General features: G+C 37.1%; 3 protein-coding genes across 3 annotated transcripts; 1 reads left to right on the top strand and 2 right to left on the bottom strand.

The window, feature by feature from the left end:
* Positions 1-19,541: 19,541 nt before the first annotated feature.
* Positions 19,542-22,611, bottom strand: LOC110901329 (protein FAR1-RELATED SEQUENCE 5-like). The gene is made up of 7 exons (XM_022148161.2): positions 22,545-22,611; positions 22,376-22,441; positions 22,249-22,274; positions 21,467-22,137; positions 21,114-21,372; positions 20,335-20,898; positions 19,542-20,165 (listed from the first exon to the last, which is right to left on the bottom strand). Exons 1-7 carry the CDS (start codon positions 22,609-22,611, stop codon positions 19,542-19,544), a joined length of 2,277 nt encoding a protein of 758 aa, XP_022003853.2.
* Positions 22,612-23,973: 1,362 nt separating this feature from the next.
* LOC110901327 (G-type lectin S-receptor-like serine/threonine-protein kinase At1g67520) lies at positions 23,974-26,689 on the top strand. The gene is made up of 4 exons (XM_035982362.1): positions 23,974-23,996; positions 24,991-26,052; positions 26,387-26,585; positions 26,681-26,689. Exons 1-4 carry the CDS (start codon positions 23,974-23,976, stop codon positions 26,687-26,689), a joined length of 1,293 nt encoding a protein of 430 aa, XP_035838255.1.
* Positions 26,690-30,996: 4,307 nt separating this feature from the next.
* LOC110901326 lies at positions 30,997-56,061 on the bottom strand. The gene is made up of 2 exons (XM_035982361.1): positions 55,721-56,061; positions 30,997-32,083 (listed from the first exon to the last, which is right to left on the bottom strand). Exons 1-2 carry the CDS (start codon positions 56,059-56,061, stop codon positions 31,006-31,008), a joined length of 1,419 nt encoding a protein of 472 aa, XP_035838254.1. The 3' UTR covers positions 30,997-31,005.
* Between the last annotated feature and the right edge of the window lie 16,028 nt (positions 56,062-72,089).

Genomic DNA, 72,089 nt, shown 5'->3' with positions numbered 1-72,089 from the left:
TAAAATTTTGGAAAAGTCAAAAAGATTTTCGACAACTGATGTTGGAAAGCTGATTTTCAAAATTCCACATGCTAAACATGATGAGCATTTGAGGGGAAGTGTTTGTATGAAATTAAATGTTTTCATAATATAACCTTTCATGTGGTTTATCAGAATTTGGGTTTGGTTTGAGAGGGAGTCTGTGTTGGTGTGCAGGTAAATGTTAATGTTGGTGCACATAAAATTGATAAAATTAGAGAATTTATTTCTGGGTTAAGAATGTGCAGGAAAGCCAGGTTTCGATTTTGGATCTGAAGATAGAGTGTCAGGTTTCAATTCCTGAAGACCTCTGTTGGAGCCAGGTTGATCGATCCTGAAAGCCTGTGTAGAGTCAGACAAAGATCCTGAAGATGTTACTGAAGAACAAAAGAATGCCAGTAAATCGAGAGGGGGAGTCTGAAGATAGAGAAATACAGAAGCCCAGAGACTGATCTAGACTGAAGATGTGAAGACACAGGATTTTGTAGTCGACTCCATCAACATCTGAGGGGGAGTCTGTTAGTGCACTACATCTGTTGATTTCGTCTAGGTTGTCTAGGATCAGGTCTTATATTGTATTGTATAACTTAGGGCACGAAATACGAGAAAATGCGAGTGTGAATGATGTTTGTGGCTTAGGTTCGCTTTTAGGGACAATTCATAGTGGTTCGCTTATGTGGACTTGTGAGGTCCGCTTTTATGAACATATGTCACATAAGCGGACCAGAAACCCTATAAATAGGTCACATTAGCGAGTCATTGGAGAGAGTTGATGATTTCCGCACCGAAGCTCTGCCGGTGTGACGTTTGAGCTGTAATTTGTGTCAAATCAATAAAACAAGCAGTTAGGAAGAAGAACAAGCTATTTCTACTTGTGTTTCTTATTATTCCGCATCTGAAACGCAAGAAATTACCTCTGAACGACTCGTATAGGTCAGCACGCGATCCTACAAAAAGATCAACCAGGGTCATTAAATTGAACTTGGTAGATTAATCAAGTGATCAGGGTCATTTACTTGAACTTGAAGACTTGAGTGGATTTCTAAAACTGATTGAATTTGTGTTTGTTGTTAGAAAAGATAGATCGTAATGTTATTGGTTGAGTAACAGGTTTGGAGACTTCATTATTCCCAACGGAGGCAAACTGTCAAAGCTTGAACCAGATATCTCAAGATCCCAGCATACTGAGAGGGGGAGTCTGTGAAAAGGGGAGTCTGGATCAACTGCTAAAGGGAAGATGGAAGTTAGAGCCAGGTGTTAATACTGGAACCTGTGAAGAATGCTTATGAGGAGAGGACAGAGTCAGAGAAAAGATCAAGACCAAAGACTCAGGATCTGAAGACTGATAAAGACTACGTCAACATCCAAGGGGGAGTCTGTTGATGCATAGGATGTCTGTTGACTACGTCTGCATGAAGTCTTAGGTCAAGTTAGGTCAACAGAGGGGCTAAAATGTCAAAACATGTATTATATGTATTAGGTTCGCTTTTATGTACTTAATAGAAGTAGGTCCGCTCATAGGATGTGATAGGTTCGCTCATAGGGATCTTAAAGTGGTTCGCTTATGTGTCAATGATACAGGTCCACTCATATGAACTGTCATATGAGCGAACCACCATAGGCTATATATAGGGTATCAGTTTGAGCGGATCTAGTAGTGATGTGTGTGCTCTGGAGCGAAACTCTGTCAAAATTTACTTAGAAAGCAATAAAAGCAGTGGAATTGAAAGGACAAGCTGTTGTAACGTCATATATACTGATTCCGCCTTTATATGTGATGATGAACTGTCTCGGCTGACTTTTCGGGTCAAAACAACGGTCCAACAGTTTCCACATAAACAAACTAAGATTTGTAAGAATCTTAACATTTTTATGAATAATTTCCAACTTTCTTCAACCTTTTACACTCAAAACCTTAAAACCGGTAGAAACGGAGCTTGAACCGGCTAACTAATCATTCTAACAGTTAAGAGGTTCAAGATTCGGATTCTATATACAAGGTTCACCGACGATGGGTTAAACTCTAAACCGACGTTCCGAACCGTTCACCGGCCGGACTTGGGTGATTCCTGTCCGAGCCGAAGAAACGAGTAGGAACGGAGGATATCAAATTTCAACTCGTTATCAAACTACCTCGATATGACAACAAGTAATTAAACAGCCAAGAGTTAGACGAAAGGCCGACCAGGTCAGACTTGCTGGCCGAACGGCTAGGCTGTTCGAACAGCCCAGCCAATCGGACATGCCAGCCGATCGACCGGGCCAGCCGATCGGCTAACACATGGCGTCTCACTTTTCAAACTTCCTGGGGTATGGTATTGACGAAGTGATGTTCGATCGAGTATGCTACTCGATTGGTAAACATTACTCTTCGGATCATGAGATACTATGCTTCAACACTTGATTGATTTTACAACTCGTTCGTAGTAAAGAATGCCAGCCGATCGAATAGTCTGTTCGATCGAGCGACATCCTGTTGAGAACCACTTCAAAAGTTCCCAGCCGATCGGTTAATCCGGCCGATCGAACGGACTATTTGATCGATCGACCTGAAAGGTAAGAACACCTTAGTGTTCTCATATACTACAACGAAAACTTCAAAAGTTCAAATCCTCAAACACAAACACACCAGGGGAAGAAACAATCCACTCGAATGGCCTAGCCGATCGAGCCTACCGGCCGATCGAACAGGACTGTCCAAACGGACCTACCAGCCGATCGAACAGCCCGTTCGATCGAACCAGGCGTTCGATCGACCAGCCTATTCGATCCATTCACACTTGTATGTTTTTCCACGTTACTCATTGTTGTGCTATCGAACTATTCAGGCTAACCCTAATCTCAGCGCTCCCTTCAATCCATAATCAATCACTGTGAGTATACTCGATCCCTTTTTGCTTTTAGCACTTTTGGGTGATACATACGTTGTTTATATCAAAACACAAACGATCACACTACTCAAACTATTTGAACGCTAACCAATATGCATGTATTACGTGACTTAATGAATGCTTGTTGATTGTGTTTACACGTGGAATGTTGTCTACCTGCCTTAACGACATAGTACTATAGTTTGGACTCAGCACCCGTTCACACGGGGGTTGTTAAGGACAATTACTTGCATGGATTACGGTGGTAATCGTGTATTGCGAACCGTCTCGGACGGTCAACCCGCAGTCATTGGTATCGATAGGTCCATGTCGATAATTAACATGCTTCGTTTTCCTCTGTGTACATGCTGGTTATGCGTAAACTATTCAAACTCTATATGCTATTATCAAACTTGTATGCTCACCTTTACATTATATGTATTGACTTTATTTTAACGTATGTGACAGGTATTTAGGATGCTTATTTGCTAGGAAAGCGAGGCTAGAATAAGTTTCTAGAAGCCCCCAACAAATGGTTGTCTGCCAAGAACAAGTGTCTGGGGCATAGTTGTCTGTAGATCTTGTCCTCTGGCATTACAGCCAGAAAGTCAACAGAATAGGGGTCTAGAAGCAGATAAACAATTGCTGTAATAATATTTGAATCTGAGTTGTCGGAACGGAATTTCTTGTTTGGATGATTATCTGTAATGACATGTTTGTTTATTCGGGATATGGTATGGGACGTATCTTTAACTGGATTATATAAATAGTTGTTATGGAAACTTCTGAACAATCTGTTTCGCTCAGTGCCGCGCCCCGATGATTCCGCCATCGATTGGTGTGTGACACTTAGTGACATTTTGTTTACTGATGTGGCCTCTTTGGTTCTAAGGGCATACTTATGTAACACTCAACTTATATAGATATAAATATAGTACCGTATTTATAATTGTTTCCGGAAGGATAAAAGTTCAGTTACTTTTTCCTACCACACCCTACCTGACACCTTATAATAGATGGTAGGATTATTATACCTTATGGATAAATAGCAATTTCATATAATAATCAACCAAAGCGTCAAAGTTCTTTGAAACCGGCTATTATTAAAAGACATAGATTAATCACAAAAGCTATTAGTATTCTTAGGATTTTAACAGCTAAATAAAAGATGTTTAATTTTGCCTATTTTATTTACATAAATCACAAGTGTAGAAATAGAAAGATATGACGTACATACCTTGTTTTATTTTCATCACTCTTTAAGGTGGCTATTTTGACCCATTTAGTTTGAACAAATCAATTTGTATGGTGTTTTTATCTCTAATTGGCGAAATAAGTTGAACATGTTAAGATTCGCCCAAAGTGTATCTATAATGCATGAAACCTTTTAGTCGTTTAATTATCAGTTAAGTTATTATTGAAACACAAAGGGAATTTAAACTAACTGCACCAATATAATATTGGAAACCTAACTTGATATTCATAACCATTGTACGTTCTAATTGTTCATCACAAGATAATAAATTAAACTCAACCAGAAAAAATAATACATTGACAATAGCTCAATGATTAGCCTTAGTAACTCTCTCAATCTCATCCTTTTTCTTAACTACATGGCCAGATTAGCTGCATCGAAAAACAGAAACAACCATTAAATAAAATCAAAAATCTATACAAATGACTAAATAAAATAGTTAAAAAATGAATCAATTAGGTCAACAATCAAAAAATATATTCTAAAGCAAAAAACATTTAAAATTAAGAAGTATGAAGGGTTAATGTAAGTAATATCAAAGCTCCCCAACTTTGCACGGATGGATAGAGAAATCTCTATATAGTTAATTTTTAACCTTTCTCTTTTCTAGTAATACATCAATATTACTCTATGTTTAAAAAACTTTTTATATGTTGAAAAAAGTTACCCATATTTAAAACAAAGATATGGTCTTTGTGAGAAAACCATTTAAGGCAGTTTTTTTCCCAGTTTTTTTACCAATATTGTTGTGTGTGTGTGTATATATATATATATTGTTTGAAATATTTATAAGATAATTACATGACAAAATTAGCATATCTTATTTGAATACAACACCTATAATTAGCATATATAAGAATAAGACCACAAACATGCATCATAAATGACATTTTCAATTAATAAAGATATCAAATTAGCATGCTCAATATAGTGACGTGGGTGGTGCTGTCAGTAGAGATGGGCAGTTTATTAGTGGGTTGGCCCTCAAAAGAGCCAAATGTGCGGTTGAGCTGATGGGATGCCTCAAACGCCTTAAGGACCCTCAGAGCGAACTCCTCTTGCTTCGTTCGTGTATGGGGGTTGCTAAACTGCTGTTTGGGCTTAGAACGTGTCAGCCTTCTTATGTCGGGGAAGCCGTCTCTGTTTTTGACAAGGGGCTTCGGAATGCGATCGAGGACATTGTTGTTTGTGGGGGTGCCTTTTTCGGGGACCTACAATGGAGGTTAGCTTCCCTCCCGACGCGTTTTGGGGGGCTTGGGATTTGCTCAGCTAAGGATGCCTCTTACTATGCTTTTGTGGCTTCAAGGGCCCAATCTTGGGTTCTTCAAGACCACATCCTTCGCGAATGTGGGGGAGAGCTGTTGGATTCTGATTACAAAGGTGCGTTGGAGAATCTACATAGTTCTCTTCCTGATCTTGATCTTGGCGGTTTCTACATTAAAGACACCGCCCCCATTAAAGCCCAGAAAATTCTGGCGAATGCCTTATATGGCGAAATCGTCAAGACAGTTGAAGAGAAGTTTGCCTTTTCCCCTCGTCAGCGAGCCGTGTTTGAGTGTTTGCGAGCCCCCCATGCTCAGGATTTCCTGTCTGTTGTTCCTATCGAAGGTTTAGGGCAATGTATGTCGGCTGTGGAATACCGGGCTATCCTCAAGTACCGTTTAATGATACCCCTTTTCCCGGCTGATGACCCGTGTCCTGTATGTCGGAAGTGTTGCTTGGATTCTTTTGGGGAGCATGCAGTACATTGCAAAGAATTACCGGGCTTTAAGTATCGACATGATTTAGTTCGAGATGTGCTGTATGATGTCCTTAAGCGAGCAGGGATCTCGGCAAAAAAGGAAGCTCCGGTGAACTTCTTGACTGATCCATTAGAAGGGAGATCTACGCTACGGCCCGCTGACATTCTTGTTTTTGGATGGGAAGGAGGGAAACACGCGTGTGTCGATTTGACAGGTGTGTCCCCCCTCGTTGGGTTAAGGGACCACGGGTTTGTGGCGGGACATGCGATTACCAAGGCAGAGGCGGGCAAAGTAGCTAAACACGAAAAAGCTTGCATCGAGAATCAGCACGTGTTCGTCCCGTTCGCTTTTGATACATTTGGCGCTCTCGCCCCTGACGCGGTGCGGTTCCTTAAGCGGGTTCAACAGGTGTTAAGCAGTAACACCGCACATGTTAAGGGGCAGAATTTTGTGTTTAGCAGGGTAGGGTTTGCTATTCAGAAAGGGGTAGCGGCGCAGCTTGTTGCTCGTCTACCTGCCATTAGTTTGTAATCGTATTGAGTTTATTATTATTATATTCTATTTCAATAAAAAAAAGTAATTAAAAAAAATCAGTGTTGAGAATATAACACTACAAATTATAGTATTAAATGTTTTCTAATAATAAAATAAAGCTAAGAATATAGCACTACAAACGGGTCAAACATAAATCAAGGTTGAAAGGGTCATTTTTAGTAACGTTACCTTCTCTATATAATATGTGTAATTGTACTTGAATCAAAGTTTCACACATGCATTTCATCGAGCACTTGGTGTGCATATATCAATAACATTGTACATGTGTCAATTTTGATTAAGTTACACCCCATAATCAAAAGTTTAAAGAAGAATAATCATGAAATTAAAGAATCCATTGATTCAATATAAATATCTGCAATGAAAAATCAAACATAATTTTATTACCGGCAACTTGAAAATCAAATTTTGTTTCTCCGCAAGATGGCAATGGAGAAGCTAGTTTTCAATATATTATCGGACTTGATGGCTTGGGACTGAGGCAGCAAAAGGGTAAGAAAAATAGTGGGTACCCGAACACCGTGACTTGGCTTGCGTTTCTCTGAAGAACGTGATCTGGACAGTAAGGGCCAACTGAAGAACCATAATATAAAGTTCTAAAATCCATGATTAAAATCATTCAATGAACCCGGACTAAAATCCAAAAGCTATAATTCCAAAACTTTTAGATTTTAACAATATCATCATTATTTTTTCTATGCCTTTGAAATTAATAACATACCTTCTTTCGTGAAATATTTGTGAAATAATAATAGTTTAAACCCGAGGGACTTAATATTAATTAGATTATTATTAAGAGGATTATAATTGTATAATCTTAAAGGGCCTTAATGTAAGATTGGGTTTTATAAAAGGATGTTTAAGGTGGAAACCCTAGACACACTTTTATAAAAACACAAAACCCTAGCCACCCTCCTAAGCTTGGCCACCATCCTCTTGCCGTCGACCAAGCATCGCCACCGCCTCCTTCTTGGCCGGTTCTACACTCAGGTATCTTGTGCTCGGTTGTGAACTTCCTACTAGCGAGGATTCGTTGTAACCCACGTGTTACAATTCCGGTGTAGTCGTCAAATGTTGATTACTAAAACCCTCTATGGTTGTTTATTCTTTTTATTTGTTTATACGTGTATATCCTTGATCCTGATTGGGAATATTTATTAATTGGATTAATAAATCAAATTTATATAATCGGCTTTTGGTAAATTATATAAACCGCTTACGCTATTATTTTGATACCATGATTCCCATCAACGGGTGGTCTTATTTCAAAGCAGATGAGGGCTTTTAGTGAGTATTTTAGTCATTATGTCCTAAATTAACAGAATTTAGTGTTAAACCCAAACTTGTTAAGAAATTCAAATTATAAACCCAAACATACAACCTAACATAAAAACTATTTTCCATCACTGAGGAGTGGTTAACCCCATGACTTTTTAAATTGGAGGTTATGGATTGAAATCTTATATGGGACAAATTTTGTTCTAGTTAAGGCGGATGGAAGGGTGTCCAATTGTCCACAAAAAACACTATTGTTCATTGCCATATTACACACTGCCCTCTGGTAGAAAATAATTTATATGTGATTAAATCTTCGATTTACAATTGCATTTTTATTTATTATTTTACATGTTTTATTTATTAAAACTGATTGTCACAGTGATTCACATATATAGCTTGGATAAAAATGTGATTTACCAGGAAGGCACGTCTATGACTATTTGAGAAATAAATTTTGCCGCGTAAAGAGAAATAGTACATTTTGAGGAAACATGTCGATTTCTAGTGTCGTTCTCCTCACATATATTTTTCCATATCTCTCTCATATTTAATATTTAATAATAATATTAAATCATAACCTGTTTTTTTCTCCTATTAAACTACGAAAAAAGCCCGTGCGATGCACGACATGCATAATAGGTATTGTTTGTTCGTGGTAAGACGTCTGACACGGTCGGTGCATAACATGTAAGACAATACACCTACAAAGGGGCGTGCTTAAACTTTATTAAACCATGGACCATAAGTTGTTTCCTTGGCAAAACTTGCCGGCCAAAAAAGAAGTGAAAAAAGATGTCATCCAAGGAAAAAAAACATGAAACAGACAAAGGAAAAACGCATAAACTCTCGCACGCCTTCCTATCTTATTGGATAAAACATAGACCAAACTTTAGCTAATGCATGCCACCATCATCCCCAATCCCATCACCAGCCAGCTGACTGCAGTGAAATAACGAAAAGAAAACTATTAAAAATGGTATACTATGTTTACGTATATATGCATCGAAAAGTAGTACGGGAAAATGACCAACGTTTACATATGCTTGGTTCGCCACGAACTACGTACACTCTTTATCTACCCAATATTTAAATTACATTTTATGTTTTCAATAAATATTTATAAACGTGAATTCGATATTAAAAAAAACATTACTTTTTTTCGGTATTAAAAATGTGAATTCGGTATTAAAAAATATTTATAAATATTTATAACTGTTAAAAAATATTTATAAATATCTATAAATGTGAATTCCGTATTAAAAAATAGATTTCGGTATTAAAAAAACATTAATTTTTTTTTCAACCGCAATATAGTCCTCCTATGTGATGTGGATACAACCAACAATCGTGTGGGGTCAGCTTGGTCGTCACAAACTATACGAATTTGGATTTGGTTATTGCCTGTCAAACTCGTAAACTGACTGTTAGGTTTTAACATACGTATGTAAGTCCAAATAGATGTCTGATTTAATGTATTAAAAAATAAGCTTGTGCCTTCATATAATATCAACTCATAGATGCATATGAAAATTGTATGATCATATGTAATAACAGGAATGGACAAAATTAATTAACACAAAATTAAATGATGATTGTTATGGGAAAATGATAAGTCACTTACTTTTATTAGAGTGAAACCGAGAAGTTAGGGGTTTGGATACAAAAGGACATAACAATTATAGCCACATTAATATAATAAAGTAGAATTAAAAACATCATTAAAGCTGTATTTATGAAGGTAAATATGTAGTTAGGGTCTGGAATCAATGTCCTTTAATTGATGTATGGTTAGAATATAATTTAATGTCATGTTAAATTAGAAACCATACATACTGTAAGGAACATATATAACAATATATCACTAAGTAATATTAACTATTGAGTATTTTTAAAATATGGTTAAGAACACATAGTAAATTAGGTGACATATACAATTATTATGATTGTCTCTTATGTTATAATTATTAACAGTATTATTATTGTTATTAGATGACACATCAAAGTAACTTAATTTATGGTTCAGACTCTATTCATTGTTTGGTTTTCATGCAAAATACCGTTACGATTGTTTATGACTTGTATTCGCATATAACAAAAGATAAATAAATAAAAACTCTTAAGTTAGATAAGTTAGATACCTTAACAGCCAAACGTGACGGTTCAGAATCAACAATGAATAATAGAACTGGTGGCACACCGATGCGTACGAGCTGGGTCGTGAATCAGACCGGATCGTACTGAATGCGTGTTGTCAGAGGGTGGTCTTCGCGGAAAAGTGACGGTGCAGCGATAATACGGGCTGGGTCGTGAATCAGACCGGATCGTACCGAATGCGTGTTGTCAGAGGGTGGTCTCCGCGGAAAAGTGACGGTGCGGCGATAATACTTCTGGTTCGTGGTGGTAGACGTGACAATGCAGCGGTGTCCGATGGCGAGATTCCGGCGACGGTCTGCGAGAAGAGAGATTGCGAGAGTTAGAGATGCGCGATAACTAATGTAATTTAAAATCATTGCATATAGTGTAAAAGACGCATAAATTTGATAAATAAACTGGAAATTAAAGAATTGATTAATCGACATCACATAACATTCATATTCATTGATGTATTTGAAAATTAACCATTGTAGCTTTAGAAGTATGTAAATCAGGTAGCAGTAAGTACAATTAGAAGAAACAAAATAGTGGATTCTTATCAGTGGCGGACCCAGAATTTTTTTCCTGTGGGTGCGGAAATTTTTAAAGATTTTAGACCCCTAGCTATATAAAAAATCGGTTCATAGTGGGTCGGATCGGGTCGGGTCATGTAAAACAAGTAAACACAAACAAACAAAGTTTCATAGCGGGTCGAATCAGATCGGGTCGGGTCCATTTCAATTTTCAAACAATCAAACCCTAGTTCCTAACTTCCTATCACATTAACAAACAAAAAAGCATCAACATTCAAATCATCCCTACTTCTATTTCTCTTAATAAAAGAACAAAAAAAACTTATCTAAAACATACATTGGTCTTTAATTAGAAGAAACCGATGAAAAAAAGTGGCTCAATCCCTTTCCTCTTGAGAAATCGCGACATAACTTCCCTACTCATTGAGCTTTCCTAATCCTATCACATACAAAATAAACAAGGATCTTCAAGTGTTCAACCATAGCACATTTTCCTTAATTTTCAATTTAAAATTTTGAATTTCAAGCCCTAGTATCGTTATTTACCAACCAACAATCATATAATCAACAAAACCACCAACGATTTGGGTTTTTTTTTTTTTTTTTTTATTACGTGGACTGATTTTGTTTAACAAAACTAGTAGTTGGAATGGGGCTTGAATGGGTATTAAGTTATTGGGCTTGATGGATTGAATTTAAGTTTTATTAAAGGGGTTAGTAGGCTAACTTGTTTACATAATTTGATCGGGTTTCAATCTGTGTTCACAATTTTTTTATACAAATTCCTAACATTTTTTCCTAAGGGGTGCGGACGAAAATTTCCAAGGGGTGCGGTCGGGATTTTTCACGAAAAATACCACTGATTTTTTTTTTCAAGGGGTGCGGCCGCCCACCCACCCCATAAAGTAGGTCCGCCCATGATCCTTATTCCTTATGTCTACTAAATACTGGATATATGTGTGTGTGTGTGTGTTAAATGATGAATCACCACACCTAGCTTGAATTTCCAATGTAATAATTTAACAAATTGACCATCTAAAGAAAACTTCAAAATTATAAACACGTTTTATGATCTGAGTAATAGGATTATTGTGTATAACGTACCGAACGCGTGCTGTCAGAGGGTGGTCTCCGCGGAAAAGTGATGGTTCGGCGATAATACTTCTGGTTCGTGGTGGTAGACGTGACAATGCAGCGGTGTCCGATGGCGAGATTCCGGCGACGGTCTGCGAGAATAGAGATGCGCGATAACTAATGTAATTTAAAATCATAGTCTTTAAACTAAACACGTTTTATGATCTGAGTAATATGATTATTGTGTATAATAGTGATTCCTTACCAGTCTTGATGATATGTGAATGCTGAGATTTATTAGGGAAAGCTTGTACTCCAAAGAAGGTGCATGATAAAGATGACTTGTAAATTCTCTGTTGTCGACGGAACAAATGATTAGTTATGGAAGATGATGAAAGATAAACTAAATATGATTAGGGGGATATTAAGGGTTGAATAAATGCATGGCATTGAAGTTTCCAGTAAGAATCCATATAGACGGACAATTATTCGTGTTTATGGCCATTAAAGATGATTAATGAAGTACAGTATTATAAATCATTTATAATTTATTAATTCCGTATAGATTAATGAGAAGGACAATTATGCCCCCTAACGAAGGTAATTAAGGGAAATGTATTTAAGAGGCTCATAATGAAGGTTGTAAAAAAGTTGATATAACTAAATTTTTAAGTATATATAGATAGATATTAATATTAAATGATAATTTTCCGGCTTTTCTCTTTTTTATTTAATATTTCTTTTCTTAACTATTTCCTTTATTTTTTCCTTTATTAATAAGGGTGGAGATAAAATAGGAAGTATATTTCGCTAGGAAGGATAGGAAGCAATCATAACTGTCCAATTGCACAATCTACGGTCTAGATCAAAATCAAATTAAAAACTGTCATTTAAACACGCTCTCCGGGGTTTCAGGGGTATTATCGTCAAATTCCAAAATAACCGCCGTTGAATATACACAGAAACGCTTCGAAAAAAAGTGCATTATGTTTTACACTTCCATTGAACGATCAAACACATACAGAAATTTGAGAAAATCATACTCCATTGAAGTTCATGGCGTCGTCGAGAGGTAATTTGAAGGTTTACATTCGAGTTACTCAAAAGAAATCCGTCTCTGAAAACCCTAAATCATCAAAGAAGCCAAAAACATCATCAGCTGAAGAGAACATAGATGAACAAGAAAATATTAGCCGAAAATCAACAATGAAACAACAAAGAACTAGAAAACGCAAAGATATTTCAGACAATGGTAATTTTATCTATTTTTGTTCTTTAACTGAATTCAAGTTACGTTTTATGAAGTACAGTAGACCTAATATATCATATCCGTTCCGAGAAATAGTTAATGAGTTATATCTTCCCCTATCTTAACATTTTTGTTAGTAGAGACTACATTGCGTTTTATGTTAAAACTATGATCTAAGATGCTAATGCTTCTTATGGGATTTATATATTGTGAATTAATGCGTTTTACCTTAATAAAGTTGCAGAAACAAAGAGATTATTATTATGATAATTGTAATCGAATTTTAGAACATTGCGTTTTATCTTTGAATTTGCTGAGATACATGTCTTGTTAGCTATTGCCCTTTATATTAATATGTGTTAAATAATATGATGTAAAGTATTGCGTTTTATCTTAAACCTGTGAATTACTACTTTTTATTTTTATAGTGTTAGCTAATTCGTTTTATCATAAATTTGGTAATTGACATTGTTCACTAATGCGTTTTATATTAATATATCATAAAAAAAACAAAATGAGATTATGTAATGTTAATTTGGTGTGTTAAATAATATGATGTAAAGTATTGCGTTTTATCTAAAACCTGTGAATCACTGCTTTTTATCTTTATAGTGTTAGCTAATGCGTTTTATCATAAATTTGTTAATTGACATTGTTTCATTATTCTGTTTAAAGTTAAAAAACAAGAGGAAAAACAAAAAAGGAGAAGAAAGAAAGTGGTGATAGAATCATCAGAAGAGACAGTTTATGATTCCAATGATAAAAAATCTAGTCGAGCTATTGTTCTGCATACTTTCGAACAACAAGTAAATTCAGGTAACATAAAACGCATTTAACAAATTTCATGAAAAAAATATATGTTTTTAACACAATTCAATGTATCAAATGATGATTTTGTTGATCCACAACCAAGAGTTAACCTGACAAAAAATCAAAAGAAGGAAAAGGCAGAATCAAAACCAAAGAGATCACTAAGAAAAGATAAAACAAAAGAACAACCAGAACAACAACCATATTATGATTACGACGGAAAAAAAATCAACATAAGATGTGCAGTCAATAATCTAAAAGATTATATTGAAGGTTTGTCAAAAGAGCAAAGGAATGTTGTTAGAGAAATAGGGTTTGAGAGCATACTAAAATTCAATCTGCATTCAGTTCCACGCAAATTCGGATATTGGCTGGTAAAAACCTTTGATGCTGAAAATGATGAGATAAATACTGGAGATGAAAATATTAAGATCACAGCTGAATTTATCCAAAAGGTATTTCAAATACCAAATGGAAAAACAGAGATTGAGGAAAATTTGAGACCAAAAGACACTGATCTTATAATTAAATTCTGGCGCGGTCAATTCAGCAAAGATATTTTGAAGAGAATGTATGCGCACAATTTGATTAGTTATTTAAAATCAAGAAATGAGCTTGGAAGATTGTTCAAACTAAATTTCTTGGTTATATTTTTTGCGATCATGGCGGAGGCAATGCAAAGTAGTAATGTTAATCAAAGATTCTTGCCATCAATGAAAAGTGACAAAAAACCCTAGGATTTTAATTGGTGTGAATATATTCTGACCGTTTTAAGGCGTACAAGAAGACAATGGCCTGGAAATGAGAAGCTCTTCAATGGACCTATTGCATTGTTAGCGGTATGAAATCTGATCTTTCACTATTGCTACATATTTGCTGAATGCTTGTTTAGGCTGCTTGTTTATATTCTTTGTTTGTTTAAAACTATACTTTATAAAACGCAATGTATATTATAAAACGCAATGATCTTTCATTTTTGTTTCTTTATATTCTTTGTTTGTTAAAACTATTCTTTGCTAGTGTAAAACGCAATGTTTTTGTAAAACGCAATATATTTAAACATTAGTTTTGTAAGTTTTTTACAATGATTTATATTTTACAATGATTATTTTTCTAAAACGCAATGATTCATACAGATACTATATGCTTACAAAATACAAGGATTTGACTATGCTGAAAACACTGAAGAGTTCTCTCTTGATAAAATTGACTCTACAACATTACAAGAATTTGAAGATGAATTGGAAATTGCTGCGCAAAATGAGGGGAGATGTCTTGTAATGGATAAAAAGAAAAAAGTCAGAAAGAATAAAGAAAAAAAAGAAAGATGAAAAGGATGAATTTTATGTTTATCCAGCTGAATCCGAGAATGAAAATGAAGAAATTTTTGAAAATGAATCTGAAGAAAATGATGAAGACGATGCTGAAGAACAACCAATCACCTTACTTAAAGCTGCAACAGACTGGATTGATCAAGAGAATCAAGAAAATGTTCAAAACAGCCCAATTAAAACCAATGAAACTGAGAAAACACAAACAGAAAGTGGAGGATCATGGGGGCAATTCTTCATTAAACCATCAATTGGAAATAAAGATAAAATGTGGGTAGACAGTCAAAGCCGACTGCGTAATTTCATGCCATCACAAAATCAAAGTGAAGGTCTTTCTGACATTCATTCAACAAAAAGTGGCGATGAAAATATGAAGAACATTGAAGATAAAAAATCACATGAAGAATATCTTGTGAATGTTTTGGATGATCATTTAAAAGGATTTGAAGAAATTTTCGAAAACATCCAATCACGCATAGATGAGGTTGTCGAAGAATATCCAAACAGTGAAGCTCTTCATAACAAAATAAACGAATGGGTGTCATTGATTGAAAAATTCAACCATCAAGCAAAAAGGCACAAGAAAGTTAATATTGATTCAACTATGATGGAAACACCATCAAGATTTCTAAAGTTGAGCCAAAATGAAGACACTGAAAATCAAATCATTTCAACTCCATTGATTATAAAACGCAATGATGATGATGCAAAACGCAATTAGGATAACACAGCTGTAGTCCAGTCCTCCATCCAGAAAAAATCAGTGACAATGACCCTGCATCTATTCTGCAAACACACATTGAAAAACCTTCAATGGAACAATCATCATTTAGAGAAGAAACTCCATCATTAATGTTGGAGATGATAAAAAAGACAGATGAAGAAGAAAAAAAAATCAAATCAAAAGAAAATTCAAGATAGTGAGGTACCATCCTTTGATTTGAAAATTTCTCAGTTGTCTTCAAATGTTGATGAAAATGAAGTTGAAGTTGATGCTACTCGCCACGCTACACAAACCGAAATTCAAGCGGAATCTGAAAATAAATCAATCGAAAAAGATGTTCAAATTACTGGAATATAAACAATGTTTGACAGAATTGAAGAACGGGATACTGAAAAGGAAATCAGTGATCTAATTCAAAACACATCATTCCTAACCCACAAGAAGATCCGTATAAAACACCTGCAAAATCAGTTCATCAAGAACAACCAACAACTGATATAAGCAACACAGAAGAAATAATTACAAGGATGGTACGACCTGATCGAGAGAAAAATGTACCAGAAGTATTTTGTTCACCGTACTATCTAAGACAAGTAGCAATGAAGGAAGCAAGAACGGCACACGAAAACAACATATCGGGATATGCTTTCCATGCAGAAGGAGAAATGATGTAAAAATTCATTTATATACACTAAAACAAAAAAACAAAAATAAAAAATATTTATAATTTAATTATTATTTTTTTTTGCAGGGATTCTCTCTTTGAAATTAAAAATCATGTATTTCTATATAGATATGCTGCTGAAACAATGAGGTCAGGATTGGAAATCACCGGAGAAGTAATCAATTGTTGGTCATATATTTTGAATGAAGAAGAAAAAAGAAGATCAAAAGACAACAAAACTCCAAGATTTTTTTGTACTTTCGAATGCTGGTATGATATATAAAACGCAATTTTTCTGTATTCGTATAATGAAGTATTTTGAAGTTTGATTGAATGAAGTTTTATAAAACGCAATTGCAGTTTTATTTCATTAATAAAACGCAATGCTTACTTTGTGTGAATGAAGTTTTATAAAACGCAGCTGTATCTTTTATTACCTTCATAAAACGCAGCTGTATGTTTTATTACCTTCATAAAACGCATTAATATGTTAATTTGTTTAATTTTATGCAGGCTTTTCCATTGAGTGATAAGGAAGAAACTGAAAATAAAGAAAAGATGATAGAAGCATTCACAATGAACATAGAAAAAATTCTTCAAGGTGCAAAGCTAAAAAGCATAAAGGATTTTAAAATTATCCTTGTCCCGATTCTCTATTCACAGCATTTCTTTGTGATCTCCTTCAATCTTGAAGAGAAACAAATATTCATCATTGACAACAGTACAAAAGAAGAAACAAATAAAGCTAAATATGGGAATGTGCCTGAAAATACAGTAAATATTCTTACATATGCTTTTAAAACACAAATGTAAACCACCTAATCTTTTTGTTTTGTTTTTTTTTTTTTTTTCTGTAGAGGAATGCTTTGGCAGCTTACCTTAAATCCGTTGGACATGAAAAAGCAGATGATATAAAGGGAATAACCCCTGTTAGAATGCAGATGAAATGGATGACACAATATAATGGCATTGACTGTGGTATATTCACTATGCGTCATATGGAATGTTATCATGGAGAACCGGTCGAAAAATGGGATTGTGGGTATAACGTGGAATATGAAGAACCTGCAATTATCAAGAAGGGTAAAAACAAAAAACCAGTCAACAAGCAGACCGCACAACTTGAAGATTTAAGAAGAAAGTTCATCGCGAAGATATTATTGCACGAAATCAACGAACAAAGAGATTATGTTACTGAGGACTCAAAGAAGTTTCAAGACCTCAGTGCGAAACTTAAAAAACAATCTTATGACACTAGTTTAGATAGAATTAAAGACAGGCTTGCTCTTGCTGGTTTACTTTGATTTTGAAATGCTACTTATTATAAAACGCAATGTTTTTTCATTTAGCATGGTTTTAAATATAACTCATTATTTTCTTGATCTTGCTAGTTACTTTGATTTAGAAATGCTACTTATTATAAAACGCAATGTTTTTTCATATAACGCAATATTTTGATGATATATTTAAAATGCACTTATTTGTTTGCTATTTTAAAACGCAATAAGTATCCTTTAAAATATATATACAATATATAAAACGCAACATTTTAATAGTATGCTATAACTCAACATTGTCTATTTAAATTATTAATTTGTTTTGAAATGCTATAACTCAACATTGTCTATAACGCAATGTTTTTTCTAATTATTCATTTCCAAACATATAACGGAATATAATTTATAACGCAATGAATTTTTTTTTACAATTTTTATAACACAAAAAACAAATTAAAAACATAATTACAATAAGGACAGTCATAAAAATGATATATTATAATATTCTAAAACGAAATGTTAAAAAAATAGTAATATACAATATATGAATACTATATGATTGAAATTGATACAGTTGATTAGACCAAAAGCCTTAAAAAGCCTTTTGGATTCCTGATATAAAATACTGTATGATTGAACAATCAATTCAAAGAAAAAAATAAAAAAATAAAAAAACAATCGTTTTTATTATTAAAACAGTTGATTCAAATTCCTCTACCAATATATAAGAACAGAAACCCTAAACTATTTTCACATTGCTCTCATCATACACCAAAAATACACCAAATACCCAACACACACAAACCCTAAAATGGCTAATCAACAACTATCAGTTTGGTGGGTTAAAAGAGGCAATTTCGTTCTTCAATTCCTTGATGGAAAAAAAATAAAATACCATTCCGTTGCTTCTGTTCTTCAAAACTGCAATGAAAATGTTTTGAAAAGAATGAACGAAATAGGTATACCACCTTCTTGTTACACAAATCAAACAGCCGCACTGTTCAGCATTCTACACAAGAGATATGGTAATCCGAATCAAACTGCAACTAAAGATACCCAGGTTACATCTTGGGAATTCATTGAGGAAACTTTCAAAGTTTCAGTGACTTGGGACGATGGTGATGTGGAGATGTATGACCCAAAGGACATATCTACCAGTGAGGATCTAAATTTTTTGAAGCAGTTATCTGAAATACCAATCATCAACAACTCTGCTAGCAAATTTGCAGAGAAGCTTCAAAACGCAGTAGTCTCACATGTTGAACTTTGGGTTGAATCTGAAAGTGATGAGGAAATCCCTGATGGAAGCTTAGGGTTCTCATCCGATGAAGAAACAAACTTTGATCCATGAAGCTGATCATGCTAGTAATTTTTCTTTAATTTTGTGGTTTGAAAACATCATGTTTGTTTAAAAAATATCATCATCTATATAACGCAATGTTTATTATATCCAATTGCATTTCTTGTTTAATTTTATGTATGATCTGTGTGATAATAAAACGCAATAATCAAAAAATACAATTTAAAGTATATTGTTCTATGTATAAAACGGAATAACAATATACTGTTATCATAAAACGCAATTAACAAAAAAAGCTGATAAGTGATTTGGAAATCCCTGATGGAAGCTTAGGGTTCTCATCATTTCTTGTTTAATTTGATCTATGATCTGTGTTACAATAAAAAGCAATAATAAAAAAAAAACAATTTAAAATATATTGTTCTATGTATAAAACGCAATGTTTATGATATCCACTTGCATTTCTTGTTCAATTTGATCTATGATCTTTGTTACAATAAAACGCAATAATCAAAAAATATCATTTAAAGTATATTGTTCTATGTATAAAACGAAATAACAATATATTGTTGTTATCATAAAACGCAATTAACCAAAACAAACTGATATTTATGAAGGATATCTCAAAACGCAGTAGCAAAAAGAGATGAAACCTATACATCATAAAATGCAATGACAATTTTTTTTTTCCTATTGATATCTGATTTTGACAGAATTTATATACATAATTACATTGCATTGCTAGAACCTATAGCATTAGAAGAAACCTTATCTTTACATGTGCGACTGTTATGTCCTTTTCCACCACATACACGACACGATTTCTGGATCTTTGATGATTTCTGAATTGCAATCTCACGATTAGACTTGATCCTTTTTTGTACACCGCATCCTTTGGTCCTTATTTTGATCGGGGCATGAATCATAGAATCTGATTTTTCTAAGTTCCCTCCAATATCAGCAAATCTTTCTTTGCGACTAGGAGGCGGCGCAGCAACCATAACCTCATCCCCTTTATCAATATAACTTTTATTATGATCCCTGTAACGACACAGTTCATCTAAATCGCCAACCAGCCTATTAGCCACATACTCATTTGCAACAACGATTTCTCTATAAACTTTATCAATTACACTATTCCTACCAATTTCATCAAACCGAATATTGGAATGATTTGATCCAACGGAAACAACATCTCTCATCCATCTTCTATGAACATATCTTCTAGGAAACTCAGTTATATCATCATATCGTAATACGTAAAATATATGGCGGCACAATATACCAAATTGTTCAAACCGTTTGCAAGAACAACTTATACTTAAAGCATCTTCTTGTTTGCTGTATTGCACCTGTAAATAAGATTAAAAAGCTATATAAAATTAGTGAAATGTAATATAAAACGCAATGAATAATAAATATAATACAGATATAACTATATGATCATATAATGATAAAATGCAAAAAAAGATGAAAAATAAAACGCAATAGATATTTAAACAATATAAATTTAAAAAATACCTTGAAAAAAGATGTGCACGGCTGTCTGAAATCCTTTATTTCAAAATATAGAACATCACCCACAGTATTAAGAGACTTTGACATACACTTTGTAATGGCAGCATCAATTTCAATCTGAATAACCTTAAAAATTGTTTTGGTATATATTTCTGATGCTTGTTTCTCCAATACAAAGTCACTCCAGGGTTTACACTCAATATACCTTGTATCATGATCATTCCTCCTATGCTCATGCCTTTGAATATCCATTGTAGTCTCAAAATGAGTGAAAAATTCAACAAGTGTACATCTTGGATTGCAAATCTGGCCAAAGAAGTAATTCTCGCTTTCACATCTTGACGTAGTACGCATAAGTCCAGCCAAATCCTCTCCATGGTAATAAGCATGAATCCAATCAAATCGAAGATCGTACATATCTTTTAACCACTCATGATTTTCCAATCCAAAAGTAGACATTATTGAATGCCACTCAGTTTCAAAATCTTCTGGAATAATAGTATCATTCCAAACAACATGAGTCATTCTTGTATTAAAATCAGTGTTTGCTGACAAAACAGGACCAACCTGAATAAAAAGTTATAAAATTATTAAACATAAAACGCAATAATTTAAAACCAAATATATTGAAAATGATAAACATAATACATTGATGGTAAAACGCAATTGTTTTGTAATTCTATTGATAAAAATGTTAGGGGATCTTATTGTATAATACATAAAACGCAATAATAAAACAATATAAAATTGCACTTTGTTATATCATAAAACGCAGTTAATACCTTTGTCTTCAATTTCTCCCATATATGCCACATACATAACCTATGCCTACTTCTTGAAAGTACATCCTTAATAGCTCTCTTCATTGCAGCATCTTGATCAGTAACAACAACTTTAGGCTCACTTCCAAAAGCATTAACAAAGCACCTTAAAAGCCATCTATAAGAATCTGCATTCTCCGAACCAAGTAATGCACCACCAAATGTGACATTCCTAAAATGATTATCAATACCAGTAAATGGTACAAAAACCAAATCATACCTGCATATAAAACAAATTAAAAAAGCTTTAGAAAAATTAGAACAGGATATATAATGCAATAGAATATATAACGCAATAAATGAAAAAAACTTACTTGTTTGATTTATAAGTAGCATCAAAACCAAATATGTCACCAAACACTGTATAATTTTTTTTTGATTGCTCATCAGCCCAGAAAAGCCCTTTCAATCTTCTATCTTCACCAATAACATAATCACATGTGAAACCAGGACAACATTCTTTCTTCCTAATAAGACGCCTAACTACCATTTCTGCATCATACTCTCCGATGTAAAGATTCAAATCCCTTCTATAATTCTTACAATCAACTTTACTAGCACCAACATCACCAAAACCACCATACATTGTTTTCATAATATTGAATGCTTTAACAGGTCCAATATTGATTGTAGACAATCCAGATATAAAACTTTCTTTCACATAATCGATACTTCTGGCAGCCGGCAAGAAATGAATATCTTCATCTTCAACAAAGATATGATTATGTTCTTCTTCAAAGTAGTAGATTTTAAACATATTATTGTCCTCTAATATTAGTTTGACATGAGCATTGCATCCAACTCTTTTTGAACCTCTATTACGTCTAACAATCTTTTTACTATTCTCAACTGAACCAGAATCTATTTCTTTGCTAACATGAAATCCTTCTTTAGAACAGACAATATATCTTATTTTCACTAAACCACCAGCATTTTTCCAAGAGGTATTTTTTCTTGCAGAAAAACCTGCAGCAAGTGCATATCTCTGATTAAAACGTAAAAGCCTCATCAAATGACTTAAAAAACATTCCAACAGCAGGTGTAATAGATCCACTGACTTTAGGTTTGAAAACTTTCTTCCACTGTTTATGCATACACGTTCCTCCCATTTCGAAATGTTATCTGAAACAATTAAAAAAACTATAAAACGCAATACCTCTTACAGAATAATGTTTTTAGTGATAAACCTAAAAATATGTTAATAAAAATTTAAAAATACAAACCTTCAAAGTTTATAAAATCATAAAAAGCATAAAAAGCAATACGTTCAGTAAAACGCATCATGTGATCTGAAACACTTAACAAAAAATCATAAAACGCAATACAACCTATATAATAATGTGTTTACTGTTAAATCTCAAAATATGTTAATAATAATTTAGAAATACTGACCTTTAAGGTTTGTATATGAACTATTATGGATAAAAGCATAAAACGCAATACATTCAGTAAAACGCATCAAATGATGAACAAACAAAAATTGTACAACAATAACAGTTATAGCTTTATATTACATAAATCTTAAACTAAAAGTTTGTATGCATAAAATTTAATTAATATCATAAAACGCAACTATTCACTAAAACGCAATAAATGATGAAGAAACAAAACAAACAAATTATGTTAAATTATACAACAATAACAATTAAACTTATGAAAAATCAAATATTAATTACAGAAACACGAATTATAAAACGTAAAACAATGAAATTTGGACAAAATAACAAAAAAATACTTAAAATTGAAGCTAAACATACCAGCAGAGTCTGACAAAGATATTGAAGTTATCGAATTGACGAACGAAAGAAGATTAATGTTTGAAAAGAGGTGAATTTGCGATCGATGGCGATTTAGGGTTATAGAATCTTCAATTCTGTTATGAGAGTGATGAACTAAGAAAACAGGTAACAGAATCTATAAATTACAACGAATATATGATAATGTAAAAAGACGAAAAAGCCCACGCGTCCAAAAATTTAAAAAAAGATGATGAACGGCTAAGATTGCTTCCTATACTTCCTAGCCAAAATAAACTTTGTATTTGATCTTTACCCTTATTAATAACTATTTAGTATTTTATTGATCCAACATCATGTAGTAAATCCACACCTCTACGAGCTAAACATAAACCTGATCGTCCCTTCCATCCCAACCCTCGATGAACATAAACCAGCAAATTGTATACCGACGATATAAGTCGGCGATTCCTATTTTTTTCTATTGTGTCTATCACCTTTGAACAATCAAAAGATCACGAAACTGAAAAGCCCACAAATTCTACTGAAATAGAGTCTTGATTGGAGATGATTCTGTCACTAGGAATAATAATGGGCTGGGTTTAGACCCATATTAGCAATCCCACATCCAGATTGTAAAACCATGCCCCATACCTAGCCTAATATCCGTCGGTATTTGTCGGCTAATTACCTGTCGAGTATCGGGCATACCCGCAGGTAATGAGCATACACATTAATTTGTTAAAGTATATTGTTTGGGATTTCCATATATATTTCTTTTTTACTATTATAATTATTGTATAGTTTTTATTTATATAACAACAATTATAAATTAAAACAGACATTACATTATAAGTTTTATCATAAAAAAAATAATATCATAATTTCTATATAGTTTTATTTATATACCTCACAACACACAAAACATAAATAATATTGTCAAATACATATTTCAAAAGAGGGTTTTTTTTTCACATAATGAACATACTAAAATAAGTCACTAATAGATAAGGGTTAAGAAAATAAAAGTAAAAATAAAAATAGTTTAGGTATATGATCAGATATATAGTTTAGGTAACGTGTATATGATCTCGGGTAGTCGGGACAGGTATCACCTAATCTCATATCTATCTCATACTAATGAAATTTTTTAAAACTAATTCCATATATACCCATCAAGCTTCAAGTATACCCGTCACACTCAGAGTTTTTTTTTTTTTTTTTTTTTTTTTTTTCATCCCTGACTGTGACCGACAAAGAAGATTTCAACGCCAATCCTGTCTTCATTTCCTTCAAAACCCAAGTGGGATTTTCTCCAAAATTTGTAATTTAAAAACCTCAATTCATAGTCAACCCCAGTCTTAAATATTCACTCTATCACACCCAATCCAATTCTTATTATTCTTGTTTCAAAGAAGATGAGGGCTTTTAGTGGGTATTTTAGTCATTATGTCCTAAATTAACAGAATTTAGTGTTAAACCCAAACTTGTTAGGAAATTCAAATTATAAACCCAAACATACAACCACCTAAAATAAAAACTATTTTCCATCACCGAGGAGTGGTAGCCCTATAACTTTTTAAATGGGAGGTTATGGGTTAGAATCTCGTATGTGACAAATTTTGTTTTAAGGCAGAGATTTCCTAATTGTGGGTTTCCTCCTAGGAGGATGACCCGGGTCATCACATTTTGTTCTTCGAATTGGAAGGCTGTCCAATTGTTCACTGCCATATTACACACTGCCCTCTGGTAGAAAATAATTTATATGTGATTAAATCTTCGATATACAATTGCATTTTTATTTATTATTTTACATGTTTTATTTGTCTATTATAAAATTTCTGATTGTCACAGTGATTCACATATATAGCTTGGATAAAAATGTGATTACCAGGAAGGCACGTCTATGACTATTTGAGAAATAGATTTTGCCGCGTAAAGAAAAATAGTCCATTTTGGCTGTTGATATCAACAGAAGTCATATGTATTATATAACTAACCATCAGAATTGGATTCAATGAAATCAACATAACAATTTGTTGCAAAACGAATATTACTGTCATTATTTTCTTCATTGTTCTATGTTCCAATTTAATCATCAGTTGTTTTCCAGCCTCTGCTGTCTCAACCATCAAAGTTGGTGACCGACTCAACTCCACTTCTCAGCTTGTTTCCCCTGGTGGAAACTTCACCTTAGGCTTCTTTACCATTCCAGAAACAAAATATACTTACTTAGGAATTTGGTACACGGTTGATGATAGTTTGTCCAGGAAAGTATGGGTAGCCAACCCATCTACTCCGATCATATCAAATTCTAGCGTTCTCATGATCAATCCCGACACTGGGAAACTGATCATTGACACTGGAGGAATAACTCTAGTAAATATCTCAGACAATCAATCCGGTCCTACCAGTAATTTGACTGCAACGCTTCAAGACATCGGTGATTTCCAGCTGAAGAATGAAGTTGACAACCAAATTCTGTGGAAGAGTTTTGATTATCCGACTAACGTACTTTTACCAGGTATGAAACTCGGGTCTGACCTTAGAACAGGCACCCGTAACTGGAAGTTAACTTCTTGGCTAAGCGATAAAGTACCTGATTATGGCGCTTTTACTATGAGTTGGGAACCCAATGGAGAAAATTCACAGAGGTTACTGATTCGACAGAGGGGGCAGCCTTACTGGACCAGTGGGGATATGAATGATCAAACATTTAAGTTTATGTTTGTGAATGCGCCATGGAGTGAATACTGGTACAATCTAAGTTATGTGTATAATAATGAGGAAAGATATTTCAGTTATCATGGCTTCAATGGTAATACACCCATGTGGATTTTGACTTCAAATGGCCAAGTTTTAGATGATGAAAGCAGTGCATTATGGAGCCCTGAGTGTGTTGCAGGTTCTAATTTGCCTCAGTGTCGGAGTGAAGATGATCAATTTTTTCAAAGGAATGGGGATTTTGCCCCTGACATGACTGAAGGTTCATCATATGATGATAATTCAAGCGTAAGCTTTAGTGACTGTATGGTGAGATGCTGGAATGATTGCAGTTGTTTGGGTTTTATCACTAACAGCAATGGAACTGGATGTTTAAGATGGACAGGAGCCAAATCAGTCAACAACTTTTTGGTTAATCCACAAGGAATTTCTGTAGCAAAGTATGTGCTTGTTTCTCCAATTCTGAGCAACCGTCAAATTAGTGGTGAGTAATTTAGTGCCTTGTTGGTTAATTGTTATCTGTTTCCATATTGTGTATGTTCTTGATTCATATGAATAACTACATTCCTAGCTAAACTATAGACGCCTCAGAATCTAACACAAGACTTTGCACACAGGAATCTTGATTTGGGCACCCATTGTTGCCAGCATCTGTCTACTTCTCTTTTGCTTCGGTCTATTGTGGTATCGTAAGAACATGAAGCTTAAACGAGAAGGTATAGCAGTTGATATTTGGTCTACCTTTTGAAGTTTATATATGTTTCATTTTCTAAGGCATGGCTTGATTGCAGAAGAGAGACAAAAGGACGATGAAAAACATTTGCTTGAACTGATGGATTCAAGTAATACTGAAAAGGGCGGTAGAAAAGGAAGTCATATGATGGTGTTCAGCTTCTCTGCTATAGTAACAGCCACAAATGATTTCTCGGATGAAAATAAACTTGGACAAGGTGGTTTTGGACCTGTTTATAAGGTATTTGTATATTTACATAAGGGTCGTATCGTTTTAGAACCGTCAGTATTTTTTATTTTTGTTAAAAAAACGCGATATAATGTGCTTATTGTTAGAAATATTAAACTAAGTTATGTTTTATGTAATTAATTCGTATTTTCAGACATATAAGTAGGTTAGCTTATTAAGTTAGTTAATGATATGTTTATCAATGACCGGAAGATAAGCGGGAATCCAGTTCAAATAACTGCAAATCGGTTACCCGCCATATCTTAACCGCCAAATGTTATGTATATATTAGAATTGCCGGGAACCATAACCGGCATCAAGACTTTCTTAAATTTCACTAAGAATTGTCCAACCCCTTTCTTTCATTCGATCATTGTTCTCAACCTGTCATGCATATCCATTTTGGTTCTCTTGCTTATGATAATATGGATTCTACTTATAATCCAAATATGTTATCAACTTCCGCTGCAAATAAGTCATCAGACTTCCAACAAAGTGGTATCAGAGCGACGAAAGGGAAGATGCCGATGACTGAACTTAAACCAACGTCCACTATGTTGCCTTGTCAACATTGCACGGATGAAATGAAGAACAAGAATAAGCGATTTCAGCGAGAAAAGACATGCTTTTACTGTCACCAACCAGGGCATCAAATCTACAAGTGTAATAAGAAAGAAACAGACGAGGCGATACAGTTAATCCGGCAAGCGGTGAATGTGGGCATACAGAATCAAAGAGAAGATTTCAGTAATCATCAAGAGATGATTGTAGTGGGTACCGAAGGTGGGCTATGGAGCGATATTTGGTACGTTAGTTCTGTATTTAAACACCATATGGCTGGAAATTTAAACGTGTTTAAACGAATTAAACACATAATCGGGGTTGATACTCAATCCGGGGAAAATAATTTCTTATTTACACGTGGGGTTGGTTCGGTTGAAATCAAAACCGGAAATGAAACTATGAGAATTCAAAGCGTTTTCTATTCTCCGGAATTAGATAGGAATGTTTTGAGTATAGATCAATTAACCATGCAAGGTTTTACCGTTAACAAGAACGGTGATACTTGTAAGATCTATCCAATGTTCTCTACTCCGGTTGATAATTCTATGAACGAAACAAGTGGGTTAACAAGAGAGGAAGAAATTGGGTTACACGAGAAACAGAACATTATCGAAGAAAATGTGCATGACAATGAATTTAAAGAAAGGTATCTGAATTCATATTTCGAAGATCTGGATCTGTCTTCACATGAACCAGATTGGAATATGATGATTGTCAAGAATATGGAATTTAATGAATTTGATGACTGCGTTGCATTCATCAATTTATTAGATGATCGTGAATTTGTGATCAAGTATAAGCATATGCTTGATTCAAAGTTTGAAGAATTAGTTAAATGGTTCTTATTTAACTATATGAACATCACGAATCGACCGATTCCACCAGTTGCATTGCATAAGAGAAAGGTTAATCTACTAAGTTTATACTTGTTGGTAGCCGCGGATGGGGGATACAAGACTGTAACAACAGAAAACATGTGGCCTGCAATAGCGAAGGATCTGGGATTTAACTACGAAGACGGAGATTACATGAGAACTGCATATGCCATGTATCTTGATATCCTGGAGTATTACTATAATTTCAATCAATTTCGAAAGAAAATGCAGGATAAAGAGGTTGTTGTTGAAGAAGGCAGGCTTGCCGAAAGTCATCAGAAAGTATCAACAAATGCAGAAGATGCTCAACAAGGGTCTGCACAAGGATCTGCAGGAATGGAACAAGCTGCGTTGTTCACTCGCATCGATGATGAAGACTGGAGCAAAGGGAAGAGGAGAAAACGCTTCAACTTTGACTATGCAAGATGGGCTGTGGAAGAAGCAAATCAGAGTGTGCTGGATCGGTCTCGCAAACATAACCTAGTTTAAGGGGGTTATGTTAGAAATATTAAACTAAGTTATGTTTTATGTAATTAATTCGTATTTTCAGACATATAAGTAGGTTAGCTTATTAAGTTAGTTAATGATATGTTTATCAATGACCGGAAGATAAGCGGGAATCCAGTTCAAATAACTGCAAATCGGTTACCCGCCATATCTTAACCGCCAAATGTTATGTATGTATTAGAATTGCCGGGAACCATAACCGGCATCAAGACTTTCTTAAATTTCACTAAGAATTGTCCAACCCCTTTCTTTCATTCGATCATTGTTCTCAACCTGTCATGCATATCCATTTTGGTTCTCTTGCTTATGATAATATGGATTCTACTTATAATCCAAATATGTTATCAACTTCCGCTGCAAATAAGTCATCAGACTTCCAACACTTATGACAAAAGGAAAACTTAGCGACGAACGAGAAGTTGCAATTAAAAGGCTTTCAAGAACATCAGGACAAGGGCTTGTGGAATTCAAGAATGAGCTCATACTTATTGCCAAACTCCAACACACAATAGAGTTCTAGGTTGTATTCATGGAGAAGAAAAGATGTTAATTTATGACTACATGCCCAACAAGAGTTTAGATTTCTTTCTTTTCGGTAAGAAATATATCGATGATGGTATTGATTTTGATACTAGTTTGCCTTATTAAAGTTGTTGAATCGATTGAATAGATGAAACCAGGAAGGCCCTACTAGACTGGCCAAAACGATGGAACATCATTGAAGGAATCGCCCAAGGATTGCTTTACCTACATAAATAGTCAAGAATGCGTGTTATCCATAGAGATTTGAAAGCTAGTAATGTTTTGCTAGATGAAAGTATGAACCCAAAGATAGCTGATTTTGGTATGGCAAGAATTTTCAAACAAGATGAGACTGAAGCAATGACCAAAAGGGTGGTTTGTACTTAGTATGAACACTCTCTCTTTCATCCGGTTACTTCTAGTTAAATATTACAACTCTAATTCAAATACATTATGTAGTGGTTACATGTCACCCAAGTATGCAATGGATGGGACTTTCTCGGTGAAGTCTGATGTCTTCAACTTTGGAGTCTTAATTCTGGAAATTGTGAGCGGAAGGAAAAATATGTGCTTCTCTCATCTTGACAAGACGGTCAATCTTATCGGATATGTAAGTCTAGATTGAAATCTAATTCTTCTAGATCCAGTGGTATTAGTGAAGTAAGTTGTTTGACCCCAAAAGTCAAAATGTTGCAAGCATATTAATGTTTGAATTATTTTAGGCATGGGAGCTGTGGCAACAAGGGGATGGATTGCAATTGCAGGATCCAACACTTGCTAATACTTGTGTTGTGCACCAATTGTTGAGGACTGTTCATACTGCACTTCTTTGCGTACAAGAAAACGCAGTTGACAGACCAGAAATGTCAGAAGTGATATCTATGCTTCTTAATGATACTATGTTGTTTCCTGTCCCAAAGCGACCAGCATTCTTTTTTGGCAGAGCTATATCTAATTCAGCTTCAGTCGAACAGAAGGCAGATGGCGCCTCTGTAAACAACATAACCATTACTCAAATGGAGGCTCGATAGTACATTATCATAGCTGATGGTCGAATGTAATATAATAATATCTTGTCCCATTTAAGAATTGATGCTATTTCTGTTGTTTGGATGCCTTAAGTTTTGGTATGGGTACGACTCGAGTAATGAAGGGCACGGGTTCATCTCAATGTTTGACAACTCGAGTAATGGGGGGTTGATTTTGGTGTGTAGCTTTTCTTTTTGTCCATTGTTTTTTATCACGAAATTTTGTGTTCACGGCTGCTGATTTTGGTGGCTTTGCAAGATCACTACAGCATATTTGAACTGTTTACTACTCTGTTCACTTCAGTTTTGATGCAAGAATCCCTATATATTTTTCATGGCTACCAATACCATTTGAGTTTTAGATAATGGTTATGATATTCTTTTTTCCAGTGCATTAAGGGTGGTAAAGTTTTGATTCCCCAACACAAATCCGAGATAAAACAAAGGATATGACATGTCACATGAAATTTTCCACAAGTTGAAATTTTTCATGCATAATATGGCCAAATGGTACTGATCAAGTCCCTACAACCTTTACGCTAAGATTTCGTTTGCCATTTAAAAATAAAATAAAAGTAATGTAAAATGTGGAAATAGTAGTAAGAAGGAACCTACATTCATCTAGGAAACTAACCTTGCTACAACAAACACACATGTGGGTTTATATACATAAGAGAAGGTACCAAATAACACTCAGATAGATAATCAAAGTAACAAGCTGCCCGATTACGTTTAAGAGCCTACCTGACTATTCCGATGATTCACAAGCTACTTGCTGGCCGGCATGAATATTATTAAGGGCATTCCGAATCTGTTAAGTTACATGTTATTTTCTCACTTAATGTAATAATCACCAGTTATAAAACTATTAACTTCACAAAACCCACCTATCAGGCTTTATGGTTCCATGATGAATCTTACAGAAAATGCTAGTAATTAGGAAGATTCAGCAGCAGCAGCAACATCTGAATCCGACTCAAGTTTCCACCAAGCACAACTTTCATCTTTTTTAACTTCATCAGAAATTAAGTTACTGGCATCAAAATCATCATTTTCATCATCATCCTCAGAACATGAACCATATAACTTCCTCTCCCGTTCATGATTATATGTCCACTCCAACCTTTTCAAAATATCTCTATCTTTCCACCGCCCCACAACAGATACTGCTTCCTTTTTAGCCTTTCCCATAATAATCTCTTCCCATGAAAAAGCCGCATCGGAAACCCTCTTCAGAGCCCCATCGTTGCTATCACCCACAACCACTGTTTTCAAACATCTCAATCTCACCTCCTTTAAAACCTTAACAAAATCAGAATCATCCGACACGAGTATCAAACACTCCATCTGCCGTCTATCCATCATATCCACCATGTGGTTTCTCAATGCAACATCTGCAGCTTGCGGTTTATTCGAAACAACACTAACACAATACCCTGCCCGTTTTAACTCATCTCCCAATCCATACCTGACTTTTGGAGTTAAAATATCTCTCGCAGCATTATTATACTTTTCCATTTTCATAGAGTATTTTCCCACTAATTTTACCCTTTGACTACCTTTAGCTGATTCAATCTGGCTCACTCGCTTCTGGTGCTCACGCTCGTGGATTTGCTTAAAATGGTTAATAAGCTTTTCATTTGTATAGAACTTCCTCCCACAAACACGACATATATAGGGTTCTACCGGTTTTACAACACCCTTATTTTCCAGCTGGTTTAATTTTCTCCTATCTCGCCTGTGTTCCTTAATCTCAGCAGGAACATAATCAAAGGAATGTTGATTAGCATAAGCTATCTTGTACCGAACAGCCCCGAACGATTCAGCAGCCTTTTTCAATCTAATAGCAGCATCAAATGGAGATACTGATCTTGGAGGTTTGTTATCCAAGTCCCAGAAATCCGCCACAACGTTTCGGCCAGTACTCTGAACCGAAGCAAATGGGTCTGGAATTTTGGGAGTTTGGCTCTTGTTGAAATGATAATGTCTAAAGATGAGTCTACCAAAGGTAAGTCTGAATCACAGGATGAAGATGAAGGTAATTTTCATGATGGTTATCTGAAAAACACAGAATCTGAGAAAGTTGTGGATGATGATTCAAAGGGATTGGTATATACCATGATTGGATCGGACAAATTATTCTTAGATGTTGTGTTCCCGATTCAGAATGTGATTTCAGAAAAGGTTGATAAAGTTTTCAAAATGGTTGAGATTGAGAAGTCTGAGATTCCAAAGTTTGCTGGTAAAGGTCATAAGTCTTTTTATAACAAACCTGGTTTTAAGAAGAAAAACATGAAGGCTGGTTTGGGTTATAAAAAGAAACAAAATTGGAAGAAACATGAAACACGAAATGTTCAGGCAAAAACAAGTTTTGTTCAAGGAAAAAGTTTAGCAGAAGAGTAAAAACTCAAAATCGGACAACAGTCTAATGAGGAGTTTGATGCTATGAAAAAGAAACAACAACAGGCCAAGGATGTTTCAAAGAAAGCGTGTTTTAAATGTGATCAAATTGGACATGTTGCACGAAAGTGTCCTAATCCAAAGCCTGTTGATGTTGAAAAACAGAAATATGAGGATGTGAAACCAAGGTCAACCAGATTTGATTCGAAACAAACTTGGAGGTATAATACAAACAAGTTTGCTTCAAATCAAACCTGGAAATCAAACTTGAACAAGTTCGATTCAAGACAGACCTGGAATTCTCACACACCCAGATTCAGAACAACACAGAGTTGGAAAACATCAGTTGATATGACAAAACCTCAACAGTTTTGGAAAGCAAATGTTGTTCAGAAATAAAGTGTTCAAAAAGAATCACATTTTTACAAACGAGGAACACCCACAGGTCAAACATGGTCTGTTAAGAAAAATGTCAATTCGGTAAAAGATGAAAAAGTTGAGATTAAGATTGATAATGTTTTTGAGAAAAATGAAAGAAACTATCCAGTTTTACTTGGAAAAATTCATGTTCAACTACCTGAGTCTAAACAGGCTTGGGTTGCATTGTTCAAATGATCAAATTGTTGCATGTGCAGGTGCTCATCGGAACCAAAGACTGTGAAAATGAAAACATGAGCAGCCTGGCACTTGGAGAGGAGGAAGAGGTTGCTGGACCCTGGTTTGGTTGAACAGGGAGTTTATTGGTTGTTCTGTACATAAATAAACAATATTTTCAAAATCCTAAAAACATGAAAAATTAAAAACCAAAAATATGCTTCTAGTTTGGTAACATTTGAAAAATCAAAAATATGTTTGTTTTTAATTTTTGTTCTGAATATATGTTGATTGAATACGCCGAAACCCTCACGGCTGAACAAACATTATTACTTTCATCAGATTGAAAAACGGTTTTCAAACTGTTAAAATCAATGTGTTGTAGATCATGGGGTTAATTACTGCTTTTAGTGTAATCCAATTCACAAGATGCAGAAAATGGATGGCGAGACAAAGCTATCAGTATCGGGTTGTCAAATTTTTAATAATTTTGCATTTTAGGGGGAGAAATATTGTCTTTTGATGTCTTTTGAAAATCCAAAAACATTAGAAAATTTGAAAAATACAAAAACATGATAAAATTTAAAAATTTGAAAATTACAAAAACATGATAAAATTTAAAAATTTGAGTTTTGCGTAAAAAGAGGAAATTATAGTACATCAGTAGACAATTACAGTATGCTAAAGAATTGTAAAGAATTAAATAGCGTTAAACAGTCTCACTGATGATATGCCGATAGGTTTTTATACACTTAGTAAACTTTTTTCGGGATATAAACCTAAATTCAAACACTTGCTTATTTCGTGGGGAACACTACTTGGATATATAGGTAACCCCTAAAATCTCGTTTGAAAGGCCCCTTATTCTAAGATACTAGGTCTTTATACTCAGTTACATCTGGGGTATTATTCCGGGACTTTTGCTGAATGGAAGTTCTGACCTAGTCCCCGAATAATACTTTCCGCATTGCTTGAAATATAGCACCACCCTCAGCATAAAAAATGATGAATCATTGTAAAATGTTAATCGTGTGTTGTTGTAACTAAAATATCCTCTAAAGGGGACACACCAAAAAGTCGAAGCCGTCATCTCTCTGCGTATACGGAAGTATCGACCTGAGCTCTCACGGCCTTCGCATTTAACCCTTTGCAGATATCATTTGTGGTATACTCACCTGTAAGACTGAATACTGGGATTCTGGATACGGGAGTATATTCAAGAGGTGGGACACATGAATGAGTTTAAGTTTTTAAAACACCTAAATCGTATCCTGAATCAGTTGAAATTTGTGTGAAAATTTAAGAGGACCAGTATATCGACAATTTAAGTGAATTGTTTAATTCTTAATGTGTAACTAAGCTCAACGGTACTTGTAAGTTGTCAAAAACTGATATGATCATCTGTCGCATACTCAAACAAAAATATTGTCTGTAAATATGTTTGTACATATTTCTTTACTGTTTTATGTTTTCAGAAAATACAAAAAGATTTTGATTTCTGCTTTATTTTCGAAAACCGATATCTGAGATGTTGAGTTTCAAAATCTTAGTAAGTTGATTGTGTTTCTGTAAATAAGACGAGTTCATTAATTTGAAACTTAAATTTCTATAAAAAAAATCAAAAACAGTTTGTGATATCTCCAAGGTCATTAATTTGGACTTGGATGATTAACTGTGGGGGATTTGGATGCTTATACTATTAAAGAGTCAGTTTATGATCCTGTTTGTTGAAATTGTAAATTATTTGTAGATTGATGATAGGGGGAGTGATTAAATGGTTTGAATTGCCAGATAGCAATTTCTGAAAAATGGATTTTTAAAATGTTATTACTTATAAATGTATGAGTGATTGCAGGTAGTCCAGACTACGATCCCGAGAGCAGAGTCTAAGGGGGAGTCTGAAGACAAGCTGGAAGTTAGGAGGAGCTTGTAGCTGGAAAGCTAGGTGTCGATCCCTAAAAGCACAAAAGCTTGTCGAAAGGGGGAGCCTGCTGATGATAAAGCTGTTGATGATAGAGCTAGTAATGAGATCCTGGTATAACATTCAAAAGTATGAAGCTGATCAAGAGAGTGATGGATGCTTACAATGTTACAATCTAAGTGAGAAGACAAAATGATCAAGACTGAAGAGGTGTCATAACAGAGACTAGACACTGAAGACTTCGTCAATATCCGAGGGGGAGTCTGTTAGTGCATCACGTCTATTGACTTCGTCTTGTATCATGTAATAGGATAGGTTAGAATAACCAGTGCACGAGGTTCGAGAAACAGAAGTTAGTGGTTAAGAGTGTGTTTCGCTCATATGGACCAAGGTCACTTGGAGCGAAATCAGAAACTTCTGATTTCGCTCATAAGGCATGGTCATAAGAGCGAAATCAGGTCTTGTATAAATAGTGCACTTGTTTGTTCATTTGGCACGGATTCAGAAATTGTAACGAAGTGCTGCCAAATTGTTCTCAGGTTGTAATCAGTGTTAAATCAATCCAAGAGACATTATAATTACTGAGCGTTCGTTTCATTGATTCCGCCTTTGAATCGAATTAACAACTCTTCTGATCGACTCATTCGGGTCCAACAACGATCCTACACTCAAAATCTTAAATAATTAAAAATTCAATAGGTATAATAATAGTTGGTAATGTGCAAATAAATTATCATTAAGATATTAGGTTAAAATTCTGTGTATTACACTTGTTTAATGTATAAAAATTAGTTTTAATTGTAACACCCCGTATTTTCCAAATGTCAAAGTCAAAGTCAAAGGTTGATTGTTATTGGAATTAAAGTTAATTTAAATTTTTATTTTTGTATTATGTGGAGTAAGTGTTGTATAACCAAATTAATCGATCGATAATCTAACCGCGAACCGACGAGCGACTTTGAATAATAGGAAGTAACAATGCGATAAAGTTAATCAATCAATAATCAAGCTAATCGAATCAATCAATCGAACATGGGAATTTTGGTACCTTTATACGTGTGTGTGTGCCTTACGTGTTACTTGTGCATGTTTATTTTACGTCGTTATGTGTGGTGAATCAATCAAATCGAATCGAAACTCGAAGGATGATCAAACTCAATCGAAATCGAACCTGAACTGTGATGTAAGGATGCTTGTATGTTAGATATAATCCCAACTACTATTAAAAGTAATTTGATTTGGAACTCTATCATACTCAAATCATCGTCCATCGGAATCGAAATACCAAAAATCGTCACGAAACACTCGAAAAGGACCTTCCTAATCGAACAGGACCACTGATCGAACAGGCTAGCCGATCGAACATGCTGTTCGATCGAGCAGCCCATTCGGCCAGGAATCATGGTCGATCGGTCGGGCCTTTCCTCTTTTGGAAGCCTATAAATAGGGTTGTCATTGTCATCTTTACCACTTTTGGAAAGCTCTGACCGACCAGCCCTTGTTCTTCACTATTTCTCAGATTTCTCTCCGATCCGGTAAGTTTTCACTCTAAATCATGTACGATCTTGTTTATTTAACGATTCTACACCTTTCTATCTTTCAAAACTTGGATTTTAACCGTGAAATCACCAAGATCTAGGTGTTCTTGAGTGATGTCATCATGGTGTTCTTCAAGAACATCAAGTTTGGCATCATTCCACCATGATTAGCTTAGATCTAGCCGATTTCCACATAAACAACCTAAAATCTATCAAAGATCTTAACATTTCACGGTGGAAAAGATTGAAAGACGGACTTTTCAACTATCTTTCAACTCTTTTACACTCAACACTCTAAAACCGGTGAAAACGGAGCTTGAACCAACTCACAAATCATTCTAAACAAACACATGGTTCAAGATTCGGGTTCTACCTAAGAGGTTAACCGATTCCGGATTAAACGTTAAACGGAAGTTCTAACCGTTCGCTGGCCGGACTTGGGTGATTCCTGCCCGACACAGTGAACCAAGTAAGAACTGATGTTCTGTGGTTCGACTCGTTATCAAACTACCTCAAATTCACGTCAAGTTAATCAAAACAGCCGAGTGTTAGAAGATAGGCTAACCAGGTCAGGAATGCTGGCTGAACGGTTAGGCTGTTCGAACGAACAGCCCAACCGAACGGACTACCCAGCCGATCGACCGGGCCAGCTGATCGGCTAACACATGGACCCACAATTTCATGGAGTGGGGTATTGACGAAGTGATGTTCGATCGACTACGCCGTTCGATTGTAACATTACTCATCGAATCATGAGATACTATACTTCAACACTTAACCATTTCCAAAGCATTGGAGTGCCACCCGATCGAGCATGTCACCCGATCGAGTGACACTTTACCAAGGGACCATCTGAGTGACTAACCGATCGGTTAGGCTAACCGATCGAACGGACTTACCGACTTGAAAGGTAAGGATATCTCAATGTGTCCTGATAATGCTGCAAAAACTTCAAAAGTTCAAACCATCATACACAAACACATCCTTTCCTAAAGGAAGAAACAATCCACTTGAAAGGACCAGCCGATCGAGCCTACCGGCCAATCGAATGGGAATGTTCAAACGGACTTTCAAACCGAACGAACAGCCCGTCCGATCGAACCAGCTGTCCGATCGACCGGCCCAATCGACCCATCTCCTTTTGTTTACATTTCCGCGTTACTCATCTTTGTACTATCGAACTATTCAGGCTAACCTACCCTCAGCGCTCCCATCAATCCATACCAAATCACTGTGAGTATACTCGATCCCTTTTTGCTTTTAGCACTTTTGGGTGTTACATGCGTTACCTATCAAATCACATTCAGACACAAACTATTTGAACGCTAACCTATTCGCATGTGCTACTTGACTAAATGATTGCTGTTTATTATGTTTACACGTGGAGTGCTATCTACCTGCTTTAGCAACATAGTACTATAGTTTGGACTCAGCACCCGTTCACACGGGGGTTGCTAAGGACATTTACTTGCATGGATTACGGTGGTAATCATGTATTGCGAACTGTCTCGGACAGTCAATCCGCAGTCGTTGGTATCGATGGTCCCATGTCGATAATTAACATGCATCGTTTTCCTCTATGTACGTGCCTGGTTATGCGTAAACTATTCGAACTTTATATGCTATATCAAACTTGTGTGCTCACCTTTACATTTTATGTATTGACTTTATTTTAACGTATGTGAGAGGTGTTTAAGGTGTTAGCTTGCTAGGAAAGCGAGGCTTAAATAAGTTTCTAGAAGCCCCCAACAAATAGTTATCGGCCCTGAACAAGCTCCTGGGTCATAATTATCTGTAGATCTTGTCCACTGGCACTATGGCCAGGGGAGTCAACAGAATAGGGGTCTAGAAGCAGATAAACAACTTTTTGTAATAATATTTGAATCTGAGTTGTCGAGACAGTGTTATTTGTTTGGATGCTTTTCTGTAATAACTTGTTATTAATTTGGGATACGGTATGGGACGTATCATTTAAACTAAATTTGTATGATAGTTGTTGTGGAAACTTCTGAACAATCTGTTTCGCTCAGTGCCGCGCCCCGATGATTCCGCCATCGGTTGGAGTGTGACAGATTGGTATCAGAGCCATAACTATAGGGAATTAGGTTAGGCACGACCTAGTCCGGGTCGCTGTCTTAGAGACCTAGACTATAGCTAAGAACCAGAAGACCAAGTTTATGTGTTTATCCGTATTATCCTTTGCTATCACTACACTCGAACTCCAAATCCAAGCTTACAATTTGGACAGGATTAGGTGTGAAAACCGTAAACTCCTGGCTAAGTTGTCTGATTTATGCCAATTATTTATATACATCTCGTTATTTTCACCAACAAACGGGGAGAATTATACCAAATCAGGGCTGAAACCCGCATTTTGATGCAAATTTTCCCCAGAATTTTCTTAAAACAAGGAAGAAATTGCTAAGCTAGGGGTGAAACCTTAACCTTGGCAATTAATTCCGAACTATATTTCGTCTCGCCAAGACATTCGACGGACTCCAACGACCTGAACCCACGAGTATGACCTAGGAAATGCGTGCGTAATGCCCGAGGACTGAGGCAGAAATACGACGCCTAGGGTCGAAAGTGACGACAAGTCCACTGTGAATAGTTGAATTGCCTTGGTTAGTCAATGTCTAGTAGCCGCAGACAATCTATCCCTTGATTTTTACCTCGTTGGTCTTATGTGTTTTACCTGTTTACGTGTTTACATTTCTGTTGGTTATTCAATTTTGTTATCAATCCGCACGACTCGTATTGCCATTTCGTTTCGAATCAGTTCTCAGCTAAAGCAATCTAGACGATATTGTCATGTTCTATTACGCTATACGACTAAGTTAGACAATACGATATAATGCTACCCGATATACTATACGAATGACACCCGACTTGGAAAGATAGGTTTCTGTTTTCTGACTACCTCTGTGCTAAATACGTATGTGTTTAGGTATGTTGTGCTCTACTTGCTTACGTGCTTCTGTGATTATGTGCATTCTGTGTTTTGTGCCTATTTGATATGTGTTATATGCTTCGGCGTGATTCTAAGCTTTAGTAATCAAGACGTGTGAGGTGAGATTCGAATTCGTTGTGTTGAGCCCTGTGGCGATGTCTATTGCAGACCATGTCGTCATCATCTATGTCTCGTCAACGTCTTACCCGTCAGGAGAAGAGAGACCGCCGTCTTGCTTCGATCATCTCCAAAACTATACCAAAGGCAGTAAGCGAGGTGTATGAGAACGCAAGCAAATCATCCGAGGAATCTCGAGCTGATGTTCCCAAAGATTCCAACAAGACTGTTTTTAGCTTTAAGCAATTCAAGGCGTGTGGACCAAAGGAGTTCACCGGTGAGGATGGCCCTACAGCCATGTTTCATTGGTTCGACTCGGTGGAAGTCACCCTCCGACAAAGCGGATGCCCCGAAAATCTCTGTACTCTCAACGCTACTGGTGTCTTTCAGTCTCGTGCTTTGGACTGGTGGACCGCAGAGCGAAACAAGCGTGGGAACGACGCAGCTTACGAGCTGATGTGGGAGGAATTAAAAGCCATCATGATCGACGAGTTCTGTCCTCCCCACGAGCGCCAAAAGCTGGAGGATGAATTTTGGGTTATCAAGCAAAAGGAAGGAGACAACGCTGGTCTCACCGCTCGCTTCAAGCAGTTGAGCATCATCTGTCCCGACCAGGTCAAGACTCCAGAAATGACCATCAAGAAATACATCCGCGCTCTTCCCGACTGTGTAGCAGATTTTGTTCACGCCTCTAAGCCAGCAACAATCGAGGAGACTTACCTTCTTGCCGCTGAGATTAACGACAAGCAGGTAAAGTCTGGGTTTTAGGATAAGCAAGCCAAGTCTCTGCATCAAGTCACAACAGCATCAACCGACAACACCACTGCTCAAACCTCCAAGTCTTCAAGAAGGAGGAAGAAGAACAAAAGTTGTGCTGCCGCAACCACTGCTGCTCCTCTCCAGTCTGTACCAGTCCAGCAGCAGCAGCCACAGCGCGCAGCTCCAGTGATCAATGCACCGCCAGCGAAGCGTGCATATACCGGCCCCCATCCACTCTGCCCAACGTGTTCTTATCACCATCTAGTGGGTGTGGCTTGCCGATTCTGCGCTCACTGCAATCTCTACGGGCATTTCACTGCGAACTGTCGCTATGGTCCCCGTCAAGCTCAAGCTCAAGCCGCTGTCAATCAGGCTCTACTCCCTGCCCCGCAATAAGAAGGCTTAGTGCAATAACAATAACAATAATAATAAAAGACTGTGTCAAGGATCCCGTATAAGAAGGCTTAGTGCACTCGGAACTCGAAAGACCTCTCTAGATTGCTTTTATCCACCACTTTTACGCCTTTGATCTTCCCTAGCCTTGTGCTAGTTGTAAGTGCTTCTAATCAACTTCTTGTTCATGTTTGATGTGGTTAATAAGAGATTAGTCGGTTAAAAATTATGAACATACAAGATCAAAATCTAAAAGTCTACTAAAATGATGAACAAGGTGGTTAATGGATGAATATTAGTGTAAAGCATGTAGATCTTGTGTGATTATGATTATTGATTGATTATCTGAAGTATTGCTGGATAATATTAAAGTTTGATGTTGTTGTGATCAGTAAACTTGTTAACGGTATCGATCGAACACGATTTAGAAGGTTAAACACTGAAAATCAGAATCTGTCCAAGTTTTACAGCCAACTTCAGTTGGCTGTAAACAGGTCATAAACTCAACGAAAAACTGATATTTTGAGTCTAAAATGTGACATTATGAAATACGGTTCTAATGGCACCGGAATCGTAATTTTTGGACTTTGTTTACTATTTTTAAAGTGTAAATTCGTAACAGCAGCTTAGGCTGAGTTTTTACAGCAATAAATGAGCGTTGTATTTTCTGTTGTAACTTGTATTCTGTGTAGAATCGGACCATGAAATTTGTACAGTAGATGACAACCGATGCATGTGTAATTACCCCACTGGAATTTCGTAAATCGGACACTCGATGAATTTTTAATAAATTGTTCCGTGGACTGTGGTCAGAAATTCATAAATCTGAGTTCAGTCCGGAATATGATTTTTTATAAAATATTGGTAGTGAACCGGACCCCGATATTTTTACAAAATAAAATATGGAACGTTTAAGACATCTTGTAAAAATTTGGGAATTTTTGGAATAATTTAACTATTTTATTAAAACGACCGAAAACTGCCGGTTTTGAATATTAATGCTGAATTGATATAAGTTGTGACTTGCGTGTCTAAATGTCGAGTATGCTATCCGTGAATGATCTAACATGGTATATATGTTATGTGCATTATCGTATGTTTGATTTTGAATGGGGAACGGATGGGAAACTTAGAGGGGCATAAACCGTTAAAACGATGCATGTTGTGTGATAAATACGTGTAGGAACTTTGTGTTCTATTTGAAAGCCACTAAATGACTAACTGGTAAATTATATTAGAACGTGATTGACCGACCTTGACTGTTAGCTATATTGAGAATCTAACCGAGCAAACCGAGGTGAGTTCACACTCTTTCTAAGGCATGGGATTCCCAGGAGTTTGGGAATGGGATTGATTAACTACTTGTACTATCATTACTATTAAACTACTTTTTACTGTCCTCGGATTGAAGGGCACGTACGTAAAACCTACGTACACTTGTGTGAGCTTGGAATGTGAAGGTTGTGTCTCATCGGAACTAAATTGTTTTATATTTTAAATATATAATATAAAACCAATAACAATAATAATAAAAGACTGTGTCTCATCGGAACTAAATTGTTTCCTAAGCACATAGATACGCAAAAAAATAGAGACGTTATGGTTTAATCACACCGTCTCAAAATGTGCCAAGTAATTGATCATGACAAACAAATCGGATTAGATTATACATTTTTACGATTTTACTACAAAATATATTAAATTAGTTCTAGTTATTTTTAAACAGTTTTTCTCGATTATGCTACATATCTTGATATATTAATATAACTAATTTTCAGATATTATATTCGTGTGTTTTCAAGATTGCTGTGGATTTTAATAGATATTTATTATATCCTTTGTTTCATTATTTAATTTATATTTTAAAGAGTTTTTATATATTCAAAATATTTGTCAGATATTTATCTAGTATTATTTAGTAATGTTATTAATAAATAAAAAAATAGAGCAGACGTTTTCTGACTTTTTTAATTTATATTTATAAATAAAAAAATGCAAAAATAAATAAATTTTATGTTAATTAAGAGATATAATAAAAATATGAAAATAAAAAAATATATTTTGTAAAATTGATTTAAACTTAAATAAAATTAGGTGTTAATACCCAAAGGTGTTACATTGATAAAACTAAAAATAATGGAAGGGTATTTTAGTCATTATATTGATAATTTTGTTGTTAGTACTCAAAGGTGTTACAAAATTGAAACCATAAAATCTAAATCTAAATCTGTTAAAAAAATTAGTATCTAAAGGTGAAATTAGGTATAAACCACAACACCCATTTGTGTAATTAACTCAAAATAGTATTAAACCTAAATAAATAAAAGTTACATGTATACTACATTATGGTACGATCTCACTTTGGTATCAATAGTGAAAGTATAGAGAAATATACCAAAAATGACTCACATCGAAACCAAAAAACATAAAAATAAAAACTGACTCATATCGAAACCAAAAAACATAAAAATAAAAACTAACTCATATTGATACCAAAAACCATAAAAGACTTCTTATGATTGATATGATAAAAATAGTATTTCTTGTACAAAGAAAGAAAAAAAAATAACAGAAAAAAGCGGGTTAGGTTACTATTATTTATTTTTTGTAAAATGTTTTAATTGGAATGCATAACTTTAAGTGAGCCAACAACAAGCCAGGGTGATAAATCATGTCAATAAAACGGGTGGTTATTTATTCCTAACTAGTGTTTTTCAATGACGCGCGTTGCGCGAAAGGCATTGGTGTTTTCGACCGACATCATCCTGCAACTCTTTTTTTAACTGTTTCACTTTTTGCAAAGACTGAACGTAGACCCTAACTCTTGTTTCACCACTTAATCACTGTAAAAATTACAGGATTCATGTTTGGGGCATGGGTTGACACGTGGACTTCGAGCCTCCCCGCTGGTGAGTGACGTGTTGGGCCGGTTAATAAAAAAAAGCCTAAAGCGTTAGGTAGATTTCGAACAGGGCGAGCTTGTCAAACGGCTTCCGCTCCTTGCCTCGGAACTCGATGTTGGCCACCGCCACCCGGTTTTCGTGACTTATATCGTAGTAGGCTTTAAAACGGTAGAGCTTCGGTCGTAGCTCGCGTCACTTGTGTTGGCACGAGTTTAAATTGTGTCGGTCGTTCCCCACGTTGTGCCGGTAGCTAGCGAAAGCTTCTGGCCAGCAACGGGTCTCACCAGGTTGGCGGCCCTTCATCGCGTTGTGCCGGTATCAAGTGTGGGTAGCGGGTTCGGGTAGGTGGAGTGAAGGGTTGGGGTAGCGATGTGGACTGGCGGTGGGATTGGGGGGTTTTATAAGGACTTGCAAAACGGTTATTTTTTAAAATTTAAACCTAGCCGCTAAGGCCTAGCCAACCCAGCCAATGAGAGTCCGCCACGGAGGACCGCTTGGCATGCCCAACGCCCGGGATGAAACTCCCGCTCAAGGGGCCACGCCGAAACCCAAACCCACCCGGAGTGGTGACTTGGGCATTTGTACCCAAACCACACCCCAACCCTCACCCCATACCTCATAGTCTAATAAATGAATATGAGGTATTGTTTAATATAAAAAAATCACATAATAAATAAAGAATTATTAATATATATATAAAATGAAAAGTGAATGATGATGTTCATTCACTTTTCATTTTATCAAAAGAATTAATATATATAAAGGTAGTAATTTCTAACGGAAATCAAAAAAATTGATCTATTTATAGTCCTCTACTAGTTGGATTAACGAATCGTCCAATTGAAAATGATTTTGTTTCTCTTCTTTTTTTATTAGGATAGGAAATGTTGTATTTTATATATCTGTATGACTGAGTCCTTGAGTTTTTGAAATAGTGTAAAAAGAAGTGATTCAAATCATTGTTATTTGAGTCAGACTTGTTATAAAAAGTAGAGGTATTTCGAATTGTTTGTTGTCATGGACAAAATCAGGGAAAACCTCTATGTCAATTGGGCAAATACGTCCATAGTGACTAGGATGAATATCTCGTATTTAAAACTAGCGGTCCGCGCAGTCCCCCCCCCCCCCCTTGGTTGAGCTCGACTCAACGTTTAAACGGGCCAACTCATCCCGGCTCTTTTGTTTACGAGCTAATGAGTGGGTTTTATCAAGCCATTTTCAAACAAAAACCAACCATAAGTTTGAAGTACCCTTTTGTTGATACACTTTGTGTGGACGCGACTCGGCTCAGTTCGATTCGGCTAGGTATGACTTGGTTTTGACACGGTTATGTCCGGCTCAAGCCCGACGTCACGACATTCCTCCGTCGTGCGCCTCAGAGTTCGACACGCGAGGCACGGAGCGCCGCAAGCCATTCCCGCAAACACATCTCATGTTCTGGGCCGTAATTCCAAATCATGTGGGGCCAAAACTTGTCTTGGGCCTTTGTCTTTCATTTGGGCTCAAATTAGAAATGACAAAACAGAACTAAATGTGAAGTGATTGTCGATGAAACACTTCTGTTTCGTCGACTTTGTGTGTTTCGCCGAGAGTTATTTGTGTTTCGTCAAGTCTGTGTCTGTGTCTAGTATAAATACCCCTCTCAGTTTCTGTGTGAAACATGATCAGAGACCTGTGAGACTTAGTGAAACTCTGTAAACATTGTTTGTATATGTTTCGGGTTGTACTCATCCCTAATCAATAGATATTGAATCTTTTGGTTACGTGTTCTTATTTTACACTTTGTTTGGTTTGCACCGTCACGGGGATTCCGCACCCGTTACCGTGTTTGTTATAAACAAGGATTAGGTAGTGAAAATCGATCCTCCGATTTAGGGACCTACAATTGGTATCAGAGCCAGGTTCTTTTTTCCTTGTTTAAAACCAAACATTGTTAGTGTTTTATCAAGTTTGTTTGTGATTTTTTTTAGATTTCGTTCTTGAAAAGTTTAAGTATTTTCTGAAAAAGTCACGAAAATCAGTTGGATCTTGTTTGTTTTGCCAAAGTTTTGCCAAAAACCTTGTTAGTGTGCATCATTACATATTAAAATCGGGGTTTTAGTGAAAGTTTTGTGCAAATTTGTTGTTCGAAAAATTTATCGGTCACCGGAATCTTCAAACCTTCATCGTGTTCTTCATAAACCTTCATAGAGTTAATATGTTTTCTTCATGATATTTACTTTTTGATCTTGTTTAGTAACTATTTGAATTGTTTGTGAATTAAAAACAAATTATATATTGTTTGAAAATTGTGTTCAAAGCATGATGGTAGTGTGGCCGAAAGTAAGGTTGAGTGTGTCAGAAGGTTTACTTTATGTCACCAACTCATCAATTCTCATCCTTATCCACATCAGTTTCGTCAAAACACATAAAATATCAAGGGTTTTCCTGTTTCGTCGGACTTAACAAAATACATATCAGTTTCGTCACTCACTCTTTCAGTTTCATCGCAACTTTAATAAATCACTGTGTTTCGTCGCTTAACACTTTGATTTCTGTTTCGTCACACACATACTTAGTCAAAACATATATTTGCATGAAAAGGCTATCTGATTGGGCAGATTATAAAAAAAAAAAAAAAAAAAATTGAAACAAACAAATTTCTTTTTCCAATCAAGTTCACATGTGACTATCGGTCCAATCAAAATTCTTACAAGTTTGTTTGTTTTTTTTTTATTCACAAAGTCAACAAATTCTTACAAGTTTGTTTGTTTTTTTTACAAAGTTCACATGTGACTATCGGTCCAATCAAAATTCTTACAAGTTCACATGTGTGGTCCAATTATATTTTAGTTTAGTGGATTAGTATTTCAAGATTGCATATGAAATTTCCTATAAGGTCCAATTATATTTGATAAAGTGACTAACTAAAACAAAAAAAAAATTTCTGTTTAATTAAAAAATAATAATAATAATAATAATAAAAAATAAAAAAAATAGTTTAAAATTCTTTCAATTAATTCAAAAAAAAACTTATAAGACCGATCAAAAAGGCCCACTAGCAGTGTTTAATTTTCTGTTTGTGTTGGTGGTTTTGGGTCGATCAAAAAGGCCAAAGTTGGATCAAGAACACATTATGGGCTCACGTGATTTTTCTAAATTTTGAAGCTACAACTTTATTTTGGGCCCACATGATTGAAGCTAGAAGTGAAGGTTTTTTTTTTGTATTGGATTTCTAATGGAACTTCGGATATTTTCATTAGTTTATTTGTTTAAGTAAACAAATTACTAGTGGGAGTGGGGTCGGGTGTTCGCGAAGTTTAGTTGAATCGCGCTTCTAAATATCACGGTTTCATCAAAAAAAATATTCACCTCTATACACCAATCATGAGTTGCACAAGTCTGTGGGATTGGAGTATGGACCCACAACCAGATCAAGATCAAACTTCCGCAGCCGCGTGGGCAAGAAATATGATTCCTCAACCATCCATAAGTGCAAGTCAATGGGCTTTGGTGTCGAATCAAAATCAAAACACACAGAATCTTGTGGTAGCGAGAGGAGAAGGATATGCAGCTACTAGAAAGACACGCCATGATCTGTTGAAGAAGAAATTCGAATCATTTCATTTCTTAGAGAATGAAACCCTAAATGATATAACTACTCGTTATAATCATTTGATGTGTGAAATGTATTATTTTGGTGTTCTTGCATCTCAACAGGAAATGGTAGCACGGTTTGCTGATGCTCTACCTCCAAAGTGGAGCTCATTCATTGAGCTTTTAAAGCATACGGGCGTTCTAGATGCTGTCAATGTTAATATCTATGAATTCATTCAGAAGTTGGAGCACAAGAACGAAGAGGAAATTCGGAAAGCTAAAAGGATTACATCTACTCAAAACACAGAAATGTATTTGCCGGGTTTTGGTCCTTCAGCTAGTTTTAGTTCCATTCAGCAACCGAAGCTTCAAACGGCGTTTGTATCAAATACAAGCTCATCTCCGTTTCCACAGTTCAATCAAAGTGCTTATCTTTCGCGATCTCAACCCCAACCTCAAGCACAACCTCAACCTCAAGTTTCCACAACACAACCTCAATTCGATCCAAGTGTCAATTGTGGTCCGGCCATACAGTTGGGAAACGGTGATCAAACAGGAACTGCGTTTCTTGCTGAAATTGTCAAGAATGTCAATGATGGTGAATCTTCGGGAAATGATGATAGTTCGGTGTCACACCCCTAATTTCCACGTGTCACCGGTGGGCCCGGTGGGGGAGTACGTGACGTAGTTGATATCATCTTAGTCAAACAACACAAATTATAATGCACAGCGGAAGCAAAATAGATTTATTTCAACTTAATAATATTGTAATATCGAAGTATCACAAAATGTCGAAATAAAATCCACAGGCGGAATCAAATAAAAAGGAAACTTCATTTCAACAGACTTCGTGCATCCTAAGCTTGCGAGACTTCTATGGATGCTTAAGGAGTGACCAGCCTATTGCGCGTAGTACCTGCACTTAGTCTTTTTGGGAAAATACGTCAGTTTGCACTGGTAAATACAATTTAACTGACTCATTTTGAAAAGGTTTTAAAAATTTATTTAAATGCCGTGGCACAAAACATTTTATAACCTGGGATAATTATTTGCTTAATAATCTTGTAAAAGAATTACATGTTTATTCTGCGTTCAGTAGCCCGGGTGTGTACCGGGTTAAGGATTAATAGACACACCACTTAATATAATTCCGCCGCGAGACTTCTCTCGTACCGACGATTATACATGTTATACAGCGCTACGGGTGTACGCCTACACCCGAGTGATAAGGTCGTGGCCATTCTTTGAATGATGCCAAGGATATCCGGGACATGGTCATTAAGCCCCCAAAGGCTTTAAACAAACAAAACAGCATTTTCAAACGGGTTCATTTGACTGCACATAACCAAGACCGGTTATGGTCAACTTCTCGACCAAGCGGTATTTTATATACCGTACCCCAAGCCCGTATAGGGAAAATAAGTTAAACGTATTTACCTGAGCAAGTATAAACCAAATATAACGAGTGCACGTAGCTTTTACTGGGCTCCTAGATCTGGAAATTAAGGTTTTAATAACCTATTAGAATCCTAACGGGTCTTAAGCTTAGACCGGTTAGTTAAAAAGGAAGATTACGGTTTTGAACGCACAATAAGGCGAAGACCGTATTAGAATGTGGTTTTGACCCAACAAGCTTGCATACTTGTTTAATATGGGTAATATAATCACATTCTGGATTTTGAGACCGAAAAGATATGGTTTGACCCGTTTCGGCTAATATGGCCAAACTAGCCACATAAGCCGATTTGAACGCGTATAATGCGTAACGAGTAACCATAAGAGTCAAATAAAAGTTTCTAGAGTCAATATGCTTAAAATATGTTGTGATATCAGAATGATACCTTCCATTATGCCCCAAATGATTTTAAATCCAAACTATGCCTCATAAGGGCATTTTGGTCATTTTAAAGGGTGAAAAAGGGTTAAAATAATAATTTGAGTTACAGGTTTGAATAAATCAGTAAACCTACTCATTTTACCAAGTTATAACAGTAGGGTATTAATCCTATGTGAAATTTATCACCTTAACCATTCTAGACACCGTAAGGGCGTTTTGGTAATTTCACTTAGGCCTAAAAAGGTCAAACTAGGAATCTGAGTTTAATTCATTTGCCTACTGTTTAGAATATAAAATTTCACTAGTTACATCAGTAGGTTCAAACCCTTAAGCTTAATAAGGTTCTAGAGTACACTTATGCGCTAAAATGCCTAAAAAGGCGATTTGAAGCCATTTCTGGGTTTTCTGTAAAAAGCTGATATTTTTAATATTCCATAAGGCTCAAAATAATTTATTTATCAAAACAAATCAGTAGAAATTGGTTTGAGGTCAAAAGGATTTGTAAAACTCATTTTATGGCTAAAAAGGGCAAAACCGGCATAAACCGAATTAATCTTAGAACACTAAGTTATGCTCAGCCTAAAAATCAATAAAAATCCCCAAAAATCCCAAAATATTATTTTATAACAGTGGGTAAAAAGTTTGGTATATAAATTTGAGTTTTGATAGGCTATACGTAATTTACGCCAATTAACTAGTAAAGAAGCTCTTAATTACGCTATTGAGCATAACTCTTAATCTAGACCTCAAACTGACTTCAAATTTTAGGTGCAAGCTCATAAATCAGTATAAGGTGTCTACCCTTTTACAGTTTCAAAAATCCCGTTTTAAGGTCAAATGGGCATAATGGTCAACATATACGCAATTAACGGAAACATGCATGTGAATAGGATATCTTATGAACCGAGTTGCATAACCTCAGGGAGTTATACTAACATGAATATAGGTTCAAAAGAAGCTCTAAGGAAATCCTAAACTTGACTTAAACGGGTCAGAACTGAAAGTCAAAGCGAAAGTCAAACTATGCGACTTTCGGTTCCGAACCGGGTCTAAACAGAAAATTGTCGAGTTGAACATGTTGGAACATGTTCTTATATTATTTACAAAGTTATATTAATGATTAAACAGGTTGCATGCACCCTTCATTACTAATTATGCGTTAATTCGCAATTAAGCGTTCTGTTGACTTTTTATAAGAAGCTTTGACTCGACAATTGACATGTTTAGAGTGGGAATCAGGAAATACCCTTTTGAGGGTTTGTTGCCCACTTAATTACCTTCCTAAAGGTATCTTTAATTCGTGATTAGACAAAGCACATTATGCTTAATCACGAAGTCAAACGTTAATTACGACGGTTTGACTTTTAGCTAATTAACTAAGCTAAAACGAATTAGGAAGGGTTAAGGACACTTACTAGAGTCCTAATTAGGATTAGGGATGCTAAGGATGAGTGCTTGCTGTCCATAGAGCTCCAGAGAGTCTTCTTGTGAACTTTGCAAATGAATGAGCAACTTGTTCACAACTTGGAAGCTCTTATATAGTGATTTTGATGCAACAAGATGGTGCCAAACAAGTCTACACTTGTTGTAGGATCATCCCACATGTCCCTAGTGCATGAAAAACAATTTGCCCAGCCCCTGGTATCCATTCATAGGCTTATAAGTCGGTTAAACAGGCTGGACAGGCACCTGCAGGTGTTTTCTGTCGCTGGCAGTCTGACGCGGCCCGCGTGAGTTTTTAGGGAAGGCTTACGCGGGTCGCCTGACCTGTCTGATAAGTCAAAAACTTTTCAAACTTTGCAATTTCAGTCCCTGGTCCTTTGTAACGTGGTTTTAAGTCCTTAAATTGCATTTCCAGCCTTCTAACTTGATTTTTAAGGGCCTTGGGACTTTTACTAACTTGGTTAAGTCCTTGACTAACCTTGTAACCACTCTTAAGGCCATAGAATTCAATGTTGACGCTTTTAACCCCTCGAACACGAATTTGATCATAACTTTCTCATACGATAACGAAACTTTATGAAATTTTAACCACATATTCTAGTGAGTATATTTTAGCATTACAAAGCTTCGGGTCTGCCAAAAGGTCACTCAGAGGTATACTTTGCACATGTTGACACTTTTAGCCCCTGCATTTTGTAATTCCTCACTTTCCTTTATGTTTCGCTTCGTATGATCCATGATTTATTCGTTGGAAGGTAAAAACATTATGTAGGGCTATTTTAGAATATATTTATCCATTGTTGACACTTTGGACCCTTATATTCACATAGTTTCCCTGTTTGTCAACTTTGGCCCCTCCAAAGTATTCTTTCTCACGTTCAGAGCTTATGACACGTTTTTATACTTTATTGGACACAAATTTTCAAGGTGTTACATCCTCACCCCCTTAAAAGAAATCTCGTCCTCGAGATTTAAGGAAATAGGTGAGGGTATTTCTCCTTCATCGTGGATTCTAATTCCCACGTATAATCAGGACCTCTGCGGCCCTCCCATCTAACCTTGACAATGGGTACGTGCTTCCTCTGAAGCTTCTTTACCTGTCGGTCCTCAATCGATACAGGTTTTTCTATAAACTTCAAGCTTTCATCAATATGCACCTCTGTATGCGGTATGACTAGCGATTCATCAGCTAGACACTTCTTCAGATTGCAGATGTGGAACACATTGTGAATACCACTAAGCTCTTCTGGTAAGTTCAACTTATAAGCCACTGATCCTACACATTCGATGATCTCGAATGGTCCAATGTACCTTGGGCTTAACTTACCTTTCTTGCCAAATCTCATTACCCCTTTCCAAGGTGATACTTTGAGCAAGACCTTATCACCAACCTCGAACTTGAGGGACTTTCGCTTACCATCGGCATAGCTCCTTTGCCTATCACGGGCAGCTTTTAGGTGCTCAGTAATTTGGGTAACTTTGTCAGTCGTCTCCAGGACTAATTCGGGTCCTGATACTTGAACGTCCCCTACCTCTGCCCAACAAATGGGTGTTCTGCATTTCCTACCATATAGTGCCTCAAAAGGCGCAGCCTTAATGCTGGTGTGGTAGCTATTATTGTATGAGAACTCGATCAGAGGCAGGTGTCTATCCCAACTTCCTCCTAGATCAATTACACATGCACGAAGCATGTCCTCCAGGGTTTGAATAGTACGCTCACTTTGCCCATCCGTCTGAGGATGATAAGCTGTACTAAAATTTAGCTGCGTACCCAGAGACGTTTGGAAACTTTTCCAGAAGTGAGATGTATATCTGGTATCCCGATCAGAGATGATGGATACTGGTACGCCATGCAGGGCTACTATCTTATCCACGTACAGTTGGGCTAGCATGTCAGAACTGAAAGTTTCTCTAATGGGTAGGAAATGAGCTGACTTAGTCAGCCGATCAACTATCACCCAAATAGTGTCATTTCCCTTCGACGTCTTAGGCAACTTGGTTATGAAATCCATTGTTACCATCTCCCATTTCCAGGTGGGAATCTCAGGCTGTTGTAGTAAACCTGACGGTTTCTAATGCTCAGCTTTAACTTGAGCGCACGTCAGACATTTAGCCACATGGGTGGCTATAGACTTTTTCAAGCCTATCCACCAGTAATTTGCCTTTAAATCCTGATACATCTTATCAGCTCCAGGATGGACGTAATACTTAGAACTATGGGCTTCCTTGAGGATAACATCTCGTAGTCCTCCAAATACAGGAACCCATATTCGTCCATTCAATCTCAACATTCCGTCTTTATCGTAGGACAACTGTTCTTCAGTTACTCCTAATTTCTCCTCAGGATAGTTAGTTTCCAACACAGCTTCCTTCTGTGCAGCTAACAACCTTTCATTCAGACTACTTCTAATTTCAATGCTCTTGGCATTGATCCTTATCGGCTTCACTCTTTCCTTTCTGCTCAAGGCATCTGCGACTACATTGGCCTTGCCTGGATGGTATCTTATCTCACAATCATAGTCGTTCAAGGTTTCTATCCATCGTCGTTGCCTCATGTTCAATTCTTTCTGGTTGAACAAGTGTTGAAGGCTCTTGTGATCAGAATAGATCACACACTTTGTTCCATACAGATAATGCCTCCAAAGCTTAAGTGCAAACACAACGGCACCCAACTCCAAGTCATGGGTGGTGTAATTCTTTTCATGCACCTTTAATTGACGTGAAGCATAGGCTATGACCTTCCCTTTTTGCATTAACACACAACCCATTCCGGTGTGTGAGGCATCGCAGTACACCACAAATTCTTCAATGCCATCAGGTAGAGTAAGCACTGGAGCGTTACTCAACTTCTTTTTCAAGATATCAAAAGATTCTTGCTGCTTGGGTCCCCAATTAAACTTAATGTTCTTACGCGTTAACGACGTTAAGGGTGCAGCAATCCTTGAGAAATTCTCAATAAAACGCCTGTAGTATCCAGCCAAACCCAGGAAACTACGAATCTCCGAGGGCGTCTTTGGTTCTTGCCAGTTCATAATAGCTTCTATCTTTGCGGGGTCCACTTGAATTCCACGTTCGCTCACAACGTGTCCAAGGAACTGGACTTCGCGAAGCCAAAATTCACACTTTGAAAACTTGGCATAGAGCTTTTCTTGATGGAGCAGTTTAAGAATGCACCGAAGATGCTTCTCATGATCAGCTTGGCTCTTTGAATAAATAAGGATGTCATCGATGAAGACGATGACAAATTTATCCAGATAAGGCTTGCATACGCGATTCATGAGATCCATGAATGCGGCAGGTGCGTTAGTGAGTCCAAAAGGCATCACTAGGAACTCGTAATGACCATAACGAGTCCTAAACGCGGTCTTATGTACGTCCTCCTCCTTGACTTTCAGTTGATGATAGCCTGAACTGAGATCTATCTTAGAAAAGTAACTCGCTCCCTGAAGTTGGTCGAATAGATCATCGATCCTAGGCAAAGGATATCTGTTCTTGATAGTAACCTTGTTTAGCTCACGATAATCAATGCATAGACGCATTGATCCATCCTTCTTTTTGACAAACAGAATTGGCGCTCCCCATGGAAATGAACTTGGTCGAATAAAACCTTTAGCTAGTAAATCATCTAGCTGTGCCCTTAATTCCTTCATCTCCGTTGGTGCTAATCTATATGGTGCTCTGGCCACTGGTGCAGCTCCGGGGATGATGTCAATCCTAAATTCCACTTGCCTATCTGGTGGCAAACCAGGTAGTTCCTCTGGAAAAACTTCGGGGTAGTCAGAAATGACCGGTATATCTTCGATCCTGGGCTTCTTCTCGTCAATGGTTACTCGTTCCATATAAATGACACAACCTCTACTCGTGCATCCGGATGCCTTAAGCATGGCCACACGCTCTGGCATTCCGTGCTGAGTATCTCCCTGAATCGTGAGTGGCTCACCAAATGGGGTCTTGATTACTACCTGCTTCTTACCGCACATGATCTGGGCTTGGTTACGCGATAACCAATCCATCCCTATCACTACATCAAAGCCTGCTAGCTTAAAGGGTAACAAGGACAAAGGAAAAGAGTGGTTCCTAATGGATAGGACACATCCATCTAGTACAGTTGAAACTGTTTCTATTGATCCATCAGCTAATTCCACTTCATATTTCATACTTAGAACTTTAACAGGTAATTTCAACAGTTTACAGAAGTTATTATCTACAAAGGACCTATATGCCCCAGAGTCAAACAATACCCTTGCGTAGATATCATTAATGAGAAAAGTACCTGTTATGACATTATCATCCTGAATAGCTTCCTTTGCATCCATGCGGAAGACCCTTGCATTAGTCTTCTTCCCTTCATCCGCTTTCTTGGCAAGCTTCGGGCAGTTGGGTCTAATATGTCCCTTCTCATTACAATTGTAGCATGTGGCATCTTTAAGTTTCTTACAATCCAATGCCTTATGATCCGGGGACTTACAAATCCCACATAATTTCTGCTGAGATTGAGACCTAGACTCCTGTCTGCATCCCCCGAAATGATGCTTCCTACAAATCTTGCACCTGGGTTTCTCACCCGACTGTTTATCTCCTTTCTTGGATCCCGACCCTTTCCTGTGGTCGTCATTGCCCTTACGCTTCTTATCTGAGCGTTGCGAACCATCATCTTCGCGCTTTCGTTTCTCGGCATCTGAGGCCCTCAATGACCTCTGTCTAACTACGTCCTTCGTAAGGGACAGAGATATGTCAGCCACTGATCGAAAAGTAGTGGGCCGAGAGGCCTTGACGCTGGCTTTAATTTCTGGGGCCAGACCCCCAATGAAACGGGCTATCCTCTTTGGCTCAGGAGTAACAAGATAGGGAACTAGCCTTGACAAGGTATTGAAGGTGGTGAGGTAAGCCTGGCAATCTAGGTTTTTCATCACAAGAGACAGGAACTCAGACTCTATTCCTTCGACCTCGTGCTGAGGGCAGTAATTCTCCTTGATTAGGGCAACCAACTGTTCCCAAGACATGTTATATAGAGGTATCTTCCCGGTGGCTTGAATCAGGGACTTCCACCACTGCAGTGCATCACCTTTGAAAGATTGTGTCACAAACTTCACAACATCTTTCTCAGCACAGCCACTTATATCCACTACTGTCTCCATCTCATCAAGCCAAATCATACAGTCCACTGCCCCCTTCTCCCCAGTGAAATCCCGGGGTTTACATGACACAAAGTATTTATACGTGCAACCCTTAGCACGCGGGGCATCATCAAGCACAATTTTCTTGGAATGATTACCATTTTTATTCGAAGAATGTCTATCATCATCCTTCTTAGATTCTTCCTTTTTAGGCTTGGGTTGGACAGATGGTGGCTTGCCACGAGACTTCGATTGAGTCTTGGTTTTGATATGCGGTGAAGACAAGGTCCTACTTTGGGTCTCACTGTAATCGCTGTACTGTCTTTCTAATGCTTTAGCAACCGCATCATCCACAAGCGCTTTTAGCTCTGCGCTAGTTAACTGTATCTTTGCATTATCGTGGTTCTCCTTCGGACGACTACTTACCTCATCCGACCTAGCCATGTAGCTTCACCGCTACATATAATAATGGGCAAGGTTTTATTTAATAGCTAATACAGTATTTTACTTTATTAACCATGGCTTTAAATAGTCATTGCTGGTTAATTTGCTAGTTAATTATTTATGCAGGACTTTTATTATAATCCTATATTAACTCTAATGTTGGCACCTAAAGGCCTAGTTACACAAACCAATTTTAAATTTATAACCAGGATTTTCACATAATCGAGGTATTAGGGTTTGAATCACAGTTCATTACCCCTTTAGACAGTGAGTTGCAGACTCAAACCATCTCTTAGTCCCTAGGACATTAATTATTACCCATAGGCACTTCATTCCCAAGGAATGGATATTTACTTACAGGGAATTTCAAATTAACCCAATTTTCAATAATGGCTTCTGTGACTTTTACTGTGTCACAATTTGCCCAGTATGTTAACATACTTACAGATGTTAACAGAATTTGGAATCTTCTAGACAGGTTCTACCATTTTGGCCATGTCTGCGACGACACGTGGCTAGGTTTTACCCCTTAGATTCTCTTTATAAACGCAGATCAATCATAAGTTGAGATGTTAATTATGGACCTGAATTCTAATTATGGAGATACCATCTTGGCCTTGTCTTAATATGACATGTGGCTAGGTCTTGTTCCTTTTTAGATTTTGCCATTTTTCATTAATGGTAGGTCTTCTTTAATTTAGGAAATGTTATTTTCATTTTTATTTTAAGTTTATTCATATACTTATTTATAACAATAATCATAAAAATTTAAATGCAACATTTCACTAAATAAAGATTCAACAGTACAATACTTGCCCTAAACGGGACTTCTACAAACAACATGCCCACGCAGGGGCGAAATACAACTAACAAACATAACTTACAACAACAAAACAACAAACTAACCCACGCAGGGGTCAACTGAAAGACATGCCCACGCAGGGGCAGAATACTAAAAGACAAGCTCGCGCAGGAGCTGAATACAGAAACAACAAGTCCACGCAGGGACTGATTACAACTAAGCAAACAACAACAAGGGTTTTCAATGACCCCTCCTCTTCGACTTCCCCTTGAGCAAGTCTGACAGCCCTTTGAAGAAACCTTGCCGCTCTCTGCGGTCTTCACGAACTTCTTGTTCAACTTGGTTTAGCCTCTCTAGGACTTCCTGCTGAATCTGTGGCTGTGGCGGCTGATACACCGGTGGAGGAGGTGGCGGATGCTGGTACCCATAAGTCGGGTAACCAGTAGTCCATGGCCCTCCATATGGTCCTTCAGGGTGAAGGGCATTGTAATCCCGAGCTACTTGATATGGATCCACTTCCGCATAACCGTAGTTGTAGTTGTAGTGGGTGTGTGCCGGCTGCTCGAATGGGTTGTATGCCGCTGACCCAGCATACGCAGGAATCGGGTTATCGAAACCCAAAGGTGGTACCACAGGTACTGAGTTGACATCTGGTATAGGGCTTGATGGACCACCATTATATGGGTCTTCTTCCTCCTGAAGTGGCGGATAATGGCTGCCACTCGATGGTTGGGGAGTACTAATCCGAACTCCACCTCGCACGGACATCCGTGCATTAGACCTTCTCCGCCTCGGTGGCTCCAGAGGCGGCTGCTGCTCCACTGGCGGTGGCGGCGGTGGCGTGACTGCCACAAACTGTTGACCCGCCGAAGGATCCTGTTGCTGCTCGTGATGCGAGTGTTCAGACGGGGTGAAATACCAATCGTACTGGTTGAACTTCTCCATAAAACTGTCCGGTCCGCGATATGGCGATCCATGAAAGGATGACCCATCTGATATCTCAATGGGATGATTTGGCGTTCCTGATGCAGGTTCCACGGGGTCAGTATCCTCATCCATGTCGTTTTCCCCTGAAAAGTGGTCTTCCGGTCCTAGTGGGTTAAAACCCACGGGTTCTGGCAGAAGGTTAGCCGGGTTAAATCGGCTTTGGAAAACGGGTGTTGGGTCGCCAAAAGAATGATGAGAATTGGATCTCTGAAGAGGTATGAAAGCTGGCGGCTGGTTGTTGGGCTCGTTTTCAGAATGGGGCCCAAATGAGTGTTGGTACGAAGGAGAGGAGCTAAGGGATACTGATCGCCTTCCTGGCTCAACATAGAGCCTCCATGGCTCTTGCGGGCTGATGCTCATGGTGATGGAAGGAGTGCGTCGATGCGACGGCCCGACCTCGTGATCATGTCCTGACACGAGTCCTTTGCCTCTACCGCGAAGAAATCTGGTTGGCATGATGACCTGCATAAAATATTTAGATAACAACCATATAATAAAGGACTCAAAAATAAAACAATTCAGAGTTTGTCCTATGTTCAATGTCTAGACTTGGAACTCGAAGAATGTGCAATTTGTGCACTGAGATTTAACACAAAAGACTAGTGTTTAATTCACTCAGTGTTGGCTCTGATACCAACCTGTCACACCCCTAATTTCCACGTGTCACCGGTGGGCCCGGTGGGGGAGTACGTGACGTAGTTGATATCATCTTAGTCAAACAACACAAATTATAATGCACAGCGGAAGCAAAATAGATTTATTTCAACTTAATAATATTGTAATATCGAAGTATCACAAAATGTCGAAATAAAATCCACAGGCGGAATCAAATAAAAAGGAAACTTCATTTCAACAGACTTCGTGCATCCTAAGCTTGCGAGACTTCTATGCGCGTAGTACTTGCACTTAGTCTTTTTGGGAAAATACGTCAGTTTGCACTGGTAAATACAATTTAACTGACTCATTTTGAAAAGGTTTTAAAAATTTATTTAAATGCCGTGGCACAAAACATTTTATAACCTGGGATAATTATTTGCTTAATAATCTTGTAAAAGAATTACATGTTTATTCTGCGTTCAGTAGCCCGGGTGCGTACCGGGTTAAGGATTAATAGACACACCACTTAATATAATTCCGTCGCGAGACTTCTCTCATACCGACGATTATACATGTTATACAGCGCTACGGGTGTACGCCTACACCCGAGTGATAAGGTCGTGGCCATTCTTTGAATGATGCCAAGGATATCCGGGACATGGTCATTAAGCCCCCAAAGGCTTTAAACAAACAAAACAGCATTTTCAAACGGGTTCATTTGACTGCACATAACCAAGACCGGTTATGGTCAACTTCCCGACCAAGCGGTATTTTATATACCGTACCCCAAGCCCGTATAGGGAAAATAAGTTAAACGTATTTACCTGAGCAAGTATAAACAAAATATAATGAGTGCACGTAGCTTTTACTGGGCTCCTAGATCTGGAAATTAAGGTTTTAATAACCTATTAGAATCCTAACGGGTCTTAAGCTTAGACCGGTTAGTTAAAAAGGAAGATTACGGTTTTGAACGCACAATAAGGCGAAGACCGTATTAGAATGTGGTTTTGACCTAACAAGCTTGCATACTTGTTTAATATGGGTAATATAATCACATTCTGGATTTTGAGACCGAAAAGATATGGTTTGACCCATTTCGGCTAATATGGCCAAACTAGCCACATAAGCCGATTTGAACGCGTATAATGCGTAACGAGTAACCATAAGAGTCAAATACAAGTTTCTAGAGTCAATATGCTTAAAATATGTTGTGATATCAGAATGATACCTTCCATTATGCCCCAAATGATTTTAAATCCGAACTATGCCTCATAAGGGCATTTTGGTCATTTTAAAGGGTGAAAAAGGGTTAAAATAATAATCTGAGTTACATGTTTGAATAAATCAGTAAACCTACTCATTCTACCAAGTTATAACAGTAGGGTATTAATCCTATGTGAAATTTATCACCTTAACCATTCTAGACACCGTAAGGGCGTTTTGGTAATTTCACTTAGGCCTAAAAAGGTCAAACTAGGAATCTAAGTTTAATTCATTTGCCTACTGTTTAGAATATAAAAATTCACTAGTTACATCAGTAGGTTCAAACCCTTAAGCTTAATAAGGTTCTAGAGTACACTTATGCGCTAAAATGCCTAAAAAGGCGATTTGGAGCCATTTCCGGGTTTTCTGTATAAAGCTGATATTTTTAATATTCCATAAGGCTCAAAATAATTTATTTATCAAAACAAATCAGTAGAAATTGGTTTGAGGTCAAAAGGATTTGTAAAACTCATTTTATGGCTAAAAAGGGCAAAACCGGCATAAACCGAATTAATCTTAGAACACTAAGTTATGCTCAGCCTAAAAATCAATAAAAATCCCCAAAAATCCCAAAATATTATTTTATAACAGTGGGTAAAAAGTTTGGTATATAAATTTGAGTTTTGATAGGCTATACGTAATTTACGCCAATTAACTAGTAAAGAAACTCTTAATTACGCTATTGAGCATAACTCTTAATCTAGACCTCAAACTGACTTCAAATTTTAGGTGCAAGCTCATAAATCAGTATAAGGTGTCTACCCTTTTACATTTTCAAAAATCCCGTTTTAAGGTCAAATGGGCATAATGGTCAACATATAAGCAATTAACGGAAACATGCATGTGAATAGGATATCTTATGAACCGAGTTGCATAACCTCAGGGAGTTATACTAACATGAATATAGGTTCAAAAGAAGCTCTAAGGAAATCCTAAACTTGACTTAAACGGGTCAGAACTGAAAGTCAAAGCGAAAGTCAAACTATGCGACTTTCGGTTCCGAACCGGGTCTAAACAGAAATTTGTCGAGTTGAACATGTTGGAACATGTTCTTATATTATTTACAAAGTTATATTAATGATTAAACAGGTTGCATGCACCCTTCATTACTAATTATGCGTTAATTCGCAATTAAGCGTTCTGTTGACTTTTTATAAGAAGCTTTGACTCGACAATTGACATGTTTAGAGTGGGAATCAGGAAATACCCTTTTGAGGGTTTGTTGCCCACTTAATTACCTTCCTAAAGGTATCTTTAATTCGTGATTAGACAAAGCACATTATGCTTAATCACGAAGTCAAACGTTAATTACGACGGTTTGACTTTTAGCTAATTAACTAAGCTAAAATGAATTAGGAAGGGTTAAGGACACTTACTAGAGTCCTAATTAGGATTAGGGATGCTAAGGATGAGTGCTTGCTGTCCATAGAGCTCCAGAGAGTCTTCTTGTGAACTTTGCAAATGAATGAGCAACTTGTTCACAACTTGGAAGCTCTTATATAGTGATTTTGATGCAACAAGATGGTGCCAAACAAGTCTACACTTGTTGTAGGATCATCCCACATGTCCCTAGTGCATGAAAAACAATTTGCCCAGCCCCTGGTATCCATTCATAGGCTTATAAGTCGGTTAAACAGGCTGGACAGGCACCTGCAGGTGTTTTCTGTCGCTGGCAGTCTGACGCGGCCCGCGTGAGTTTTTAGGGAAGGCTTACGCGGGTCGCCTGACCTGTCTGATAAGTCAAAAACTTTTCAAACTTTGCAATTTCAGTCCCTGGTCCTTTGTAACGTGGTTTTAAGTCCTTAAATTGCATTTCCAGCCTTCTAACTTGATTTTTAAGGGCCTTGGGACTTTTACTAACTTGGTTAAGTCCTTGACTAACCTTGTAACCACTCTTAAGGCCATAGAATTCAATGTTGACGCTTTTAACCCCTCGAACACGAATTTGATCATAACTTTCTCATACGATAACGAAACTTTATGAAATTTTAACCACATATTCTAGTGAGTATATTTTAGCATTACAAAGCTTCGGGTCTGCCGAAAGGTCACTCAGAGGTATACTTTGCACATGTTGACACTTTTAGCCCCTGCAGTTTGTAATTCCTCACTTTCCTTTATGTTTCGCTTCGTATGATCCATGATTTATTCGTTGGAAGGTAAAAACATTATGTAGGGCTATTTTAGAATATATTTATCCATTGTTGACACTTTGGACCCTTATATTCACATAGTTTCCTTGTTTGTCAACTTTGGTCCCTCCAAAGTATTCTTTCTCACGTTCAGAGCTTATGACACGTGTTTATACTTTATTGGACAAAAATTTTCAAGGTGTTACATTCAGGATATAGTGGCAGTTCGGATGAATAATCGAATTTGAATGAAGGAACTGATTCTGAAGCTGATAATTTGTCGGATGATGCCAAGGAGACAAAATGTCAAAAATCTGACTTGATCAAGAAAGCTGATGCTACATCGAACGAAATGGAGAAGATTCTCACTGAAGATGGATCTTTTGTCACACCCCGACCACGTAGGACAACAAACCGTGGCGGAAACATCGGGGAGTGTTGTAACAGAAGCAATCGTTTCACAACCATGGATACAAAAAGTGTTTCGTTTTATTGCTAATATTAAGCATTGCATTGTCTTAACATAGAATAAACAAGTTTTATATTGTTTATCATAGTTATTATGTCACTAAGGCCTCGTCCGGATCCTATGTGACGCATGCATCCTAGCAGTCATTCAAGCATCAACACCTGAAACATATGTAAAAACTTAGTCAGCAAAGAAATGCTGGCGAGTACATAGGTTTTAAAGGAGTGTCGAATTCATGGCTAGTTTAAGTGTTGCAATACTTTAGTAAAAACTTTGTTTTGAAAAGAGTATAATGTTGCAACTTAATTAACCAACTTGATTCAAGTGGGTTATAGTTTATAAAACCTCGTAGCCATGATTCTTAACCCAAAAACATTTGCTTTTGAAAATCAATTTGTAAAAACATCTCGTAAAAACTCGTATAATTTATATCTCTTAGAAAAACATCGTTGTGTGATATTGTTCAAAATCGTTTCCTCGGTGAGCTAAATAACGACACGCAATGTAATATGATAGAAGCACTTATATACATAAGATGTACCAGCGGCGCATCTATCATGATACTATCATACTACACCCGTCCCATTAGCTAATCATTGCCCAAAACCAATCGTTTACTCGTTTCACCTCGTGTATCTCGTTTCAAATTGTTTAACTTGTCTCAAAATCGTATTCGTTTTAGTAGTGAAACTACTTTTGGTCGTCTCGTTAACAACATTCAAACCTGTGTGACTCGTTTATTGTTCAACTCATTTCGTATTAACAAACCACCAAAGGGTAAGTTAACAATCATCAGATTCAGTCGTTATCCACAACCCCCACACATAACCATGGGTGCAGTGCAATAACGGGATTTGTCAGATCCTATGGTACCATAACCTAATACTGGTCGGCTTGATCAATGTTAATGAATGTCATTCGTTATGTAATTACAACCAACAAGTCGTGTACACCTTATCGAAATCGTTATTAGTTTTGTATAAACCACCTTAATCGTTGTGAAACCATCGTTAAAATATCAAAATCGTTTTGATACATATGAATCACCCCTAAACCATTGAAAACAGTAAAATAGGGGAACTATGTACTCACCTTGGGTGCGTTTTTTTTAAATGTTAACACAATCCCTCAAATTGTTTATGCGTCCTAAATAAAGTAAGGATGATTTTAATAATCAAAATTCACATAAATACCGAAGTTTCTCCGATACTTAGAATTTTCACATAACTTTGAGTTTTATCGAAAAGTTATTATTTTTGATTATTTTAGTGTATTTGTATATATACATATACTCAAGCGTAATACGCATAATCTTGTCAACACTAACACATCATCATACCCATATTGTAAAACACATAGCACATTGTGACACATTAAATTTACTTATGAACAACCCATTCTAGTTATGTCGAAAAACACTTATTTTATCGTTTCGGTAACATTTTTGAGCGTCGGAAGCCACGTATGACTAACCGAACACCAAGTAAACTTAGTATAAGTTAAAATACTTGTTTTTATATCAAAAATATCAGTTTGGTTACTGATCTAAAACAGTTTAATAAAAATCCTCCGAAAAGGCGATTTTTAACCGTTTTACCGCATAGTTTTGCATCAAACGTTACCCGAACCATCCCAAATCGAAACGACTTGAAATTTTGACACAACCCATGTTATTTACTGAATAAAATAATGGTTATACTCACAATAGTGCAGGTCTTAAATAGAGCATATAAATCATGCAAATTTCACCTATTTCACCACTTTTTAAGCTATATGTACAACATGCAAAGCTATCAACCCTATGTCAAAGTTTTATGCCATTATATTACACCAAATAATGTCATTTTTAGTGTTTATAATCTGTTCAAAATCACTTTTGTCATACAACCATTTTTTTTATCACTTCTTGCACAAATCATCAAATACTTGCATTTAGACCATTATTCTAGAACATGCAACAACATAAACATGTACTTAACAAGAAATCAAACTTCAAGACTCATCCACACATATATATATACGGTTATACATACATATATATCACCACCATTTTTTTTGTATCAAGACCCATTTCATTTTAGACTTCAAGTTTAGTGAAAATCCCAAGATTCAAGAGAAACTTCAAATCATCAAGAATCATCCAAGAATCTAAAGTAAGATTTAAACATAAGTGTTGTACCTTCAAGATTCAAGTAAGTTGTTGGATGAGATTGTGATGATAGGAAGCTTGAAATCACTTGAATGTACCTTGGAAACACCCTTGGATCTTCACAACCACTTGAAATATGCTTGAAATGGAGTTGGAATTGGATGAATGAAGTTTGAATATATGAAGATGGATAGAGAGAGAGAGGGTGGACGGTTTGGGGAGAGAGAGAGAGAGAGAGGAAAGGGTTGAGTGATCTTGTTGGTTGGAAATCTTTGGAAAATATATAGAAGATTTGAAGGGGGATATGGAAGTAGCATGCAATTACAAGTGTCCAACAAAGGTCAAATAAAATATTTTGTAGATCTTGCAAATATTTGATGGGGTCCATACACCTATTATAACCGTATAAGCATATGGGGGAGGGGGTCCATGTGTAATTTTTTTATATAAACATGTTATATGCAGGCTAAAACGGGTGTTTAACTGGATACCGGGTATTTTATCTAGCGTTTAAACCCCGGCTTATGGCGTTCTAGATTATTTTTAATATTCTAAAAAAAATAATCTTGCCAAAATATTACTGAAATAAATTTCAGTTGCCAAGACTGGCTGCGTTGTCCGCGTTTCGCAGTAAAAGCACTGTGTCGCGTAGAAACACACGGTACGCGCTTAAACTAAAAAAAATAACGTTTTAATTTATTTTTCAACATGGACCTGATTAAAATAAATTTTTAATCAAAACAGAATATTTTTGGGATTTAGATATTATCCGGGCGGTCACCAACGTTCGCTTCGCAGTTTTGTCGTAATTAGTTCTTTAGTTCATATAAACATGTTTTCGCCATACCAAATCCTTCGAAACTTATTTCTAAGTTCTAAAAGGGATATTTAGGGTATGTTTAGCTTACGTCACAGTTCCGGAGTGTGTACGTTGCGTTAAACTGATTGCGTTTAAGCACCAGTTTGCGTATAACCTTCCAGAAGGTGATCTAAAGCTTGAAATCGGAATCGAATCAAATTGTAAATTTGTGAAACACAATACACATATATTAACACTAAAGCACATAATAACACCAAAGCATATTGTTTTATTATTATCGGACATTGTTTTACATAATACGAAGATTACAGATCACAGTTGTCACAGTCTCCCCTACTTTAGGAAATTTCGTCCCGAAATTTTACTTAGGGGAATCTTGTGAAAACAAATGCGGATATTTCTCCTTCATCTGGTCCTTATGTTCCCAGGTAAACTCGGGGCCACGCTTGGATTCCCAGTGAACCTTGACCAAATGAATCCGTTTGCCTTTCAACTTTTGTATGAACGGTCCACTATCTCCACAGGTTTCTCGATAAAGTGCATCGTTTCATCGATTTGAATCTCGTCGAGAGGGACGTGAAGATCAGCGTCAGCTAAACACTTTCGCAGATTGGACACGTGAAAAGTCGGATGAATATTTCCAAGCTCGGGAGGTAGCTCTAGTCGATAAGCAACTTTCCCAACTTTTCCCACAATCTTGAATGGTCCAACATATCGTGGTGCAAGTTTTCCTTTCTTTCCAAATCTCACGACTCCTTTCCAAGGTGAAACCTTGAGCAGGACACGGTCTCCGACTTGAAGTTCTAAGGGCTTGCGTCCTAAATCCGCATAACTCTTTTGACGGCTTCTAGCTGTCACAAGATTATCGCGAATTTTCTTGATTTTGTCTGTTGCTTCCAGAATGATCTCAGGTCCAGTAAGCTGAGCTTCTAATCCCAACAGACAGGTGAACGACATTTTCGACCGTAGAGAGCTTCGAATGGTGCCATCTTAATTCTAGCATGATAGCTATTATTGTATGAGAACTCGATCAATGGTAAATGAGAATCCCAATTACCACCAAAGTCTATCACGCATGCTCTAAGCATATCCTCCAAAGTTTGAATCGTCCTCTCAGATTGACCATCTGTTTGGGGATGATAGGCAGTGCTTAGGTTCAGTTGGGTTCCCAAAGCAGATTGCATAGCCTTCCAAAAATGAGATGAAAATCGAGCATCACGATCAGAAATGATATCCAAAGGAACACCATGTCGTGATACAATCTCGTCTACATAGATCTTTGCAAGCTTCTCAGCAGATAAATCCTCACGGATTGGTAAGAAGTGAGCTGATTTCGTTAATCGATCGATAACAACCCAGAAGCATCATGACCTTTAGAAGTACGCGGTAGCTTAGTGATGAGATCCATCGCAATGCTCTCCCACTTCCAAACCGGTATCTCTGGTTGTACAAGCAAACCAGAAGGTCGTTGATGTTCAGCCTTGACTTTAAGACAAGTTAGGCATTTCGATACATACAAGGCAACATCTTTCTTCATACCAGGCCACCAGAACTTAGTACGAAGATCTTTGTACATCTTATCAGCACCCGGATGGATAGAATATCGGGACTTGTGAGATTCGTCCATCACTAGGGTGCGGAGATCGTCTTGTTTTGGGACCCACATACGATCCTTGAAATAAAGCAAACCATCGCCTCTTGCTTCGAGTTTAAGCTCAAGCTGATGAGGTAATTCCATACTCATCAAATTATGTGAAACACAAAATTGCTGAGCTTGAAGAACACGAGATTGAAGATCTGATAGAGTTTGAACGGAATGAAGCTTGACTCGCTCTTTTCGACTAAGCGCATCGGCCACGACATTCGCCTTACCAGGATGGTAGCGAATTTCGCAATCGTAGTCGTTCAAGAGTTCCACCCAACGTCGTTGCCTCATGTTCAGCTCTTTCTGATTAAGAATATACTGGAGGCTTTTGTGGTCTGTGAAAACCACACACTTCGTGCCATAAAGATAATGTCTCCAGATTTTAAGCGCGAAAACCACAGCTCCTAACTCGAGATCATGAGTCGTGTAGTTCTTCTCGTGGATTTTCAGCTGTCGAGATGCATATGCAATAACTTTACCTCGTTGCATGAGGACGCAACCAAGGCCTAAGTTGGATGCATCGCAATAGACAACGAAATCCTCGTTTCCCTCGGGCAGAGATAGAACAGGAGCATTACATAACTTCTGCTTCAGTGTTTGGAACGCTTCTTCTTGCTTGGGTCCCCACTCAAAAGGCTTATTCTTCTGAGTCAAAGCAGTGAGTGGAACCGCAATCTTCGAGAAATTAGAAGTGAATCGACGATAATAACCGGCAAGACCAAGAAAAGATCGAATCTCTGTCGGCGTTGTCGGGGTATTCCACTCCTTAATAGCAGCAATCTTGGATGGATCCACATGAATACCCTGCTCGTTGACTATATGACCAAGAAACTGAACTTCTTTAAGCCAGAATTCACACTTGGAGAATTTAGCGAAAAGTTGTTCCTTCTTAAGGAGTTCCAACGTTAAGCGAAGGTGTTGCTCGTGATCGGCTCGAGTCTTCGAATAAATGAGGATATCGTCGATGAACACAATAATGAACTTATCTAAATAAGGTTTACAGACCCTATTCATTAAGTCCATAAAGATAGCTGGAGCATTCGTCAAGCCAAAAGGCATGACTGTGAACTCGTAATGCCCATATCTCGTGCGGAAAGCAGTTTTGGGAATATCTTCTTCGAGAACACGAAGTTGATGATACCCAGAACGCACATCGATCTTAGAAAAACATGAAGCACCTTGCAGCTGGTCAAAGAGATCATCAATTCGAGGTAGGGGATATCGATTCTTGATGGTAAGCTTATTAAGCTCACGATAATCGATTCACATTCGAAAAGACCCATCTTTCTTTTTCACGAAGAGGACCGGAGCTCCCCAAGGTGAATAACTCGGACGGATGAATCCTTTATCAGATAACTCTTGAAGCTGTTTCGATAACTCTTGCATCTCTGACGGTGCAAGACGATAGGGTGCCTTCGCAATCGGGCTGGCATTAGGTACAAGGTCGATATGAAACTCAACTTGACGAACTGGAGGCAAACCAGGCAGTTCATCGGGAAACACCTCTGGATAATCCCGAACAATCGGAATATCCTGGACATTCTTACTTTTGCTTCTCTCCTCTGTGACATGTGCTAGAAAAGCAACATATCCCTTTCTTAAATATCCTTGGGCCTTTGTACACGACATAAGCTTCAAACCGCCAGATGGCTTCTCACCACGAATCTCCAGAACATCGCCAGACGGAAGAGGAATACGAACAATCTTATCGAAGCAAACCACCTCAGCGTGGTGTTTGGTTAACCAATCCATTCCAATGATGATGTCGAAGCTTCCAAGTTGCATTGGCATGAGGTCAATAGGAAAAAGATGGCTATCAAGGTTTAACTGACAATCACGAATAACAGAATCGAGAACAAGAGGTTTACCAGTAGCAACTTCGACAGATAAGGGTTTCCTTAATTTAGTTCTAGGTATCGCAAGCAAAGGTTCAAAAGATAACGAAACAAAACTTCGATCGGCACCAGAATCAAAAAGAATAGATGCGGGTTGATTATTAACAAGAAACGTACCGTTAACAACCTCGTTGTCGGCCCTTGCTTCGTTTGCATTCAAATTGTATGCTCGCCCTCGAGCAGGATTCACATTGGCGTTCGCATTCGGATTTGCATTAGCATTTGCCAGCCTCGGGCAGTTGTTGCGGAAGTGGCCAAACTCTCCACAATTAAAACATGAACCTGGTGGGAATCTAGCAGCATTCCCTTGTGCCGGAGCTTGAACCTGGGCAACTTGATTTTGCCCTGAACGACAAACATTGGCCAAATGCCCAAATCTACCACATGTCGTGCATTGCTTATAAGCTTGTTGTGCAACATGATGACCGTTGCAGCGAGAACAATGTGGTGCGGTACCAGCATATGCTTTCTTTGCAGGAGGTTGAGTCGGTGGGTTCTGAGGGTTCTGAGCAGTCTGTGCTGTAACAGCAAAGTTATGTGCACCCTTTCGCTTCCTTGATTTCTTCGACGACTCACCTTCTTTGCCTTTACCCTTCTTCTTGTCTTTCGCAGAATCAGATGATTTCTTCTTGTCACCCTTGCGGGTGAGTTTACCCTTTCTGACTTGGGATTCAGTCAAGGTAGCAGATAACTCGATCGCTTGACGAAGGGTAGTGGGATTCACAACGGTCACAATATCCAGCATAGAATCGGGTAGACCATCGATATATCTTTCTATCGCTTTGTCTGGTGGGGTAACCATGGTGGGACACAATAGACTGAGTTCCTCAAAGCGATCCGTGTACGCACGATGTTCAGCCCCATCTTGTTTTAGATCGTCAAACTCTCGCTCCAAGGCTCGAATCTCGTGACGGGGACAGAACTCTCTCATCATGAGAGCCCGAAGCTCATCCCATGTTTGTGCCAACGCCACTTCGGCACCCCTATCGCGCATAATACCATTCCACCAGGTAAGCGCTCGCTTCTCAAACACGCTTGAAGCAAATTCAACCTTACGTGCATTCGGACACTGCACATGCCTGAATGTGTTCTCAATACTCTCGAACCACTGTAGGAGCGCAGTTGCTCCTTGCGACCCAGAAAACTTTAGAGGTTTAGCGGAATTGAAGTTCTTGAAATTACACTGCGCATTGTTGTTGTTATTATTGTTATTGTTGTATATTTCGTGAACTTGAGTTACAACGGGAAGCACGGCAGCTACTTGTTGAGAGACTAGGGCTGCGATCTCTTCAATGGTGAAAGACTGTGCTTCACGTCGTGGAGGCATTGTCTAACAAGGAAATATGAGAAACGAGTAAGGTTGATAATTAGGAAAAGCGAAAGATGTATCGACAAAACACAAGGAATGCGATCATTTGTTCGTTACCTCGAACAAACAAACGACACGCAGTGACTAATCAAAGTAAATGAATCAAAATAATGCATCACGAAGACATGCTCGCCTATAAGTGAACACTCACCCCGAGAGTTCCCAGGTAAGAGTGACTGGTCCGATTATGTGGATTTGTACGAACACTCTAGCCTTAGACAGAAAACTCAGGGTACAGGCATTCACTCTTCCAGTTTGCACGTGTTCACATTATTTTAACCCAAACTTCGACGAGATTTTGAAAATTAAAAAGGCACTAAGCCAAATATGAATCAAATTGGAAGGGTTCAAAACCATATAACAGAGGGTTCAGAACCTAGTAATCAATCATCCTAGAACGGATGATAAATTCTCGAAGCAGATTCGGATTTGTGTTCTCATTGTGGTTATCACCTAAGGATAGGTGACGGTATTGTTTTAAAATCTAAACACAAGTAAACTTGTGTTAGGGTCCTAAAGTTATAGTCTAGGTCAAAGCATTACTAATAACCTAATTCCCTATAACCATTGGCTCTGATACCAACTTTCTTCTGTCACACCCCGACCACGTAGGACAACAAACCGTGGCAGAAACATCGGGGAGTGTTGTAACAGAAGCAATCGTTTCACAACCATGGATACAAAAAGTGTTTCGTTTTATTGCTAATATTAAGCATTGCATTGTCTTAACATAGAATAAACAAGTTTTATATTGTTTATCATAGTTATTATGTCACTAAGGCCTCGTCCGGATCCTATGTGACGCATGCATCCTAGCAGTCATTCAAGCATCAACACCTGAAACATATGTAAAAACTTAGTCAGCAAAGAAATGCTGGCGAGTACATAGGTTTTAAAGGAGTGTCGAATTCATGGCTAGTTTAAGTGTTGCAATACTTTAGTAAAAACTTTGTTTTGAAAAGAGTATAATGTTGCAACTTAATTAACCAACTTGATTCAAGTGGGTTATAGTTTATAAAACCTCGTAGCCATGATTCTTAACCCAAAAACATTTGCTTTTGAAAATCAATTTGTAAAAACATCTCGTAAAAACTCGTATAATTTATATCTCTTAGAAAAACATCGTTGTGTGATATTGTTCAAAATCGTTTCCTCGGTGAGCTAAATAATGACACGCAATGTAATATGATAGAAGCACTTATATACATAAGATGTACCAGCGGCGCATCTGTCATGATACTATCATACTACACCCGTCCCATTAGCTAATCATTGCCCAAAACCAATCGTTTACTCGTTTCACCTCGTGTATCTCGTTTCAAATTGTTTAACTTGTCTCAAAATCGTATTCGTTTTAGTAGTGAAACTACTTTTGGTCGTCTCGTTAACAACATTCAAACCTGTGTGACTCGTTTATTGTTCAATTCATTTCGTATTAACAAACCACCAAAGGGTAAGTTAACAATCATCAGATTCAGTCGTTATCCACAACCCCCACACATAACCATGGGTGCAGTGCAATAACGGGATTTGTCAGATCCTATGGTACCATAACCTAATACTGGTCGGCTTGATCAATGTTAATGAATGTCATTCGTTATGTAATTACAACCAACAAGTCGTGTACACCTTATCGAAATCGTTATTAGTTTTGTATAAACCACCTTAATCGTTGTGAAACCATCGTTAAAATATCAAAATCGTTTTGATACATATGAATCACCCCTAAACGATTGAAAACAGTAAAATAGGGGAACTATGTACTCACCTTGGGTGCGTTTTTTTTTAAATGTTAACACAATCCCTCAAATTGTTTATGCGTCCTAAATAAAGTAAGGATGATTTTAATAATCAAAATTCACATAAATACCGAAGTTTCTCCGATACTTAGAATTTTCAC

This window comes from Helianthus annuus, chromosome 13 (assembly GCF_002127325.2).
Source record: "Helianthus annuus cultivar XRQ/B chromosome 13, HanXRQr2.0-SUNRISE, whole genome shotgun sequence".
NCBI lineage: Eukaryota > Viridiplantae > Streptophyta > Magnoliopsida > Asterales > Asteraceae > Helianthus > Helianthus annuus.
Note: the sequence above shows the minus strand (reverse complement) of the source record. Positions and strands in the feature narration are given on the sequence as shown.

What these genes read in the sequence shown, in the direction of transcription:
- LOC110901327 (XM_035982362.1), top strand. Translation starts at nt 23,974, where the DNA reads ATGATCTCGGGTAGTCGGGACAG. An exon ending in ATCTCGGGTAGTCGGGACAG is followed by an intron (nt 23,997 to 24,990) that starts GTATCACCTAAT and finishes TTTAATCATCAG; the next exon opens with TTGTTTTCCAGCCTCTGCTG. An exon ending in CAAGGAATTTCTGTAGCAAA is followed by an intron (nt 26,053 to 26,386) that starts GTATGTGCTTGT and finishes TCATTTTCTAAG; the next exon opens with GCATGGCTTGATTGCAGAAG.
- LOC110901326 (XM_035982361.1), bottom strand. Translation starts at nt 56,061, where the DNA reads ATGGCTAGGTCGGATGAGGTAAGTAGTCGTCCGAAGGAGAACCACGAT. An exon ending in CCGCGTGCTAAGGGTTGCAC is followed by an intron (nt 32,084 to 55,720) that starts GTATAAATACTT and finishes CCTGTGATTCAG; the next exon opens with ACTTACCTTTGGTAGACTCA.
- LOC110901329 (XM_022148161.2), bottom strand. Translation starts at nt 22,611, where the DNA reads ATGCGTTTTACTGAATGTATTGCGTTTTATGCTTTTATCCATAATAGT. An exon ending in TGATTTTATAAACTTTGAAG is followed by an intron (nt 22,275 to 22,375) that starts GTTTGTATTTTT and finishes TAATTGTTTCAG; the next exon opens with ATAACATTTCGAAATGGGAG. An exon ending in CGTGCACATCTTTTTTCAAG is followed by an intron (nt 20,166 to 20,334) that starts GTATTTTTTAAA and finishes TCTTATTTACAG; the next exon opens with GTGCAATACAGCAAACAAGA.